This window comes from Oncorhynchus masou, chromosome 18 (genome assembly GCF_036934945.1).
Source record: "Oncorhynchus masou masou isolate Uvic2021 chromosome 18, UVic_Omas_1.1, whole genome shotgun sequence".
Classification (NCBI taxonomy): Eukaryota; Metazoa; Chordata; class Actinopteri; order Salmoniformes; family Salmonidae; genus Oncorhynchus; species Oncorhynchus masou.
In genome coordinates, this window is record NC_088229.1 from 25,424,365 (window position 1) to 25,475,948 (window position 51,584).

Genomic DNA, 51,584 nt, shown 5'->3' on the forward strand with positions numbered 1-51,584 from the left:
ACCCCAAAGTCTCCAGTCCCCATCCACCCATGAGTACTCTGGAGCACAACCTCTCGCAGTGCTTTTGGGTCCACCACCTGCCACCTCTCCTCTCCCGTAGCTGACTCCTTCCATGCCCGCTGTAGCACGCCATCAGCTAGCCGCAGGCTCTCAAACTTTGACCACAACCCTTTGGTCGCGAGTGAGAGCGCTGCCACCTCTTCCCATGGTGGCCTCAGCTGCGTCTCTACCCACTGTAGCACTGGCTGTAGGTCTGTGCCCTGCTGCTGCCCCACGTCCACAGTCTACAGCTCACAGCAGACAGGCATGCTCGCCCAACACACTGTAGCACAGACCCCCTCTTCTGCACACAGCTCTCTCTCACAGCCCTCTCTCCGCTCACAGTGGTGACAGCCGTCTGCAGTACAGGGCTGACGCGACATGGCGTCGGCGTTGGAGTGGCGTGCCCCTGCCCTGTGCACCACTGTAAAGTCATATGGCTGAACCAGCGTGCCACCTGCCCCTCTGGCTCTCTGAAAGACATGAGCCACTGGAGAGCAGGTCAGTCATTACAGTAAAGGGCAGGCCACCCAGGTAGTACTTGAAGTGTTTGATGGAAGCCGCAGCAAGGAGCTCCCGCTGGGTGACACAGTAGCGGTGCTCATGTTTGTTGAATGTGTTGCTGAAGTACGCCCCCACTCTCTCCCCACCTGGGCCAGCACCCCACCCATGCCCACATTGCTCGCGTTTGTGTCCAGGATAAAGGCCAAGGTGAGGTCAGGGGGGGCAAGCACAGAGGCCACGATCAATGCACGTTTGAGGGTGTTGAAGGCCCCCTCGCACCCCACTGTCCAAGTGAAGACCTTGTCCTTCGGCAGCAGGCGGTTCAGGGGAGCAGGGACGCTTGAGAAGCCCCGTACAAACCTCCTGTAGTACGAGGCCACGCCAAGCTCTTCAGCTGATGCTGCTCTGTGATGGTGGGCCAGTCTCGGACAGCCCCCACCTTGTCCTCCATAGTGCTGATACCCTCCTTCCCCACTCGGTGGACCAAGGACACCTCTCTCCTCATGAAGTGGCACTTCTCAGGGTGGAGCTTCAGGCCTGCTGTAGCCACCCTCTCCAGCACACGCCGTAGCACCCCCAGGGCTGACTGGAAGGAGCTGCCATGGGCCAGGATGTCGTCGATGTATACTAGACACTCCTGTCGGCGGATGCCATCCAGCACCCTGTCCATCAAAGGCCGAAGCACAGGAACTTAACTGTTAGTGGATAATGCAGTTTTGGCTCTGGCCTCTGGGGAGAGGGGCACCTGCCAGTAGCCACTGCGGAGGTCTAGTGAGGCGAACCAGGAGGACCCCCTAACCAGGTCCAGCGACTCATCGATACGTGGTATGGGGTATGAGTCCTTCCTGGTAACCTCATTCAGCCGCCTGTAGTCCGCACAGAACCTCAGCTTGCCCCCCTTCTTAGGAACCATGACGACTGGCACCCCCCAGGGGCTGTCTGAGGGATCAATGAAGTCTGCCCCATGCATCTTCAACACAGCCTTGTCTGCCGCCTCCTGGCCTGCCAGCGGGATACGTCGGGGACGCATCTTGATGGGTCGAGCATCCCCTTTGTCGATCTCATGCTGCACCAGATGAGTCTGACCCACCTCTTCCTCACTCACTGCAAAGCTGTCTCTGAATTGAAACAGCAACTGCCACAACTGTTCCTGCTGCTCAAGGTCAAGACCAACACAGTTCCTCTCCCATATCTCCCGGGGTAGCTGGGCTGGGGGGGGCGCGGCCTGGCTCACATCCCTATGTGTTGTGGAGGGAGCTGGGGGACTGTAACATACATTCGTAGGTGACAGAGCGACTGGGGAAAGGTCACACACAGGTGGGGGGGCACACACAGGTGGGGGGGGGGGTGGCACTGCCCCGTCTATGCGGACCCCGGGGTGTTTCGTGTTTCCCTGAGCCCTGGGGGACATGGGGCAATCCCGGCGCAGATGGCCTGGCTGGCCACACCCCCAGCAGACCATGGGACCTGGGCGTGTGTTTCGTGCCGCCTGTAGCAACACAGCGCGAATAAGTTCAGTCATTTCAGCTAACCATGCAGGCTTTTCCGGCTCTGGGCTGCTCTGCCCCCCAGCCCGCACAGTGGGTCTGTCTCCCTGCACCCCCACCGAATCCTCAGCTGAAGCGCCAGCCCACACAAGCTCCCTCTCCAAAGCCATCTCCAAGTCTATCTGCAATGACTCAGGATGAGCCAACTGGGTCTGTATGCGCAGCTCCTTTGGAGAGAGCACATGTGTGGACTGCTCCCGTGCTAGCTCGCTCTTCACGGAGTGGGGCATGTGAGCATATGCCCACTGAGAGAGGCTCTCATTGTCATAGGCTAGCACCCGTAGTGGCTCTCCAGGCTGCCTGTGTTTATTACCAAATTTGGGGTGTTGCAGCCTAGGCTGTACACACTGTCCAAAGTGCCTCCTCAATGCTCCCACTAAAGCCCCATAATCACATCTGTCCTCGGGGCTAATCAATATCAAACAGGACAGAGTATCATCCGTGAGGCATAAAGCCAACTGCAGTGCCCTATCTTCATTCGCCCACCCCCTAAAATGAGTTAACAGTTCAAACTGAGCATGAAAAGCTTCCCAGTCCGCCTTACCGGAGTACTTCAGGGTCTTAACAGATACAGAAGCAATATGGACCTGGGCGCCGCAACGCTTGTTTACATCCTGACAGGCTGACTACACCGCGAGCGTCGTGTGAGCGAGCGTTGCAAAATACATTTTGAAATCTATGTTATTCAATTATTGCACCCACACTGCTCGTGCATGCCAACGAGCGTCTGCGTTGCCAAGAACTAAAATAGTTCTATTTCTATTTCTAAATCAGTTCTATTTCTGACGCAGATCGCGCTGCAAGTCCTTCCTCTCCCATCTCCTCATTGGTTTATAGATGCAGGTACCCACGTGCCATCTTCTCATTGGTTATACCCACGTGGGTGACTGAAAGACGAACGAGGTCAGTGACGGTAATGCACCTAATTTATGAAAGTTGCCAATCCCTAAATATAGTCAAGAGAAGAAAAAGCCTGGAAGGAAGAGAGATGACTATAAACGATTTGATTGACCATTTTATGTGTGGATTAATTGGCGGAGTAGAGGACCTTGTGCATTTCAGGTAAAATAACAACTCAATGTTTATATCCCAGGACAAATTAGCTAGCAAGTGCAAGCTAGCTAGCTAGCTAGCTAAATTGCCATAAATGTTTAATGCTTTTCGACCTGCCCCCAAATTAATATAATTGGTTCAGAGTTTGTTTTGATATTATAACCTGCGTGTCGTGATCGTGTTTGGTGTAGGGGGACAAAATAAATGTATGCACGATGGCGCACGCGTGCAGCCGGTTTGGGTTCTGTGTCACAGATTCTTTGTCCCGCAGCGTCGACATCATCCCTTCGGTCCGCCCACCAGAATCCCCGTGAAGCACAGTCAACGAAGCACTCATGCCCGCTTCAGCCGCCATCATTCTAGAGGTCTCCCTCAAGCGGCCTCTGTGCTCCGATGCCCTGGCAATCTCCTCAGCCAGATGCTCCGACGTCCATGCAGACGCACCTCCTTGGCCATAATTGTACCCTAACTCCACCTTCACTTTCAGATTTTCTCAAAGCATTTTCAACCCTGGTTCTCATGTACGTCAGCTAGCTATGGTAGTCAGTTAGCTAGCTGGCTAACTTTTATCTACATTTTTAATTCTGACACCAATGTAATGACCTGGCTAGATCATAAAGGAACAATTGTCCAGACAGATATATTTTTCAACTGTGCTGTGAAGTTTCACAAAAGTCCTGAACCTTTCTATTCTCATAGTTTCAAAAGATTGTAAATGAAAGATAACATGTTTCCTGTTCATCATATAAATAGGCCTGTTTAATTTAGTCTGGCTTGCCATTATAAATAAAATGTCATCTTTTTAGCTCATATAGTTAAGAAAACAAGTATTTAGGTGTAGACAGGGCCATAAGCAAATAGGAAAACTGAAAAACAGACAGGTATTTTAATTTCCATGGTAGCAAGATTGTATCTATTTGTGATAACTTTCTATTAAAATGTATTGTAGAGAGATGATTTATTTATTTTGGGATATGATTACCTAGAGATTAAGATTGCGCTGAAGAGGATGGCTGACGTTTTACATGCCTGTAACCAATTGTGCTATTTTGTTCGTGTTTTTTGCGTTGTTTGTAACTTCGTTTAACTTACTACTTATTTTGAACATAATGTTGCTGCTACCATCTCTTATGACCGAAAATAACTTCTGAACTGGGATTACTCACAACGAACTGGAAGAAGCTTTTTCCTTTAACGAGTCCGACGAGAAAGATATACTGCTCTCCCGGGAACAGGCCCAGATACCCGTCATTTGTGTGAAGAAAAGACAGAGGAAAAGAGCACGCAGATCAGGCTGCCTTTTGAGAATCCGTAGGCGAGCGATTAAACTTCCACTGCCATTAATTCTACTTGCTAACATGCAATCATTGGAAAATAGAATTGATGACCTACGATTACGGTTATCCTAACAACGGGACATTAAGAACTGTAATATCTTATGTTTCATTGAGTCGTGGCTGAACGGCGACATGGATAATATAGAGCTGGAGGGATTTTCATTACACCGGCAGAACAGAGAAGCTACGTCTGGTTAGACAAGGGGTGGGATGTGTGTCTTTTTGTCAATAACAGCTGGTGCGTAATGTCAAATATTAAAGAAGTCTCGGGGCATTGCTCGCTTGATGTAGAGTACATTATGATAAGCTGTAGACCACACTATCTACCAAGAGAGTTCTTATCTATATTATTCGTAGCCATCTATTTACCACCACAGACACTGGCACTAAGACCGCACTCAACCAACTCTATAAGGGCATAAGCATAAGCAAACAAGAAAATGCTCACTCAAGAAGCGGCCGGGGACTTTAATGCAGGCAATCTTAAATCAGTTTACCAAATTTTTACCAACATGTCACGTGCAATCAGAGGGGAAAAAACTCTAGACCACCTTTACTCCATACACAGAGATGCATACAAAGCTCTCCCCCGCCCTCCATTTGGCAAATCTGACCAGAATTCTATCCTCCTGCTTACAAGCAGGAAATACCAGTGACTCGTTCAATACGGAAGTGGTCAGATGATGCGGATGCTACGCTACAGGACTGTTTTGCTAGCACAGGAATATGTTCCGGGATTCATCCAATGGCATTGAGGAGCATACCACCTCAGTCATCGGCTTCATCAATCAGTCCATCAACAACATCATTCCCACAGTGATGGTACGTTCAAATCCAACCAGAAGTCATGGATTACAGGCAACATCCGCATCGAGCTAAAGGCTAGAGCTGCTGCTTTCATGGAGCAGGACACTAATCCGGACGCCCTGTATATAGCCTCGTTATTGTTATGTTATTGTGTTACTCTTTATTCTTTTTTACTTTAGTTTATTTGGTAAATATTTTCTTAACACTTCTTGAACTGCACTGTTGGTTAAAGGCTTCTAAGTAAGCATTTCACGGTAAGGGCTACACTTGTTGTATTCGGCGCATGTGACAAATAAAGTTTGATTTGATTTTAGTATTTCCACTTCACCGTCAGACCATTTTATTGGAAAACTACACAGTAATGTAAAAGTTGTATTTTTTTGTGATTGAATACGCAATATAGTACACAGATGATAACTTGATTATAATCCAGAGGTTAGAAAAATGATCTAAATCATTAGAGGCAGTGGAGGGATTCTAATCGTGGATTTGAAAGAGAACATGGATCATCAGCGTACAATGACACCTTTGTTTTTAAGCCCTGGATTTCTAGCCCCTTGATATTATTGTTAGATCTGATTTTAATAGCTAATATTTCAAATAGATATGCCGATAGTATACAACCTTGTTTAACTCCTCTTAATACTTTCTTTCATTATTTACTCTTTTTCACCAATTGTACAAATTGTTATATTCCAGGCATTTATATATACGTACATTCCAGTCATACTTTATCAAAAGCCTTTTCAAAGCTAACTATAATATTAACAAAAGACAGGCTACATAAGTTCTCATAACAAAATAACCTTGCTTTAAAGAGAATAGTGAGGCAGACAATGGTGAGGTAGCCTGCAATGCAGTAGGGAAAGGAGACACAGAGAGCGAGGCTGGTAGTACAGTGCTTCCCAAACTTGGGCTCGGGAACCCATGTGGGGTCCCCTGAAATGTAAATAGGGTCCCTGAGAGAATCTTTAATCTTATGAAATACATTAATAACTTGTTTCTCTTCAAATGGGTAAACTGAGGGCTTTTTACACTGTTAGAACGCACTTTGTGTTGGAACAGCACGTGGGACCTAAAATATAAAGAATTTAAATATAAAGACAATTCAATATTATTATCATGTATATAAGGCAGGCTGCAATGCAGGAGGAAGAGGAGACACACAGAGAGGTTATAGTTGTTCCCGAACTTGGTGTTGTATGTGATGAGCATTTTGTTGGCTTGGCACAAACATTACACCTTAGAAGTCAGGCTGCTCAACAATGGAGAATCCACCAATACATGACATATACACTGACTGCACAAACCATTTGGAACACTGGCACTTTCCATGATATAGAGAGACCAGGTGAATCCAGGTGAAAGCTATGATCCCTTTTTGATGTCCCTTGTTAAATCCACTTCCATCAGTGTAGATGAAGACGAGGAGACAGGTTAAATAAGGATTTTTAAGCCTTGAGACACGGATTGTGAATGTGTGCCATTCAGAGGGTGAATGGGTAAGACAAAATATTTAAGTGCGGGATATGGTAGTAGGTGCCAGGCGCACCGGTTTGAGTGTCAGGAACAGGAATGGTGCTGCATTTTTCACACTCAACAGTTTCCCGTGTGTGTCAAGAATGGTCCACCACCCAAAGGACACCCAGGCAACTTGACACAACTGTGAGAAGCATTGGACTCAACATTGGAGTCAACATGGGCCAGCATCCCTTTGGAAAACTTTTGACACCTTGTAGAGTCCATGCCCGACAAATTTAGGCTGTTCTGAGGGCAAAAGGGAGTGAAACTCAAATTAGGAAGCTGTTCCTAATGTTTTGTACACTCAGTGAAATAAAAGAACACATTAAAACTCAGTGACATTTCAATAATGTATATCTTGAACCAGGGATTGAGATTCAATTCTGAAAGGCACTTGCCGATCAAGCAAATCAGGATAATTTTTTTGCTTGCCTTATTTTAATGATAATTTACCCAAAAATGTAAATTAGTTATGTACACACAAAAGTGCCATATATTGCCATATACAATGAGGTCCAGAATTATTGGCAACCTTGATAAAGATGAACAGAAAAGACTGTATAAAATAATACAAATACTGAGCTACAAGGCATTTTGTTTAACAAGTAATATTTCTCTCTCAAAGAGGGGTAAAAAATGAATGCCACCTATTTTCAATACCTTTCAATAACTCACCTTGAGAGAATAACTGCACTGAGCCTTTTTCTAAAAATGTATACATTTAGAGAACACATTTGGAAGGATCTTACACCATTCCTCAATGCAGAATCTTTCCAGATCCTTGATATCCTTTGTCTGCTCTTATGGACTGCCCTCTTCAATTCAAACCGCAGGTCTTCAATGGGGTTCAAGTCCAGAGACTGAGATGACCATTGCAAAATGTTGACTTTGGGACAAAAAAACATGTTTTTGTGGATTTTGATGTGTGCTTGAGGTTATCGTATTGTTGGAAAATACACTTGCGGCCAAGTTTCAGACTCCTGGCAGTGGCTACCAGAATTTTGGATAAAATGTCCTGGTACAGGGTAAAGTTCATGATGTTTGTTGACCTTAAGGGCCCCATGAACAGTGGAAGCAAATTAAGCTTCCGCTGGTCCTGGATCTTCCACCAAAACAATAACCCAAGCCGAAAATTATCTGCCGCAACTCCTATTACTAGCCTGTTTAACCTCTCTTTCGTATCATCTGAGATCCCTAAAGATTGGAAAGCTGCCGCGGTCATCCCCCTCTTCAAAGGGGGAGACACTCTAGACCCAAACTGTTACAGACCCATATATATCCTGCCCTGCCTTTCTAAAGTCTTCAAATGCCAAGTTAACAAACCGTTTTGAATCCCACCGTACCTTCTCCGCTACGCAATCTGGTTTCCGAGCTGCTCATGGGTGCACCTCAGCAACGCGCAAGGTCCGAAACGACACCATAACCGCCATCGATAAAAAGACAGTATTGTGCAGCTGTCTTCATCGACCTGGCCAATCAGAAAGATCAGTATTGGAATTCTTTGTATTTTGTTTGTAAAAATATATGCAGGTTCAACTTGCCCGACAGTCATAAATTGTCTGTCTTTCACTTATTAAACAACGGAATGGAACTAGGAATATCTGTTTTACGCTAATGGAACTCTTTGCAGTTTGTTTTCACCTGATTTTTATCATCATCATCATCATCATCATCATCATCATCATCAACTACCCCATATAGCAATGTTTTTATTCTTCAAAAAACAAATTTGATACAAAAGACATGCTTGATAAACCACTCGGATTGGTACAAGTAATTATTTTCACCACTGAATTTGTGGGAAAAAAAGCTCATTTTGTAATGTTGTTACAAAACTAAGTGCTGAACAATGTGAAATTGACTGCAGAGTTAAATTCCCTTAAGCACTTTTAACACAGTGGCTGAATTCTCAAGTAAAGTAAGTAGCCTGACAGCCCCAAATAGTAGTAATTCACAATTTACTGTTAGGAAATTCAAATCTAACACTTTCATTCAAAAACCTCAATTATAGACACAGAATAACACCTGAATTGCATCCATCCAACACTTTTATGTTGTTGTTGTAAGGCACTGCATAAGACCTGCAGAAAAGGAGCTGTGATAAGGTTCATGATAATGACAAACTGTGATATAATGTATGACTGACAATCAACCAAATGTAAAGCCTGGTAAAACAATATATTCAAACTGTAGACCAATATGGACAGGTTTTAAAAGAGATAATATTTTCTTATTGGTAATTATATTACCAAACAGATCTAATCAATGTTAAAGGAAATGTTTGCCCATTTTGAATGTAAGTGTTTTTGTGCATCTCAAGATTGAAAAGACAATAGCTTAGATAGACATGAAAACATGAAAGGACCCCAGGAATCGATAGAACATCGCTCAGAGATGCACAAAAACAATATAACATTCAAAATGGGTGAATCTTTCCTTTAAGGTACTGGTTCTCAGTCCTGGTCCTGGGGACCAGGATTTGATGATTTGAATCAGATGTGTAGTGCGAGGGCAAAAACTAAAATGTGCACCCCTTGGGTTCCCAGGACCAGGAATGAGAACCACTGCTTTAAGGCATGACATCCCAACCCCCATCCCAAACTTCATCTATAAAAGGTCTCTTAACCTACATAGGCTATATCCTGCCATTACCATTGGCCAACATACTGTAAGACTTCTTAAAATGCATCTGAAACCCAACTCTTAGCGGAAAAGTCTGACTCTTCCTTACACCTGAGACTATGGCAAAAATGCCTACCTAACAAATTCAGTATTAGCTTCCAAGCTGATAAGTCCATAGCCCACAAGTACACCTTCTCAAGCCACTTAGGGGAAGAAGAAAAAAAACATTCTTGGTACAAAAACATTATCTGTATAGAAATAAATTAAATAGCCATCTAAAGCTAACCTCTTGCTAGACGACTTAAGTGCCATTACTGTCTGTGCTGTACAATTCTGTATTTTAGCCACGTGGGAATACTTTTCTGAGGGGAAAAGGGTGTGTATTGGGTGTTTCCATAGAGATACATCCTCATTCTTGTTTTGTGGGTGTTTCTCTCCACCCCAACTCTAGTGGGGTGAAGTCTCCAAAGTCAGAGTCAAACAGTTCAGTGATGCCCTCATGCTCCTCTAGGCCAAAGTGGTAGCTGTGGGTTTGTGGAGGGGACAGGTTGATGAACCCATCCAGTGGGTTACCAAGGCCCTCCCCACTGAGGAAGTCAGAGGATGACAAGGGTGAAAGGTCAAATTCTGGCAGCACTCCCAAGTTAGTGAACGGGTAACATTCCAGGACTGCTCCTGTAAAAAAATAAAAAAATAAATAAAATGGAAATGCAGTTTTAGTGACCACGGCCAATAGCCATTGAGGAATGTTAAAGAGCGACTGAATGCATCGATTCTGTATGGGTTTCACCGTTGCTCATTAAGAAAAACAATATTTCAGTCTTTGGGAGTGTGGTTCGATGTGGCAGTTACTGATGTTTGTCCCCCATGAGACACAATAGGAACAAAGCCAGTATCACTTCCTCAAAATAGTCCGAATGAATCAACAGTGCATTTGGAAAGTATTCAGACGCCTTGACTTTTTCCACATTTTGTTACAGCCCTATTCTATAGTTGCTTCAATAGTCGTCGTCCCCTCAAATCTACAGAAAATACCCCATAATGACAAAACAAAATGTATTCAAAATAAAACTGAAAAATCACATTTACATAAGTATTCAGACACTTTACTCAGTTCTTTGTTGAAGCACCTTTGGCAGCGATTACAGCCTCAAGTCTTCTTGGGTAGGACGCTACACGCTTGGCCCACCTGTATTTGGGTAGTTTCTCCCATTCTTCTCTGCAGATCATCTCAAGCTCTGTCAGGTTGGATGGGGAGCATCGCTGCACACTTATTTTCAGGTCTCTCCAAAGATGTTAGATCGGGTTCAAGTACAGGCTCTGGCTAGACCATTCAAGGACATTGAGACTTGCCCCGAAGCCACTCCTGCGTCATCTTGGCTGTGTGTTTAGGGTTGTGGACCTGTTGGAAGGTGAACCTTTGCCCCAGTCTAAGGTCCTGAGCACTCTGGAATAGGTTGTCATCAAGGATCTCTCTGTACTTTGCTCCGTTCATCTTTCCCTCGGTCCCAACTAGTCTCCCAGCACCTGCCGCTGAAAACCATCACCACAGCATGATGCTGCCACCATCATGCTTCACCGTAGGGATCGTGCCAGGTTTCCTCCAAACGTGACGCTTGGCATTCAGACCAAATAGTTTAATCTTGGTTTCATCAGACCAGAGAGTCTTGTTTCTCATGGCCAGAGTCCTTTAGGTGCCTTTTGGCAAACTCCAAGCAGGCCATCATGTTCCTTTTACTGAGGAGTGGCTTCCGTCTGGCCACTCTACCAGAAAGGCCTGATTGGTGGAGTGCTACAGAGATGGTTGTGCTACACAAAGGTTGTCCCATCTCCACAGAGGAATTCTGGAGCTCAGAGTGACCATTGGGTTCTTGGTCACATCACTGATCAAGGCCGTTTTCCCCCGATTGCTCAGTTTGGCTGGGCGGACAGCTCTAGGAAGAGTCATTTAATAATGATGGAGGCCACTGTTCTTGGAAAACTTCAATGCTGCAGATGTTTTTTTGGTACCCTTCCCCAGAATTGTGAGTCGACACAATCCTGTCTCTGAGCTCTACGAACAATTCCTTTGACCTCATGGCTTGGTTTTTGCTCTGACATGCACTGTTAACTGTGTGATCATAGACCGGTGTGTGCCTTTCTAAGTCATGTTCAATCAATTGAATTTACCACAGGTGAACTCCAATCAAGTTATAGAAACATCTCATGGACGATCAAAAAACCAGGATGCAACTGAGCTCAATTTCAAGTCTCATAGCAAAGGGTCTGAATGCTTATGTAAATAAGGTATAAAAAATGCAAAACTGAAATACATTTGCAAAAATGTCTAAAAACCTGTTTTTGCTTTGTCATTTTGGGGCATTGATGAGGGAAAAAATAATAATATTCAATTTTAGGAATGGTAACGGGAAACAGGCTGTAAGGTCCTGGTAACGGGAAACAGGCTGTAAGGTCCTGGTAACGGGAAACAGGCTGTAAGGTCCTGGTAACGGGAATAAGGCTGTAAGGTCCTGGTAACGGGAATAAGGCTGTAAGGTCCTGGTAACGGGAATAAGGCTGTAAGGTCCTGGTAACGGGAATAAGGCTGTAAGGTCCTGGTAACGGGAAACAGGCTGTAAGGTCCTGGTAACGGGAAACAGGCTGTAAGGTCCTGGTAACGGGAAACAGGCTGTAAGGTCCTGGTAACGGGAAATAGGCTGTAAGGTCCTGGTAACGGGAATAAGGCTGTAAGGTCCTGGTAACGGGAATAAGGCTGTAAGGTCCTGGTAACGGGAATAAGGCTGTAAGGTCCTGGTAACGGGAATAAGGCTGTAAGGTCCTGGTAACGGGAATAAGGCTGTAAGGTCCTGGTAACGGGAAATAGGCTGTAAGGTCCTGGTAACGGGAAATAGGCTGTAAGGTCCTGGTAACGGGAATAAGGCTGTAAGGTCCTGGTAACGGGAATAAGGCTGTAAGGTACTGGTAACGGGAATAAGGCTGTAAGGTCCTGGTAACGGGAATAAGGCTGTAACGTAACAAAATGCACTGTAAGACAACTCAAGAAATCTGTAATTAACTGACATTATTGCATAGGTTTTGGTCGGGCAATTTAAATCTACCTAAGGTGTTTGGTGCAGTATTTCTCAAGTAAAAAAATGTGACGTGTTGTCTTATGTAAACAAAGTACAATACGCTACGCTGCTGGGTAGTCTGTGTCTCACCTTGTGTTTCTGACCAATATTGATTCCCATAAGCTGTTTTCTATCAGATAGGTTGTTTATTGCCTTGAGTTGTGCTTTAATGGATTTCTTGAAAGAAATCCCTGGCATTCTTGACCTATCAGGGTGACAGTGTGACACTAGTGAGAGCAGCTTACCCCCTTCACGAAACAATGGCAGTGGAGAGGAGTTCTGTTGGGACGCAGCTGTTGACGATGTCATTTCCTGTGTGGAACTGCACTGTGGTTGTTCTGCAGGCTGGGGCATTATCTGGTATGTGGTTTTAGAAGGGCTGATGCCTGTCACTGGGCTGCAGACACCAGAAATGTCCTCTGGACACAGGAAGACATCAATGGGACCCAGGGTGCTCTTCAGGGAGACCTGATAGCCCTACCAGAAGACAACAAAGGAATCATTTATTGAAACAGAGAGGATACAATTCAATAGTTGTGGTTGGTATGTAAACCACATTAGCTGGAATACAGTATTTGGTCCAGAAGAGAGTCTTGAGCAAGAGTCCATTGGTCTTTTATCCTCCCACATACCTCACTGGGCTCTGACACTTGCATCTGGGTCTCTGGAGGGGCTCTGATGACCATCACCAGCTGGTCAGGAGAGTCAAAAGACTTCCGTAGATCCTGGCACATCAAATAACCCAGCGTGCAATTATGTTAAAGAAAAAATACTGACCTATAATGCATATTCAAATACATACAGTAGATAGATAAAGCACAGAAACACAAACAGAAAGAGAGACAAGACACAAAAGGATATTTCTTGTTCTGGGTATCCTCAGTGAGGAGTCTGAGCTGGAGGTTACACTTGGTAATAAGCTCATCCAGTTTCTCCTCAGCCTGTGCCAAATCAGAGACCTCTTTCTGTAGGTCCTGGTAACGGGAAACAGATGCTCCATCAATGCGGTTCCCCCTGTGACAAACAGAATGTTAGGAGAATATTTTTTTGGTGTTTTTTTATAGCTAATACACATATCCTGTGGAATCACTGATGACGGTGTATTGTATGTATTGAATAATACCTGTAGAGGCACACACAATAAGGATTATAAGCCAGAAAGGCCAGAACACACTTTTGATATTGTCATACTGTACAGTACGAGAATCCAGACTTACAGCCATTGTATGTTGTTCTTTGATTTCTTGGAGATGAGCTGGATACCCTCCAAGACATTGGTGATGTCATAGATGCGTCTCTTCTGCACTTCCAGGACCTGTGAGGCCCAGTTGAGGTCCACCACCCCGTCAGGAGACTGGGCTAGCAGGTCTAAGAAGCGCTTGGTGGTCAGGTTCAAAGACGTGTCATAGCGAGACTTCTCTGACGAAGGCTTTGGAACTGAGAGCGGGACACAATAATGAAAATACTTTTATTTATTGTCTTTTGCCAAAATTATAATAGTTTCAACTGAATTCAAATGAATAGTTCTATTTGAATTGTGAACCGGGGGTCTGTACCTCTGGGTGGTGCTGGTGTGGACGTTGGGGCCCTCCCAAGAGAAGGTGGGCGAGAGGTGCTGACATACTGGTGATCACTGTCCAAGTCCAGCTTCCTCTTCACCTGAAACAAGTTATGGGGGGGGGACAAAGGTAAAAAGTTAGTGTGGATGCTACAGATCATTCTTTCTCACACAGGCACACTTTCTGTAGTCATTGTACAGGGATAACTTTACATCATATTCCCGCCCTAGCCAACACCCATATGAAAATGGTCAACTAGCTACCTACCGGAGGTCGTCCCAGAGTTGGCCGTCGCTGGTCCTGGACCACATCCGCAGGGCCTTGGGGGGTAGCGAACAGGAGGATCTCTCCAGTGTTGCTGGGTACAGCTGAGTTTAAGCCCACATTGCTGGGGGTAGAAATTATGACTATCTGGTGGTTCTCTGATAGGTCAATACTCCCAGCATTCAAAAGAGACTCAAAGTCTGCCAAAAGATCCTCCGACGTCTGACCTGATACTAGTGCCTCTGACATGGCACACACAGCCGGAGTGCTCTAGTCCCCTAAATTGTCTTTTGTGGCAGAATTCAAGTCTAAAGGCTTGATATGCTACTTTCAGCACCTTCTGACACAACTCATCTCTAATTTGGGAGAATAATAGTGCAAACGTATTAGAAGAGTTGGTTTACAAATACTGATGTTAAGCATGTCTACTATTAGCATTAGCTTACTGACAGTCAAGCTTCAACAACTAAAACTCACAAAATCAAAAATGCATGGTAATGCTTCCTCACAATTAGCCAGCTATAAAATAACCTTAGAGACAGTTGTTGCGCTTTGACAGCTACAAACTGTAGTTACAGTCCGTAGCTATACAAGATAAAACGTTATATTGAATAATTTATCTATAGTTTACAAAAGTGAAATAAACATGCATCAATGTTAGCTAGCGTGCTAACTCACTGCTAGCTTTTCTATGCAATCTCTTGTTTTCATCTTTACAATGAGAGTGCGGTGAGGCCTGGCCACATCTATCAACTACTTTCCCTTTGTTAATTGCTAATTCGCTACCTAACGTTGGTTGACATCAAAATCACGTTCATTTGGTACAGTTTGTAAACACAACTCATCATTTGCTTACTGTGTTGCTAGCAAGCAGAGTTCCTTGAAAACTTAGCTACTCTAGTTAGCTACCTAGCTGGTATTGTTAGCCAAGAAAAGTGGTTGTGTTCGCTTCGGGGTTAGGATGGGACAGAAGACACAAGCCAATTCAGTTTCAGACTAAATGTACCAGCAACATATTAGCTACAAACAAATCAGGAACCTAAATAGTTTGTATTCTTCCTAACGCAATATTGCACTAACCTGAACTTTTAGTTTAGCTACCTTGGACGAATAACTGGATTTATTACGCATCCTTTCAAATGACAATTAGGGCACCTTAGAATGCTAGCTAGCTTGCTGCAGTAACGTTACCAGCCAACTCAGTTCTTCACCATCTCGTTTGGTCAGCATACCGAGGAACCAATCCGACAAAACCGAAATAATGGCAAATAATTCCCCCACAAAAAAAAATCTACATATCCTATAAACAAATGATATGGATCATCTTGTTGATCACCTTGACTGAAGTACATCCATAAAAGTTGTCATCTGAGCGCCAAACCGATTGTGTTATTGTTGTTATTGTTCCAGCTGATCAGAACAAGTGTTGAGGTTTACGCGCCAAATATTTTTGCCGCGAAACTTGCACGTGCATGAAAATCACGATTTCAATTGGTTGGGCGAAAGCGTCCCTCTGACGTCAGAATTTCCGAGACTTGTCATTGGCTCCCATGAAATGCCACTCTCTGTGATGCCACGCTTTTCATTGTTATGAATGGGAAAACATGTTTTTGGCTAATAAATAAACTGTGAGAAAGTGTACCTTTGAATATGTCATAAGTGATTTGATTAGCTTATTCTTTGGTAACTATTTTGTGAAGCAAATCGAGAGGGGAGATGAATGAGTTAACGTCTGACTTGGGATCAGCCTTTCCTACCCGAATCCAAAACCAAAAATATGACAAAAACTGTTGTAACTGGCCCTGGACCAGCTGTTGGGCAGAGAGAATCCGCCTACATAACGTTATCGGCTACGCAGTCATATTCATCGAAAGCCTACACACAGAAGAACTACAAGATGGCGCAGGCTATATTTGAAGTCCTGGAAGGTATCGACACATTGATCATATACCACGCTTTTAATTTAACAACATATGAATGTGTTGTAAGACAACTTTTTCTAGAAAAAGTGAGGTTATTTTGGGTTATCTGGGAGGTGTAATTATGGTAATGCATTTGGTAAAGCACAATTTGTATTATAATAATCGATGCCAGAGAACTAGCTAGTTATCATTTCGTTGAGTAAATTTGGATAATTTTGCATTTGTTCTTTAAATTTGCTTATGGTAATGTATAGCTATTTCTTTTGTTTGGGGATTTTTTGAGAAGAGGGAGTATGTCGCATTGAAACAACAGCCACTTGCGCTAGCTTCAACCCACTGAGAGGCTGCTTGTTGTCAAAATAGCAGTAGCGCACCAATCCTATTTTATTTTGTTCCTGTCGTATTATGGTATATCATCACCATGATCTGCACCGTTCTGACCTCCAGATCTATTATTCTCTTCTAGGGATGGACAACCAGACAGTCCTGGCTGTCCAGTCTCTGTTGGATGGCCAGGGAGGTGTCCCTGACCCAAACAACCAGAACATCTCAGGCTCATCTGCCATTCAGGCAATGGGTGTGTACTTCCCTTTTATCCACTTAATTGTTGTCTCTCTGCAATTTCTATTGTGTTGATTGGAGAACTAGGTACTACAGTAACTCAAAACAAGGATCCATTCTGTTTCTACACTGATTGCAGTTTAAATATGGAAGGGTGGATACAGTGCCTTCAGAAAGTATTCATACTCTTGATTCCACATTTTGTTGTGTTAAAGCTTGAATTCAAAGTATATGTTTTGTCTCACTCATCTACACACAATACCCCATAATGACAAAGTGAAAATGAAAATGAAATACAGAAATCTCATTTTACATAAGTATTCAGAGTCAATACATGTTAGAATCACATTTGGCAGTGTTTACAGGTAAGTCTTTAAGAGCTTTGCACACCTGGATTGTACAATATTTGCACATTATTCTTTAAAAAATTCTTCAAGCTCTGCCAATTTGGATGCTAGACATCCATTTTCAATTCTTGCCATAGACTTTCAAGACGATTTTTAAGTCAAAACTGTAACTAGGCTCCTCTGGAACATTTCGTATCATCTCCAGTTTATAATTAACCTTGTATTTTAGGTTATTGTCTACCAATGTCTGTTGGAAAGTAAATTGAACCAGCTATTCCTCTAGGGTTTTGCCTGTACTTAGCTCTTCTGTTTCTTTTTAGCATAAAAAAACTCCCTAGTTCTTGCCGATAACAAACATACCTATTACATGGTGCAACCACCACCATGACAATATGGAGATTGGTACTTGTTGTGTTGAATTTGCCCCAAACATAATGCTTTGTATTCAGGACAAAGTTAGTTTCTTGGCCAAGTTTTTTCCAGTTTTACTTTAGTGCCCTATTGCAAACAGGATGTATGTTTTGGAATATTTTTTTATTCTGTATGTAACAGTACAGCTTCCGTCCCTCTCCTCGCCCCTATCTGGTCTCGAACCAGGGACCCTCTGCACACATCAACAACAGCCACCCTCGAAGCATCATTACCCATCGCTCCACAAAAGCCACGGCCCTTGCAGAGCAAGGGGAACAACTACTTCAAGGTCTGAGCGAGTGACGTCACCGATTGAAACGCTATTAGCGCGCACCACCGCTAACTAGCTAGTCATTTCGCATCGGTTACTTGTACACACTTCCATATTTTCACTCTGTCATTTAGGTTAGTGTTGTGGAGTAACTACAATGTTGTTGATCCATCCTCAATTTTCTTCTATCACAGCCATTAAACTCGAACTGTTTTATAGTCACCATTGGCCTCTTGGTGAAATCCCTGAGCGGGTTCCTTTCTCTCCAGCAACTGAGTTAGGAAGGACACCTGTATCTTTGTAGTGACTGGGTGTATTGATACACCATCCAAAATGTAATTAATAACTTTACCATGCTCAAAGAGATATTAAATGTCGGGTTTATATATATATATATATATCTTTTTTTACACATCTACCAATAGGTGTGTTTCTTTGTGAGGCTTTGGCAAACAACCCTGGTCTTTGTGGTTGAATCTGTGTTTGAAATTCACTGCTTGACTGGGGGACCTTACAGATCGTTTATATGTGTGGGGTACAGAGATGAGGTAGTCATTCAAAAATCATGTTAAACAATATTATTGCACACAGTGAGTCCGTGCAACTTATGTGACTTGTTCATCATATTTTTACTCCGGGACATAATTCCACTTTGACATTATGGGGTATAGTGTGCAGGCTAGTGTCTTAACATCTACATTTAATCAATTTTAAATTCAGGCTGTAATGCATCAAAATATGGAGAAAGTCAAGGGGTGTGGATACTTTCTGAAGGTACTGTATATTCCCAATTGTCCTCTACAGATGATGAAGATGTCTTTCTTTGTGGGAAGTGCAAGAAACAGTTCAACTCATTGCCTGCCTTTATGACCCACAAGCGAGAGCAGTGCCAGTCCAATGCCCCTTCCCTGTCTACAGTATCACTGGCATCTAGTAATGCCTACACCCCTGTGCCCTCCATTAGCTCTGTGCCACAGACCCCCAACAGACAGGTGGGTACAGCACTACTGGCTTATGACATATGTTTTTGTTGTTGATCACTTAGTCTTTTCCCACACCATGAGTCTGGCAAGATAAACCAGTTACCTATCTCCTGTACTTACTCCCAGCCCATACAGTATCATAGTATGCACCAGAACAATAATTCACCTGCAATGTAAATGCAATAATGCAGCCTTCCTTTTTTCTTTGTTTTGCTATCCACATCAGGTATCCACATACATCACAGTGCCTCCATCTCCTCTTACTCACACACTGGTCCAAGGCAATGTTTTAGTGAGCGATGATGTTCTGATGTCTGCCATCTCCGCCTTCACATCCATTGACCAACCCATGGCAGCAATGCAGCCACCTATTCAGGTAAGTTGTTTTCATTCAATTAAGTATAGGGTTGCACAATTCCAGTAACTTTCCCTGGTTTTCCAGAAATCCTGTTTTGGAGGATTCTGGATTTCCTTGCTTATTGCGTAACTTGGATGGGAAGCTTTCTGGAATTGTTAATGGAACTTTGCATCCCGAATTAAGATATTCTTCTCAATAAGTATATTCCTTTTATCCTTTATTCACTGCGTATGGTGTTTACCTTTCCTTCTCAGAGTAACCTGAGTATGCACACAGGTGCATCCTACCTCCAGCACCATCAGCAGTCCTCCCACTCTCTCCCACCCGGACAGTCTCAGCCTCTGTCCTCTCAGGTGCCACCCAGTATCAGCAACTCAGTGGTCCAGGTCTACAGCACAATGCCTCAAATGTCTGGGAGTGGTAGTGCAGAGATTCACACCTTGGGCTTGCAGCTGTTCCAATCTGTACAGGTGAGCTTGAGGAATGAGAATGAGGAGGATGACAGACTTGTACTCTGCAGTCTTTGGGCAACTTCCTAAAGAGTTTGGCTCAGTAGGTCACTAACACTATACATTTTTTCTGCCCACAGGTCCCGAGTCAGTGTGTGGAGAGCCAGTCATTCAACACTCCTCCAATATACAGCCCTGGGAAGCAAGGCACCAAGACCAAAACATGCAGCATCACTGCAAACCTAACTGGGCTTGAGGAGTTTGAAAAAGTGATCATTCCTAAACGACCCAAAAATGGAAAGAAAGGCCAGGATGGAGCAGTGGGTATGATTTTGAAAACAAATGTCAATATACAGTACATATTGGTCTGACTCTAACAAATATATTTTTACATTGTTTTCTCATCATTGGCAAAATAAAATAATGTTGTCCATTGTTCATATCCATTGGCTCTTCAGCAGAACAAATTAAAGGAAAGTCACAGAAGCTGAAGTGCAATTTCTGTGACAAAGTCTTCTCCAAAAACTTTGATCTCCAGCAACATATCAGAAGGTGAGCTTAACAAACCAAATGTACCATTCAGCCCAAACAGAAAAGCAATATCCATATGCGTTGAATGCGTTGACATCTTCGATGTTTCGACAGTCATACAGGGGAGAAGCCTTTCCAGTGCATCGTATGCGGTCGGGCCTTTGCCCAGAAGTCTAATGTGAAGAAGCACATGCAGACACACAAAGTGTGGCCCTCGGGCGTGGCCAGTACAGTGTCCAGACTGCCCATCACAGTTAAGGTGGTCCCACTGTGTGCAGAGGAGGTCATGGAGGAACAGCAGCATGAGGAGGAGGAGGAGCAGCCAGGTAATCATCTCACTGTGGAATCTTTTTCTCTATAGGCCATTTTGTTGATGACAGTGGTAATAATATCCAAAATCAATTATGTCATAATGAATGTATTATTAAGGGCCCAAATATGTTTTATAAATGTAGATTTTGTGTTCCGAAGCCCCAGGTAAGCATGAGGAGAGAGACTGTGACTCCCAGACTGATGTAGACAGCCTGGGTGATGGTGACGGCAAGCACAATGGCCAGCAGGCTCAGACCAAGCAGATAATCCTGATCGACAGCTCTTACCAGTGCCAGTTCTGTGCTGGCAAGTTCAGCACCTACTTCCAGCTCAAATCTCACATGACCCAGCACAAAGGAGAGCAGGTGAGTCCACATGGCCAGAGGGAAGGATCTACCCAGAACAATAATGAAGCACAAGCATTATTAAGCACAGGGGGCAATCTGTGTTCATATTATTTGGGAAAACTTTTTTGTTCTCCTTTGAACAGGTATTCAAATAGAAATGTTATTCTGTCAGATGTCTTCCTTGAGCTCTGTCCTCACCACTCATCCTTCTAATGTTCCTTCCTGCTGTATTTCAGGTATATAAGTGTGTGGTGAAGACCTGTTCCCAGACGTTCCAGAAGCTGGATCTGTTCCTGGAGCACACCCGGATGCACCAGGAGCAGCTCACCTACCGTTGCCACCTGTGTAGTAAGGTGTTCCCCTCGCTGTTTGAGCTGGGGGTGCACCAGTACTCCCACTGCTTCTGTCCCCAGCAGAACCCACGCAAGGAGACCACTTTCTATAGGTTAGCGTCATGAACTCCAGTCTCCTAATTAGGTCATACTAATGCTTACAAAGTTCAGTCAGTTGCTTTCTTTTCAGTGTGATCACAGCTTCTCTCTGTGTTTTTATATGGCCCCATGGTTACGGGTTTCACCAGTATTTCTGTCACACTCAGGTGCATGAAATGCCAAAGCCGGTACTCCACGCAAGAGGCCTTGGAGCAGCATTTGTTAACCGCCTCCCATAACTTCCCCTGCCCACATTGCCAAAAGGTATGCTCTAGAAAAAATGGATGTCACTCGCTGCTATGTTAGAATTAAGTCACTCTAAATAATGCATTTATTTTTAACAGGTTTTTCCTTGTGAGAGGTATTTCCGGCGGCACCTGCCCACACATGGTATTGGAGGAAGGTTCAAATGTCAGATATGTACAAAGTTCTTCAAAACAGAGCACTACCTCAAACTGCACACTCGTATCCACTCAGGTGAGGCATGCAGACACATCACCCTATGGTGCAAATAACTTTCATTCGATTCTCTCTGCTGTGCTTATGGCAACACTGTCATTTCATTGCAGGAGAAAAGCCATACCAATGTTCTGTTTGTGAGGCCATGTTCAACAGGAAGGACAAGGTGAAGAGGCACATGCTCATTCATGAGCCCTTTAAGAAATACAAATGTCCATTTAGGTAAGTGAGGTGTCTATTTTTCTAACAGAACATATGTGAGCCTATTTGGAAACCTGAGCCACAAAAGATTCCAATAAAAACCTGGGGATACGTCAATGTAACAGAAAGTTGTGTTTTTATTGGTGTATTCAAAGCATTGTTTTGTGCTTTCAGGACACATGTTGGCTGCATTAAAGAGTTTAACAGACCAGACAAGCTGAAGGCACACATACTGTCTCATTCTGGTGAGTATTTCCTGTCTATTGTAGTAAATGATTAATATACCAGTCACAACTGTAAACATAATTTACCTTGTTGCAGCTCTTGACGGCCATTTAAAGTGATGATTCAAAACCCTTTAGAGCCATACTTTTGTTTCTGTTGTCTCAAGGTATCAAGCCCTATAAATGTGGGTACTGCCAGAAAGCTTTCAGCAGAAGAGCCCACATGCTTGAGCACCAACGCTCCCACACAAACAACTATCGTTTCCGATGTGCCACCTGCAAAAAGGGCTTCACCCGACAGAAGTATTACAGAGATCACAAGTGCCCCATGGCAGGGGCTGCGGTGGAGAAGGACAGGGCGGAGAAAAGAGTGACGAGGCAGGGACACGGAAAAGAGGGGTCAAAGGGGAATGAGGAGTCAGATATGGAACAGAGCAGGGGAGAGGTGGATGAAAAGGAGGGCGACGATGAAGAGGAGAGGCTCGAGGACCCTCAGGCAGTCAGTTGTCCCAGTTGAGGATCTGTCGGCTGGAGGAGAGGCAGAGCTAGAGGAACACTTTGGAGACTGCTGAGTGAGACTGGCTGATTACAGCAGAGCACCCATGTTCATAGAGACAGTGGATTGAGGCCTGAGTTTGCTAAACAGACTGGTACCTAGGCTAACATTCCACACCTTGTCTCCTTGTCAAATGCCAAAGTTTTGCATGGCAGGAGTAGAATGATAGCTAAACAGACTGGTGTCAAGATAAGGCCTGAGTTATTCAAGCAGAATCTTGAAAGATTGTCCTGAGACTACCTTTGCATATGGAAGGGATTTGAATCTCACTATATCCCTCCAATTATATTGAAGGGGGTTTATTTGTTTTACATTAAAACATTAGCACTTTGTCTTTAATTGATGATTGTTATTCAGAACAGTGATTTAGTGTCTTCAGAAAGTATACACACCCCTTGACTTTTTCCATATTGTGTTATAGCTTGAGTTTAAAATGGTCAAAATGGAGAATTTTTTTTGACTGGCCTACACACAATACCATGTTGTCAAAGTGGAATATTTTTAATTAAAATATTTAAATGAAAAGCTAAAATGTCTTTAGTCAAGTATTCAACCCCTTTGTATGGCAAGCCTAAATAAGTTCAGGAGTAAAAATGTGCTCAAGTCAAGTTCCATAGACTCACTCTGTGCAATAAGTGTTTAACATGAGGTTGTCATACAAAAAAATCTCTTTACCCCACACATAGATAATTGTAAGGTCGAGCAGTGAATTTCAATCACAGATTGAACCACAAAGACCAGGGAGGTTTGCCAATGCTGAGCAAAGAATGGCACCTATTGGTAGATGGGTAAAAAAATGACATTCAATATCCCTTTGAGCACGGAGAACTTAATTACACTTTGGATGGAGTATCAATCCACCCAGTCACTACAGTGATACAGGCGTCCTTCCTAACTCTGCCGGAGAAGATGGAAACTGCTCAGGGATTTCACCAAGAGGCCAATGGTGACTTAAAATGGAGTTTAATGGCTGTGATAAAACTGGGAATGGATCAACGTTGTTACTCCACAATACTAACCTAATTGATAGTGAAAAGGAAGCCTGTACAGAATACAAATATTACAAAACATGAATGCTTCCTGCAACAAGGCACTAAAGTAATACTGCATAAAAATTGTCTGAATAATTCATTGAATATAAAGTGGTATGTTTGGGGTAAATCAAATAAAACAGTATCACTCAGCTGCATGTTGTGTTTGCTTGTAATAGTTAAGGACTGGTGAGTTTCAGGATTAAAAAGACAATGGAGCTTAGCACTGGCAAAATCCAAGGAAAACTGGGTTCAGTCTGCTTTCCAAGACACTGGAAGATGAATTCACCTTTCAGCAGGATAACCTAACACACAAGGCCAAATCTACACTTGAGTTTCTTAGCCACTCAACATTCACTGTCTTCTTGGTGAGTTACAATTGACTTAAATCAACTTGAAAATATAATGGCAAGACCTGGAAATGTTTGTATAGCAATGATCAATAACCAATTTGACACAGCTTGAAGTATGTTGAAAAGAATAATGGGCAAACGCTGCACAATCATGTTAAAAGCTCTTAATGACTTACCCAGAAAGACTCCACTGTAATCACTGCTAAAGGTGCTTCTACAAAGTAATGACTCAGTGGTCTGAATACTTAGGTCATTTTGATTTTTTTGTATTTAATTTTTTTTAAATCTATAAAAACATGTTTTTACTTTGTCATGGGGTATTGTATGTAGATGCGTAAGAAAAACATTTGACCCATTTTGAATTCAGGCTGTAACACAACATGTGGTAAAGTCAAGGGGTATAAATACTTTCTGAAGGCACTGCATCTCATCCATGGGCAGATGTCTTTTTTCACCTGCCGCATGTACAGTAAAACTATCGTGCAGATTTCTGACTTCCTTTGGAGGCACCAATTCTATTTTTGTATGTAACATTCTATGAATGAATCTTGAGGCATGCACTCTATAATACACTGCATTTAGCTAAAATGAAACTATTAAAAATGGATAGCCATGATTTGAAGCCTTTCAGATTGTTTAGATTTCTTCACTGACGTCACTACCACAGTAACACCACAAAAGGAAAAACACTAAACCCATAGAATTAAATTGATATTTTTTTATATATATTTTTTTTACACAAATTCATAATGTACATAAATCAAAACAGGGAAAAATAAAATCTTTCAAAATGGCGTTTCACAACACACCCCTTATTACTAAACACTTTATTTTACAAAATGAAATTAATTTGTTATTAACACAATTTACAACATGGTTTCATATACAGGGAGAGCAGTTTAAGTTGCATTAAGGATACATCTGGAGACAAAAATAGGAGCCAACTTTTTATTTGCAATGCACCATAAATCATTATTTACACATTAACTACCCTAGGATTTCCATTCAAAATCAACCTAGAAAATCAACTAAATGTATTCTCACCGACGTTCCCATGCCTTTGCCACGGCCAGAAAACCATCTCCCATTAATATAAAATGGATAAATCAGTTTGTTAAAAATCTCTTTTAAAAGCTACCTGTTTAGTCTTCACAGGCACAACCTCAGCACACAACTTGGTTAAATCGCAAATCAGCCAAGACATCAAGGCAATATTCTGGACACAAACATTTCAACTTCCTATCCCCCAGAATACTTAAAAGAGATTACATTTTATCATGTCACCATGCCCTATAAAACTAGGGTCATAGTAGAGCCACATCCATGTACCTTTATAAATATAGGGGCCAATATTGTCCCGTGCAATATTTTATTGATTCACAGATAAATGCTAAGGAACCTTGAACAGAAGAACTGTTCTATTTTAAAAGCATGTGCAGTGCACCTTCTGGATCTGGCCATTGACTTACCAGACAGAACAATTTTATTTAAACATTTTCCTCAAAGTCAGTGTTGGGATAGTCAGAAATAGTGTTGGGACCGATGCTGCCGATAACCCTGTCCCATATATATGATATGATGTTATTGAGGGTGAGTTTCCAGCGTTAATACATGATTGGGGGAGGGGCACACATTCTATGAGACAGGAGCAGTTTACTCTTGTGGATCAATAACCACCTCTAATATGCTTCCAATATTTTAGCGCAAGGTCTCTCCCTTCAACAGCACGCACGCACAAACACGCTTACACAGATGCCAGTCTTCGAGAGGCTCCCTGGCTTAAACACTGACAAACGAAGACCACACTCCTGTGTCTATCGATCAGTTGCTAGATCACTCCTGCCCAAAGCCCTCAGTCTCTTCAATCGCAAACATCAATTTCTCCTTCAGCTGCTCATAGCTTTTGTAAGGAGGCAGATCCAATCGATTGAAGCTAGAAAAGGGGGAAAAAGAGGCAGGTTCGTTATCTGTCGAATGAAGCCTTTACTCTGTTTTAACCTTGACTCTTCCATACAGTACTCACCAGGTGTGACTTCTGGGCAGCCAGTTCTCCTTTCCCACCTTCTCAATGCAGAACTTCTGCGGGCCATTGCTCCCTACAAAACCAAATATGTAAGTCACTAACCCATCTACTTACAGGTAAAAAGGGCAGATTGTATTTGTCATCCACCCATGAGGGGAAGGAACAGCCTCAAACTTACCCAATAGGTCAGAAAAGCCTCCAACAGGAAGGCGACAGGTGCCTGTTACGAACTGGAGGAGTCTCATCCGCTTTTCGTTGTCCATCTCTTTGATGAGCTGGAAGGAAAGTACAGTATGTCCAGGCATGTTCTTTAGTGCGTGATCTGAATGGAATGATACTGAGGAGATGTGGCATCTGACTGTAGCACAGGTGAGGAGTAACACTGACCTGCCAGAACCAGAGGACCTGCTTGCTGCTGCGTGCGTAGTGTCTGTAGATGGTGTTCCTCTGCCAGTCTGTCAGGTCGATCTCCTGCATCCCACACAGCATCACCTGCAGGAAGTGGACACATCACAATTGGTTCAATGGAACAACTGATCTTTACCAGAGTGAATATTGGGAATCTGGTGTAAATAAGTATGCCAAACTAAGACTCATACCTCCAGTTCTTTGGCGTCAAAGTACTGCAGGTACTGCTGTGGGAGGACCTCGTTGAAACCCTCAAAGAAGGCCTGGGTCTGCTCCTCCACACCTCTGGACAACCGCCACTCTGCTACAAGCCTGGGGGAGAAACACAGACCATCAAGGCACCACACACCAGGACAGTAGTGAAAAGGGGTCAGAGGTACCAAGAGGGGAGAAGGCGGCCATACGCTGAGACAGACCTAATATACTCCCCCTTGTTCTCCTCAGTGACCAGGACCTCGCCACCGTCCGGCTTGAGCTCATGAGTGGTGATTTCACCCAGAATCTCTTTGTCCACAGAGAAGTACATCTCTAGGCCACACTCCTCAATGTCATTCTCCCTAAAGTATACAAAAAGATGACAAAGACATGTGTCAGCGACTTAACACAGAAAACAACAACTTTATGAAAAATGGGACCAAAATATTAAACAAACATTAACATCCTTTACAACCAAAGTTAATATCAGTGCAGCTTCCGCAGAAGACTCACTTAATCCAAATAAGAGAATTGTAGAATTCTGTGTCAATGGACTCAAGATCTTTCAGTGCCCATGGCTTGTTCAGCATGCGCTTGTAGAACGGCAGCGAGAAGCCTGTGTCAATGAACTTCCCATGGAAAAGAGCCTGGGAAAAGAGATCAGGAGGTTAACATCTAAAAATATAGAACTGCATCAGATGTTTGCACTTGCAAACATATCACATTGCAGTAGAAGTTGAACTTAATGACTCAAAATAGTTACCATAGCGATGAAGCGTCCAATGAATTTAAAGTATTTAAGGTGGTCAGGGTTGATGTATGAGGCAGGGTTGATCTGCAGGCAGTAGTTGTCCTTCCCAGCATATTCAAATAGGCAGTACATGGGGTTCAGCACCTCGTGAGACAGCAGGAAAAACCACTCCCTACAGAGGAAGAAATTGATAACTCATCACAATACCTCTCTGCAAGCATCCAACTAACACCATACTTTATAACGTGGTCAAATAACTGGTAGACAACCACTTATCTAGGATATTTTACAAGGCAATTCAAAAAGCTGAAACCTTGACCAAAGGCAACTTCATCACTACGACGACATTTATTGGAGTGCAATAACTGTACAAGAGCACATTAGAGCTTTACCTTGCCACCCCACCATAATCGAGGCCTTCTTCCCCAGGGAATATGATCCATAGTCTCCTGCGGAGGTCCTGTGCATTGAAGCTCATTATCTACAACGGAAAGAGTCAAATTAATATGGACAACATGTCAGTGTCAGCATGATCATTTGGGAGGATGTTTACTCACTTGTTGGAACGAGTCCTCAAACAGGGTTTTGCGGGTGACAGTGATCTTGATGTGCTGAGGCATTGACAATTGCTGGACAAGAAGAGGAATTGTTAAGTGATTTTGAAGCATGTGAATTTTTTCAGAATGGGCCAACAGAAATAACAGGTCATCATTTTCATTTAATTGAGTCACTGTATTGGAATTCATGTGGTTCTGTTGATCATAAAAACAATGACAATGTTTAACCACTCAAACTCAGAAGGCATGACACCTACCTGGCACCAGAATCTGAAGTACTGGACTTTGGCTTTAAAGTCTCGAACGTAAGTAATCTGGGGCCCATTTTCACTGTTTTATAGTAAGCGGGAAAGAACAAGGCACACATTGTCACACATCATGGCCAAAACACAAATCAGACTTGTCAGATTACCTGGCTTTTACTATAGTTTATGAGAACTATACAATACTGTCAAATCATAGACCCCAGACATACAATGGTATGTGTTCACTACTCTCTTCAAAAATAACAAAATGGCAAGATAATGACAATTGTTTCAGCCAAAACATGCTGCATGTGAGCAGACAAACAGCTAGAGGGGAAATATCAATAACCTCAGTCCTGTGAAAAGGCACCAAACTGGTAATTCCTGTTAGTTGGGGAATAGAGGCAAAGTCACAGCTGCACAGAGAACAGTCATGTTGACAGTACACCATCATCCTTCAGGTGTGGCTCATTACAATACTAAAAGATAGACAGTACAGTATCGGTTCAGCCCATTTTAGTCATCCTTATTTGACATTTTTAGAACATAAAGGGCTGTTATTAGTAGCAACACTTCCATCACCAGTCTGTTTTAGGTCAAAACTAGTCTCAAACAGAACTGTGTTCGCTACATACAGCCTAGTTTTATTCTAAAATATGGCCTCAAGAAAAATGATTTAGTCAGAGTGGGAGCCCAATGCTTTTATATCAAGTGAATGGAATCTTGTGACGTACAGTGAGGATGTTCCAGTGCGAGGGTCGATGTATGTAGTGGCTCTCCTGTTGTGGTCCACAAAGTATGGGATGCCGTCGACAGTGAACCTCATCTCCCAGCCCTCTGGAAGAGGCTTTTCATTCAGCAGCCTGAGAGAGAGACTGTCTGTCATCACTTGGACCAAGAGTCAGACACAGATCTGCACAATGTCTGAATTAACACTTCAATTCCAGCGCATGAGCATGTGGAGAGTACTAGAACCAGGGGCTGAGCTAATCTTGCCAGGATAGCCCCTACGGAGGTTAAAAGTAGCTGTTAGAATACATATCTGCACTAAGAGTAGCACAGATGAACTTCTCACCCCTGAGTGCGAGGGTCCTCCCACTGTGTAGTCCGTGTGGTGTGTTGGACAAAGTACACTCTCTCGTTGCTGTCAGTTCTTTTCTCTGAGGACGTAAAGCAATTTATGAAAAATTCTAGAAAATATTTAATGAATCTGTGCGATGTGAGATAGTGAGATCTTACCCCATCCATGTGGCAGCGGGCCCAGGGGATCAAACTGCTTATTCTCAGTGGCTGGAACCTGGTCCTGGAGCTTCAGTGTACCAGAGAAAATAAGGAATAATATTTGAACAAAGTTTAAAAATTTAAACTGATCAAGATTGGTTAAATATCACCAACTGAAAGAGGGGAAACTGTTTACAGCACAATATGTAAAGAATTAAGAGAAGCAGACAATCTGATAAGGCTGACAAACACTAATAGATTGTCTGGACACAACAGCAAGGCCCAATTAATTACATTTCATAGTTAGAGCAGTTATAGGAAGATAATATCATGTCTGGCTTGCCAGCTAGCTCATTTGGCTAAATAAAGCCAGGGGTAGCATCCCCCTTTAGTTCTTTAGTTCCTAATAAACTTCCTGTAAATTACCCAATCCATTTGATGGCATTATCATTTCACACAGTGTAAATAGCAGCTTTCCCCATTTATTTAAAATCTTCATCTCTTGAGTGTTTCACAACTGTTCAGTACTGTTATTGAAGGAACTGAGCACTTGATTTGACCAGTCAGAGTTCCCACTTACCCCATTCACCCCAAATATGAAGCGCTGGTTGAACTGCTGCATGGCACCCTGTAGCTGGTTGCGTTGGTGCTGCCACTGTTCATAGTTCCGCACCGTCTCCATGGTGGGCCGTTGCCAGGTGGTAGTTCTGGTGATGTGGTCTACAAAGTAGACCCTGCCCATGGGGTCCACTCGCCGCTCCCACCTACACACAGGACAAAGAGGAACAGGGGAGACAGTATAAGAGCTTTGGCATTTAGTATCTTCTAGTAACAAAGACACCATTCCCTGTGTTAGTATGGAGGTAGGAAAAATGCATTTGAATACTGTATGTAGAATGTACAGTGCCTTGCGAAAGTATTCGGCCCCCTTGAACTTTGCAACCTTTTGCCACATTTCAGGCTGCAAACAGAAAGATATAAAACTGTATTTTTTTGTGAAGAATCAACAACAAGTGGGACACAATCATAAAGTGGAACGACATTTATTGGATATTTCAAACTTTTTTAACAAATCAAAAACTGATAAATTGGGCGTGCAAAATTATTCAGCCCCTTTACTTTCGGTGCAGCAAACTCTCTCCAGAAGTTCAGTGAGGATCTCTGAATGATCCAATGTTGACCTAAATGACTAATGATGATAAATACAATCCACCTGTGTGTAATCAAGTCTACGTATAAATGCACCTCCACTGTGATAGTCTCAGAGGTCCGTTAAAAGCGCAGAGAACATCATGAAGAACAAGGAACACACCAGGCAGGTCCGAGATACTGTTGTGAAGAAGTTTAAAGCCGGATTTGGATACAAAAAGATTTCCCAAGCTTTAAACATCCCAAGGAGCACTGTGCAAGCGATAATATTGAAATGGAAGGAGTATCCGACCACTGCAAATCTACCAAGACCTGGCCGTCCCTCTAAACTTTCAGCTCATACAAGGAGAAGACTGATCAGAGATGCAGCCAAGAGGCCCATGATCACTCTGGATGAACTGCAGAGATCTACAGCTGAGGTGGGAGACTCTGTCCATAGGACAACAATCAGTCGTATATTTCACAAATCTGGCCTTTATGGAAGAGTGGCAAGAAGAAAGCCATTTCTTAAAGATATCCATAAAAGGTGTCGTTTAAAGTTTGCCACAAGCCACCTGGGAGACACACCAAACATGTGGAAGAAGGTGCTCTGGTCAGATGAAACCAAAATTGAACTTTTTGGCAACAATGCAAAACATTATGTTTGGGGTAAAAGCAACACAGCGCATCACCCTGAACACACCATACCCACTGTCAAACATGGTGGTGGCAGCATCATGGTTTGGGCCTGCTTTTCTTCAGCAGGGACAGGGAAGATGGTTAAAATTGATGGGAAGATGGATGGAGCCAAATACAGGACCATTCTGGAAGAAAACCTGACGGAGTCTGCAAAAGACCTGAGACTGGGACGGAGATTTGTCTTCCAACAAGACAATGATCCAAAACATAAAGCAAAATCTACAATAGAATGGTTCAAAAATAAACATATCCAGGTGTTAGAATGGCCAGGTCAAAGTCCAGACCTGAATCCAATCGAGAATCTGTGGAAATAACTGAAAACTGCTGTTCACAAATGCTCTCCATCCAACCTCACTGAGCTCGAGCTGTTTTGCAAGGAGGAATGGGAAAAAATTTCAGTCTCTCGATGTGCAAAACTGATAGAGACATACCCCAAGCGACTTACAGCTATAATCGCAGCAAAAGGTGGCGTTACAAAGTATTAACTTAAGGGGGCTGAATAATTTTGCACGGCCAATTTTTCAGTTTTTGATTTGTTAAAAAAGTTTGAAATATCCAAAAAATGTCGTTCCACTTCATGATTGTGTCCCACTTGTTGTTGATTCTTCACAAAAAAAAATACAGTTTTATATCTTTATGTTTGAAGCCTGAAATGTGGCAAAAGGTCGCAAAGTTCAAGGGGGCCGAATACTTTCGCAAGGCACTGTATATTGTAGTTGGAGTATCAGTTGAGTATGAAGATACAGGATATGTAATGGGAGTTACCCAGAAGGTAGAGGCTCAGGCCGCTCCCACGTCGTCCTCTTTTCCACATGATCTACAAAATACAGCCTTCCGTTCTGATCCACCCTCTGCTCCCATCTTCACAGCAACACAAAGAAAATGTTTACACTTTAAAAAAAAAAAACAGTCCACCAGCTAAAAAAGCTAGAATCCAAATCACATCAGGTAGTGTTGAGTTACAGTATAAAAATGATGAGACTAAGTTTATATCTGGAGTACTTCTCCTGTCCAATTCGGTGTCCTGTGTGAATCTAAGTGTGCGTTCTCTAATTCTCTCCTTCTCTCTCTCGGAGGACCTGAGCCCTAGGACCATGCCCCAGGACTACCTGACATGATGACTCCTTGCTGTCCCCAGTCCACCTGGCCGTGCTGCTGCTCCAGTTTCAACTGACCTGAGCCCTAGGACCATGCTCCAGGACTACTTGACATGATGACTCCTTGCTGTCCCCAGTCCACCTGGCCGTGCTGCTGCTCCAGTTTCAACTGTTCTGCCTTATTATTATTCGACCATGCTGGTCATTTATGAACATTTGAACATCTTGGCCATGTTCTGTTATAATCTCTACCCGGCACAGCCAGAAGAGGACTGGCCACCCCACATAGCCTGGTTCCTCTCTAGGTTTCTTCCTAGGTTTTGGCTTTTCTAGGGAGTTTTTCCTAGCCACCGTGCTTCTACACCTGCATTGCTTGCTGTTTGGGGTTTTAGGCTGGGTTTCTGTACAGCACTTTGAGATATCAGCTGATGTACGAAGGGCTATATAAATAAATTTGATTTGATTTGATTTGAAGTAACCCTGGAGCAATAATAACAGGTAATTGCAGTTGGTAAGCAGTCGCAGCAGACATATTTCAAACAGCTCTCTTGCTCACATCTTCAGTTTAACAAAACATGTCAGATGAACTCCTGAGTTGTATTGACACCACTAACTGCCTAACTGAGTGTTACTGCCAGACCGATCAACATGGATGGCTTGACCCTTACCCAGGAAGCAGTGGGCCTGCAGCGACAGTGGGGACTCTGGGGGGGCCTGGAGCAACACTGGCTGCTTGTCTGGCTGCTATTGCTTGGCTCTGGTCGTGTGTAGGTGGTGGGGCATTGAGGTCTGCGGCTGGTACTGCAGGTGCAGGCATACGGACTGGGGTTTCTGAGCTGGGGCCATCGCTTCCTTCAGTTGGTATGGAACTATTAGAGGATGCTGCCGAAAGCCAGTGAATGAGAAAAAAGATTGGGTGAGTTTGAGAAAACGACACTAAATGGTTGTTTTCTGCCACATTATCTGACAAATGCATACAAAACAAAGCATAAAGCAAAACACCATGCCATAAAATCCCCAGGAGCATTAGTGTTGATTTAAGATGGGCTAAGAGGTTGACCCACTCACCTGGAGAGGAGGTTGGTCTGCGCGGGGTGGGTGGTGGGGGTCGGGAGGGCCTGGGGGGCCGTAGAGGATTCCCTTGGAGCCCCCTGCTGACAGAGCGGGAGACCCTGTGCCGTTCACTGCGACCACACGCCCAGTTGGGGAAGCTCTGTGCTCCAAACCATCCACAGAAGGAGAGCCGTCTCTACTCCTCCTGCCACAAGGTCAACTATTAACTCTGTTCATAAGCAAGACCATCATTACCACAGTAACCAGGAATAATAGGCTTACCTCACATCATGATCCCCATTGTGTTGCGATTCCCCATTTGACATACCTGAGATCAGAAACACAAACAGAGTTGTGAACTGAACATACTGATGGGAAGCTGGAGCTTATTTTCTGGGCAGGTTGGGAAAACCATAACTCTCCCATAAATCAATACAGATAACAATGCGGATAACATTGCACAGAGCAGACGCACTTCGGCTGTTGGCCTCGACAGCAGAGGCAAACATCTCTGGGTCGACTTGCATGCCGTCCAGACAGACAGACAGGTCCCCCACCACATCGGTCTGGTCTTTGTCTGCACTCAGCTGCAGGGTCTGCACCACCTCAGAGACTGAAGGGAAAAAAACCATGGAACAAAATCATTGGTTATCAGAGATGGGGGAAAGAACCTAGTTACAAATCGGGATATTATTTTTCACAAAATATCGTATTGTCAATAAGCTGAATATTATGTTTGCACTAGTTGGCTGTATCTGCACCAAAACTATAGTATTTTTCCTTCATAACTTGTTCTCCATCTTTTTAAATAGGGGGACAATTTGTTTTCAGCACTTTAATTTCCATGACTGATCAAAACTTATTTTCTCATGTCCCTCTCTTGTCCCTCTGCAGCAGACATATGGTGAGCAATATGTTTGGAATATCGAGTTGCAATAAATTCGCATTATCCAATCGCAATACATCATATCAGAACCTAAGTATCACGATAATGTCGTATCGTGAGGTCCCTGGCAATTCCCAGCACTATTGGTTATGTCATAAAAAGCCTCCTTCCACTCAGTTCCTTGTCTGTCAAAAGCCTTTATCAGCACTTTGAGTCATCCTGCCACTTTGCACCAGGACCAGGATGATAACCTTGAGTTTGAAACACAAGAGGGACATTAAAGACCTGCTTGGATAGTATACCTCATAGGCTATGACCAATTATTATCTTGGTTGTCACCTTATGAAATATATCTTCAACAAACTAGTGGGAAAAAAAGTCATGGAGAGATCATTCCCGTAAAAGGAATACAAGGAGAGTCAAACAAATATACAGCCATAAGAAACAGAGTAATTACCCTACTCTAAAACTAAGCTGTCATTGTTTACTGCTTTGTCAAAATAGGAGACTGGTGTGATATGTTCAATCTGGTTTGTCTTAAACTGTATTTAGAAAATTGGCAGGGGACTGAATGAACTCTTTATGAAGGGGAAGTAATCTCATCTGCCTCTTATCTGTGACATCACACAGTCAAAGCAGAGGGAGGTGCTTGTGGCTGTGTTATGTAAGAGAGAGAGCACAGACACAGTACAGGCCCTTATCACACAGCCAAGCAAGGTATGCATAACATGATTACAAGGAAGGCACTCACTATTCATGTCGTTGGATTTGAGTGTGTCGCTGACCTCCAGAGTTGCCATGCCTAACAATACGTCCGACTTCAAGGTCTGGTGACTCCATACCCGGAAGATGAGCTTGCTGAAAGGAGTGACAATTCTATTGCAGAGATAAAAGAAAAACATACAATGAAGATCACATTGGTTAATTCACTGGGAATATAGCATACATTTTAGGTGAGAGTTGATCAGACACGAAATAGTCTAAGATAATTATTATCAAATATCTGAAAACAAAACAAACAGCGTTAGCATGGAGGCAAATAGAAGCAAGTGTCCATGCCCACTATTACAGCTGCCTATTTAAACCCTGAATATTTGCATGAAAAGAGTTATGGAAGCGCATCAGCTTACTCAACCATAGTATAACTGCTCTGAATTCTCCACACCAAGACATACTGAAATTGGAGAGGGACTTTAAATTAAGAAGGGACTGCAGAGTAAGACTCCAGAGCTATATAAAGAAGGGATTGATTGTGTGGATGTGTTGGCACTTGGCACTACTAAATCATGAGTGGATCCTCAGTCAACCCTATACACTTGCAAGAGAATTTGTACTCGTTAAATTAATAGGCGGCTGTTCCTTGTTCTCAACAATAACACGATGACAACTTACACAGTGAGCAGCTGCTTCCATTTGGGACTGTGGGTGTTGTTGCATTTTTCGGTCTTTTTGGACTGGCCGTCAACTGCAACTTCAACATATGGACTGGGGCCAAACCAGTTCTTCTTGTTCTCTTTCAGTTTTGCTGATAGCACTGAGGAGATGAAGAGTGTTGTGAATTAGGGCAGAGCTAGAAGGAAAACTGTCTGTTGGAAGTTTGACAGCAGCTCGGTTAGTAGTCGGGGTGCTTGCAATGCCTGGGTAGTGGGTTCGATTTCGCCACCCATACATAAAAATGTATGCACACATGACTAAATGACATATATTACTATATTATAGGGCACTTCGGGTCAATTCTGTTTTATGAACATCGCCCACACCCTGAGAGAGCGTTTCCTATGTTTGGTATAGACTAAGCCCTTCAACACCCAAAATAAATGACAAGGATCAGGATTAAGAACCTACCCATAATTTGCAGTTGTGCCTTCATGGGGTAGCCATTCCCAGGGCCTGGTTTAGCAATGCTGGAGGCCATGACATACCTGCAACAAAACACCACACTCAGTCAACCATTCAATGGACCAACGCACATTCCAAAATATTTTATTTCCAAGTTACAGCCTTTCTATCCTCTGTCTCACTGCATTGTGAGAGACGCTTTATGATATTACAGTGAGCTTATTTAAATGTGATGTTATCTGATTGTAATGAAACAAAATAGCATGGTCAGCATTCTGTTAGTTACACTATTACCACCCAGCAACTAACTGTTCTCTGGAAAATGCCTCACGTGTGATACCATACCACAAGTAACTTTCTAGGGAAAATCAAACTGGTGAAAGTAGCACCAGGAATCATAGCAGAGTCCTCATTCCTGGTTTGTAGTTACCTCATTGTGCATAATGTACACTAAAGTGCATTCAGACTCCTTGGCTTTTTTCATATTGCTACGTTAGGGCCTTATTCTTAAAGTGAAAGAAAATATTTTATTTCCTCTTCAATCTACACACAATACCCCATAATGACAAAGCAAAAACAGTTGTTTTTCTAAATTGTTGCAGATTAACTAAAAATAAAAAACAGTAACACCTTATTTACATTTGCTATGAGACTCGAAATTGAGCTCAGGCGCATCATGTTTCCATTAAACATCCTTGATTGGAGTCCACCTGTGGTAAATTCAATTGATTGGACATGATTTGGAAAGGCACACCTGTCTATATAAAAAGGTCCCACAGTTGACAGGATTGTGTTGAAGCACAGATTTGGGGAAGGGTACCAAAACATTTATGCAGCATTGATGGTGACCAAGAACACAGTGGCGTCCATCATTCTGAAATGGAAGAAATTTGGAACCACCAAGACTCGTCCTAGACCTGGCTGCTCCGGCCAAACTGAGCAATCAGGGGAGAAGGGCCTTGGTCAGGGAGGTGACCAAGAACTGTCCCTCTGACAGAGCACTGGAGTTCCTCTGTGGAGATGAGAGAACCTTCCATCTCTGCAGCACTCCACCAATCAGGCCTTTAGGGTAGAGTGGCCGGACGGAAGCCACTCCACGGTAAAAGGCACATGGCAGGGATTGGGAAACTAGTCACGATTGAGGGAAAGATGAACACTCCAGAGCGCTCAGGACAGAAGACCAGGGCAAAGGTTCCCCTTCCAACAGGACATAGACCCGAAGCACACAGCCAAGACAAGGCAGGAGTGGCTCTGGGACAAGTCTCAATGTCCTTGAGTGCCAAAGCCCAGACTTGAACACGATCCAACATCTTTGGAGAGACCTGAAAATAGCTGTGCGGTGACGCTTCTCATCCAACCTGACAGAGCTTGAGAGGATCTGCAGAGAAGAATGGGAGAAACTCCCCAAATACAGGTGTGCTAATCTTGTAGCGTCATATCCAAAAAGACTCAGGGTTTAATGGTTGCCAAAGGTGCTTTAACAAAGTACTGAGTAAAGGTTCTGAATACTTATGTAAATGTTTTATTTCACAATTTTGAAAAAGTCGAGGGGTCTGAATACTTTCCAAATGCACAGTACATGACCAAAAGTATGTGGACACCTGCTCGAACATATCATTCCAAAATTATGGGCGATTAGACCTGGCTCACAGTCGGCGTACAAATTCATCCCAACGGTGCTTGATGGGGTTGAGGTCAAAGCTCTGTGCAGGCCATTCCAAGTTCTTCCACACCGATCTCAACCAACCATTTCTGTATGGAACTTGTGTTGTGTACAGGGGCATTGTCATGCTGAAACAGGAAAGGACCTTCCCCAAACTGTTGCCACAAAGTTGGAAGCACAGAATCGTCTAGAATGTCATTGTATGCTTTAGCGTTAAGATTTACCTTAATTGGAACTAAGGGGCCTAGGCCGAACCATGAAAAACAGCCCCAGACCATTATTCCTCCTCCCAAACTTTACAGTTGGCACTACGCATTGGGGCAGGTAGGGTTCTCCTGACATCCGCCAAACCCAGATTTGTCCTTCGGACTGCCAGATGGTGAAGCGTGATTCATCACTCCAGAGAACGCATTTCCACTGCTCCAGAGTCCAATGGCAGCAAGCTTTACATCACTCCAGCCGACACTTGGACTTGCGCATGGTGATCTTAGGCTTGTGTGCGGTTGCTCGGCCATGGAAGCCCAATTCATAAAGCTCCTGACAAAACAGTTATTATGCTAATGTAGCTTCCAGGGGCAGTTTGGAACTTGGTAGTGAGTGTTGTAAACAAGGACAGGCGATTTTTACACGCATCAGCACTCGCAGTTCCCATTCTGTGAGCTTCTGTGGCCTAACACTTCGCGGCTGAGCCGATGTCGCTCTTGGACGTTTTCACATCACAATAACAGCACTTACAGTTGACCGGGGCAGAAATTTGACAAACCGATGAAAGGTGACAGTGCCACGTTGAAAGTCACTGAGCTCTTCAGTAAGGCCATTCTACTGTTGATGTTTGTCTATGGAGATTGCATGGCTGCGTGCTCAATTTTATACACCTGTCAGCAACAGGTGCAGCTGAAATAGCAGAATCCACTCATTTGAAGCAGTGTCTACATACACTATATTACACAAAAGTATATTCCTGGCCTTTCTCCCCTATGCAAATGAGAGGAAAAAGCTCTTGACCAACTAACTTTGGTTGTACCCGGAGTCAATAATTTATTACTGCTGATCCTGGGCATACAGTGAGCGACTGCTTTGTGTGCCAGGTAACTCACTAGTCAGAAACGACCAGGATCAGACTCACCTTAAGGCAATGATTACATCCCTCAGCTAAATATCAGATGATGCACAAATGGATAAAAAAGTGGAAACACAGCCTAGGCTATTAGAGTTGATTACAGGTGGTTGTGAATTTTGGAATGCCTACACCACACCCTGCTTCAGGGCAAGAAGTAGGCTAGCGGATGGCAGTAGTCACGTCAATAAACCATGAATCCTAATCAAGTATCAAGTCCCTAGGTTTCAAGTACGAGTCAGTCCTTTATACTCGAGTCACAAGGCCCTTGTCAGTGTTAAAAGCTGCAGTTCAACCATTTTTGTATCGACGTTATGTTACATTGTTACACAATGCAAGGCTAACTTGATAATACAGCTACGTAACATTTGCTGTTGTAGCTGGTATGTTGAATTACTCAAAAGAGAGCTTTTCTAACAACAAAAGTCTTCTAAACTCCCATGGCTAGTTGAAGGGGGAAAGTTGGAAATTAGAAAATGCTCCTTAATTAAATTAAAATCCTTTTTCCTCATGAAATAATCCAACAAGGTATACACCGCCATCTAGTCTTGTTGGATTACTTCATGCAGCAAAAACATATTTAATTTAATAACTGAGCATAAATGCATTTCAACTTTCCCCCTAAAACTAGCTTTGGGAGTTTAGATACCGGTAACGTCCATATCGAGAATGAATTAAGTATTGCCAAGGTTAGACGAAAAGATCCTGATTAAAGGCAAAATAGCAGCTTAAGCAACCGTACACGACCTCAGGAAAGCTCTTCTTTTTGACAAGGCTAGTAGGCTACTACCTTCCACATAAACTACTGTTTGGGTTAGGTTATGTCTTTGGGTTTAGCTAATGCACTACCAAGTTAATAGTTAACATAAGAACTGACAAAAATCAAATATTGGTTGGTCCCATGTTTCATGGGCTGAAATAAAATATTTGTTTTAGAGAATTTGGCAGTACGTCCAACTAGCCTCACAACCGCAGACCACTTGTAACCACGCCAGCCCAGGACCTACCGATATGGCTTCTTCACTTGCGGGATTGTCTGAGACCTGCCACCCGCCAGCTGATGAAACTATGAAATATTTCTGTGTGTAATAAAAGCCCTTTTGTGGGGGGAAAAAACTCATTCTGATTGGCTGGGCATAGATCCCCAGTGGGTGGGCCTATGCCCACCCAGGCCTCACCCCTGCCCAGTTATGTGAAATCCATAGATGGAGGTCCTAATGGATGTATTTCAATTGAATGACTTCCTTATATGAACTGAAACTCAGTAAAATATTTTAAATTGTTGAATTTATATTGTTGTTCAGTATAATATGCACACAGGCATGTTTAACTTGTTTTTAAAGTATTGTTTAGAGTGCAACATTCCAGGAAGAGCTTTGTTTCTTGAAGAATGCAACTTATAAATGCCAAACAACTTCCTTACCAATCATTACCCACAATGCATTGAGAAAGGTTAGCTACATTTACCCAGCCCCACCCCTCAGTTCAAACAAATTGGAAGGGCGGGGTTGTTGAAATTATAGTATGCTTTATGAACACATGTGACTGGATGACAGCAAGAGAACCCCAACGTCATTTTACGCAATAACAATGTCTGGAGAACATAAACACAGCTAACTTTGATAGCATTTTGTTTGCCATCGCTAGGATTAGATGTTAACCATCAGTCGCATGACATTAGCAAAAGGCAAAGTGTAGGTATCCCCGACGTGTTTGACAATGAAGAAGGCTAACGCGTTTAGCCTAGTTAGCTGAGTGGCTAAATTAGATGTAGTCTAACTCAAAACGAGTGAAATTACAACCTTGAAACTCCGCTATCTACTAGCTAGCGAAATGTCATTTACGTTCTGCTCCGGGATACAGAGCTTGGATGCAATATTTGTGTTGTTTACGTGTTACATATCAGCTGGCAACTTATGAATAGTTATACCATCTATGAATGGGTTACTCACAACTGCTCGTGACAGCACAAGAGCACGAAATACAAAAAATAAATTAAATAAAAAGCTGGCAGGTTAGCCTGTGTCGTGGCTGACTGACCCAGTGTTTAGGCTAAATATTGTGGTTGAGGAGTTTCCACCTCGGATATTATGCTTACCCGAATCCAAGGGCAGAAGAAGTTCAAGACGTGACAGGCAACTTTCCTTAATATCCCGGTCTGTTTTGGTTCTTTTGCGGCTTCACTTCAAGAAATACACTTCCACCATATTCGTAATCGTCTCACGTGACCGAAACAAGGTGGTGCGCACGCATACTATTTCTGTGGTGTTTATCTGCGGTTGGCATCCAACTTTATGGTGTATTACCGCCACCTACTGTACTGGAATGTGGGCCAGAGACGGGGGGGAAGTAAATCCGTAGTTCCGGTTCTCTTAAAAATGTACTCCACATCCTTTCTCCTAAAGGTCTGTTTAGCTAGCACATCTACTTCCTCATTTCCTTTCACCCCCACATGGGCTGGGACCCAAGCAAAAACTTCAGGACACACATCTGTCTCACCCGTGCATGAATTTGGAGCACCGCATATAGCTATATGAGCTAAGTGTTTGCATACTCATCAGCACAGTACATGAATCAGAGCATATATCTATTATGTTTGTCTTGACTTCCACCACTCACTGCAAGGCCAACAGTACAGCCATCAGTTTTGCAGTGCATACAGCCATGTGGTCTGTAATACGTTTCCGTACTGCAAAACCACTTCCCTGTACAGCAAAGGCTGACCCAGTGTGACATGTCCATGGATCTTTTGATCCATCTGTATAAATGAGCATACAATCTTGAAATACAGTGCCTTCGGAAAGTATTCAGACCCCTTGACTTTTTCCACATGTATTCTATTATTCTAAAATGGATTAAAATCCATCTACACACAATACCCCATAATGATGAAGCACAAAACAGGTTTTTATACATTTTTGCAAATGTATAAAAACAATCTAAGAGAAATACCTTATTTACATGTATTCAGACACTTTGCTTTGAGTCTTGAAATTGAGCTACGGTGCATCCTGTTTCCATTGGTCATCCTTGAGATGTTTTCCAACTTGATTGGAGTCCACCTGTGGTAAATACAATTGATTGGACATGATTAGGAAAGGCAAACACCCGTCTATATAAGGTCCCACGGTTTATGTCAGAGCAAAAACCAAGCCATGAGGTTGAAGGAATTGTCCGTAGAGCTCCGAGACAGGATTGTGTCAAGGCACAGATCTGGGGAAGGGTACCAAAAAATGTCTGCAGCATTGAAGATCCCCAAGAACACAGTGGCCTCCATTATTCTTAAATGGAAGAAGTTTGGAACCCCCAAGACTTTTCCTAGAGCTGGCCGCCCCAGCCAAACTGAGCAATCAGGGAGAATGGCCTTGGTCAAGGAGGTGACCAAGAACTTGATGGTCACTCTGACAAAGCTCTAGAGTTCCTCTGTGGAGATGTTCCTCTGTGGAGATGGGAGAACCTTTCAGAAGGACAACCATCTATGCTGCACAAATTAGGCCTTCATTGTAGAGTGGCCAGACGGAAGCCATTCCTCAGTAAAAGTCACATGACAGCCTGCTTGGTTTTTGCCAAAAAGGTAGCTAAAGACTCTCAGACCATGAGAAACAAGATTCTCTAGTCTGATGAAACCAAGATAGAACTCTTTGGACTGAATGCCAAGCGTCACGTCTGGAGGAAACCTTTACACCATCCCTATGGTGAATCATGGTGGTGGCAGCATCATACGACTTGTCAGGATCGAGGCAAAGATGAACGGAGCAAAGTACAGAGAGATCCTTGATGAAATTCTGCTCCAGGTGACTCAGGACCTCAGATTGGGGTGAAGTTTCACCTTACAACAGGACAATGACCCAAAACACACAGCCAAGACAACGCAGGAGTAGTTTCTCTGAATGTCCTTGATTGACACAGCCATAGAATGAACTTAAACCCGATCGAACATCTCTGGAGACCTGAGACCTAGATGTGCAGAGACGCTCCTCATCCAACCTGACAGAGATTGAGAGGATCTGCAGATAAGAATAGAAGAAACTTCCCACATCAAAATGTGCCGACAACAACATCACCTTACAGTGAAATGCTTGCTTACAAGCCCTAACCAACAAAGCAATTTTAAAAAAAAATTAAAAATGGTTTAAAAAGAATAAGTAATAAAAAAATTACAAATAATTAAAGAGCAGCAGTAAAATAACAATAGAGACTATATAAAGGGGGTACCGATACAAAGCCAATGTGCAGGGGCACTTGTTAGTTGAGGTAATTGAGATCATGTACATGTAAGTAGAGCTTTTAAAAATGACTATGAATAAATAAGAGTAGCAGTGGTGTACGGGGAGGGGGGGGGTAATGCAAATAGTCTGGGTATACATTTGAATAGATGTTCAGGAGTATTATGGATTGGGGGTAGAAGCTGTATAGGAGCCTCTTGGACCTAGACATGGCGCTCCGCTACCTCTTGCCATGCGGTAGCAGAGAGAACAGTCTATGACTAGGGTGGCTGGAGTCTTTGACAATTTTTAGGGCCTTCCTCTGATAACGCCCGGTGTGGAGGTCCAACATGGCAGGAAGCTTGGCCCCAGTGACGTACTGGGCCGTAAGCACTACACTCTGTAGTGCTTTGTGGTCAGAGGCCGAGAAGTTGCCATACCAGGCAGTGATGCAACCAGTCAGAATGCAGCTGTAGAACCTTGTGAGGTTCTGAGGACCCAAATCTTTTCAGTCTCGTGAGGGGGAATATATTTTTTGTGCCCTCTTCACAACTTTCTTGGTGTGCTTGGACCATGTTAGTTTGTTGGTGATGTGGACACCAAGGAACTTGAAGCTCTCAACGTGCTCCACTACAGCCCCATCGATGAGAATGGAGGCGTGCGCAGTCCTCTTTTTCCAATAGTCCAAGATCATCTCCTTTGTCTTGATCACATTGAGGGAGAGGTTGTTGTCCTGGCACCACACGGCCAGGGCTCTGACCTCCTCCCTATAGGCTGTCTCCTTGTTGAAAGTCATCAGGCCTCACGTTGTGTCATCGGCAAACTTAATGGTGATGTTGGAGTTGTGCCTGGCCGCACAGTCATGCGTGAACAGGGAGTACAAGAGGGGATTGAGCACGCACGCCTGAGGGGCCCAAATGTTGAGGATAATCGTGGCGGATGTGTTGTTACCTACCCTTACCACTTGGGGCAGCCAGTCAGGAAGGCCAGGATCCAGTTGCAGAGGGAGGTGTTTAGTCCCATGGTCCTTAGCATATTGATGAGCTTTCAGGGCACTATGGTGTTGAATGCTGAGCTGAGCTGTAATGCTGTCAATCGATAGCATTCTCATGTACAGTTGAAGTCGGAAGTTTACACACACATTAGCCAAATACATTCAAACTCAGTTTTTCACAATTCCTGACATTTAATCCGAGTAAAAATTCCCTGTTTTATGTCAGTTAGGATCACCACTTTATTTTAAGAATGTGAAATGTCAGAATAACAGTAGAGTGAACGCTTGCCTTTAAATAGTTTAACTTGGGTCAAACCCTTTTCGGGTAGGCTTCCACAAGCTTCCCACAATAAGTTGGGTGAATTTTGGCCCATTCCTCCTGACAGAGCTGGTGTAACTGAGTCAGATTTGTAGGCCTCCTTGCGCGCACACGCTTTTTCAGTTCTGCCCACAAATTTTCTATGGGATTGAGGTCAGGGCTTTGTGATGGTCACTCCAATACCTTGACTTTATTGTCCTTAATGTATTTTTTCACAAATTTGGAAGTATGCTTGGGGTCATTGTCCATTTGGAAGACCCATATGCGACCAAGCTTTAACTTCCTGACTGATGTCTTGAGATGTTGCTTCAATATATCCACATAATTTCCCCCCCTTATAAAGCCATCTATTTAGTGAAGTGCACCAGTCCCTCCTGCAGCAAAGCACCCCCACAACATGATGCTGCCACCCCCGTGTTTCACGGTTGGGATGGTGTTCTTATGCTTGCAATCCTCCCCCCTTTTCCTCCTAACATAACGATGGTCATTATGGCCAAACAGTTGTGTTTTTGTTTCATCAGACCAGAGGACATTTCTCCAAAAAGTACGATCTTTGTCCCCATGTGCAGTTGCAAACTGTAGTCTGGCTTTTTCATGGCGGTTTTGGAGCAGTGGCTTCTTCCTTGCTGAGCGGCCTTTCAGCTTGTGTCGATATAGGACTCGTTTTATTGTGGACATAGACACTTTTGTACCCGTTTCCTCGAGCATATTCAAAAGGTTCTTTGCTGTTGCTCTGGGATTGATTTGCACTCTCTAGGAGACAGAACGCGTCTCCTTCCTGAGCGGAATGACGGCTGCGTGGTCCCATGGTGTATATACTTGCGTACATTTGTTTGTACAGATGAACATGGTACCTTCAGGTGTTTGGAAATTGGTCCCAAGGATGAACCAGACTTGTGGAGGTCTACATTTTTTTTTACTGAGGTCTTGGCTGATTTCTTTTGATTTACCCATGATGTCAAGCAAATATTTTGAAGGTAGGCCTTGAAATACATCCACAGGTACACCTCCAATTGACACAAATGATGTCAATTAGCCTATCATAAGCTTCTAAAGCTATGACATAATTTTCTGGAATTTTCCAAGCTGTTTAAAGGCACAGTCAACTTAGTGTATGTAAAAGTCTGACCCACTGGAATTGTGATACAATGAATAATAAGTGAAATAATCTGTCTGTAAACAATTGTTGGAAAAATGACTTGTGTCATGCACAAAGTAGATGTCCTAACCAACATGCCAAAACTATAGTTTGTTAACAAGAAATTTGTGGAGTGGTTGAAAAATGAGTTTTAATGATATCAACTGAAGTGTATGTAAACTTCCGACTTCAACTGTAGGTGTTCCTTTTGTCCAGGTGGGAAAGGGTGTTGTGAAGTGCAATAGAGATTGCATCATCTGTGGATCTGTTAGGGCGGTATGCAAATTGGAGTAGGTCTAGGGTTTCTGGGATAATGGTGTTGATGTGTGCCATGACCAGCCTTTCAAAGCACTTCATGGCTACAGACGTGAGTGCTACGGGTCAGTAGTCATTTAGGCAGGTTACCTTAGTGTTCTTGGTCACAGGGACTATGGTCGTCTGCTTGAAACATGTTGGTATTGCAGATTCAGACAGACAGAGGTTAAAAATGTCAGTGAAGACACTTGCCAGTTGGTCAGCGCATGCTCGGAGTACACGTCATAGTAATCCGTCTGACCCTGCGGCCTTGTGAATTTTGACCTGTTTAAAGGTCTTACTCACATTAGCTGCGGAGAGCATGATCACACAGTCGTCCAGAACAGCTGATTCTCTCATGCATGTTTCAGTGTTACTTGCCTCAAAGCGAGCATAGAAGTATCTGGTAGGCTTCTTATAAGGTTGCGGGTTAGAGTTCTGCTCCTTGAAAGAGTTATCTCTACCCATTAGCTCAGTGCAGATGTTGCCTGTAATCCATGGCTTCTGGTTGGTGTATGCACGTACAGTCACTGTGGGGACAACGTCATCAATGTACTTATTGATGAAGCCAGTGACTGATGTGGTGTACTCCTAAATGTCATCGGAAGAATCCCGGAACATATTCCAGTCTGTGCTAGCAAAACAGTCCTGTAGCTTTGCATCTGCTTCATCTGATCACTTTTTTATTGACCGTGTCACTGGTGCTTCCCGCTTAAATTTTTGCTTGTAAGCAGGAATCAGGAGGATTACATTTTGGTCAGATTTGCCAAATGGAGGGCGAGGGAGAGCTTTGTACATGTCTCTGTGTGGCGTAAAGGTGGTCTCGAGTTTTTTTCCCTCTGGTTGCACATTCTACATTCTGGTAGAAATTAGGTAAAACGGATTTAAGTGTCCCTGCATTAAAGTCCCCTGCCACTAGGAGCGCCATCTATGGACGAGCGTTTTCCCGTTTGCTTATGGCGGTATACAGCTCATTGAGTGCGTTCTTTGTGCGGTATGTAGACAGCTACGAAAAATACAGATGAAAACTCTCTAGGTAGATAGTGTGGTCTACAGCTTATCATGAGATACTCTACCTCAGGTGAACAAAACCTTGAGACTTCCTTAGGTATCGTGCACCATCTGTTGTTTACAAATATACATAGACCTACACCCCTTGTCTTGCCAGAGGCTGCTGTTCTCTCCTGCCGATACAGTGTAAAACCTGCCAGCTCATGATGTTCATGTCGTCGTTCAGCCACGACTCGGGGAAACAAGATATTACCGTTTTAAATATTCCGTTGGAATTTTAATCTTGCTAGTAGTTCATCGATTTTATTTTCCAATAATTGCATGTTTGCCAATAGAATTGGTACTTGAATTGGTACTCGCTCGCCTTCGAATTCTCAGATGGCAGCTCGACCTCTGCCCCCTTTTTCTCCGTCTTCTTTTCACACAAATGATGGTGAATTGGGCCTGTTCCCGTGAAAGCAGTATATCCTTCACGTCGGACTCATCGGATTCATTAAAGGAAAAAGCTTCTTCCAGTTCGTGGTGAATAATCGCTGTTCTGATGTCCAAAAGTTATTTTCGGTCATAAGAGACGGTAGCAGCAACATTATGTACAAAATAAGTTACAAACAATGCAAAAAATGAACAAAATAAGTTGGTTAGGAGCTCGTAAAACATTAGCCATCCTCTCTGGCGCCATTTCAGGTGAGCCAAGCTTGTAGCGTCATACTCCAAAAGACTCAATGCTGTAACCACTACCAAAGGTGCTTCAGAAAAGTACCGACTAAAGGGTCTGAATAATGATGTAAAATGTTCAGGTTTTTATATGTAATAAATTTGCAAAATTTCTATACCTGTTTTTGCTTTGTTATTATGGGGTATTGTGTGTAGATTGAGGGGGGGGGGGCCTATTTCATCAATTTTAGAGTGAGTCTGTAACTTATCATAATATAGAAAAAGTCAAGGGGTCTGAATACTTTCCATGTTTGTAAAACATAAGTAATATTAATATATTGCCATATTACTTTTACTAAATGGGCACAGATGTTATCCACATGTTGATCTGATTCTGGGGTAGTAGATAAAGGGCCTTGTTGTCAAAATCCGAAAGTATCCCTTGAAAACATTGGTTCGAATCTAATTAGTTTGAGCTATTACATTTTGAGAAAATTACCAAATAAGTATTTTTCACATCTCTCATTGACTTCTCAAACCCCAGCCTAGTCTGTTTGGTCTGTTTTGCAAGTGTTCCCTGAAGTTTCGTAATGTTGTTTCTTTGGGTTTAGAAACTGTGGTTTTAGCATGGGCAGTGCCATTGTGGGCTTCCAACATGCTTCTGCCATTATAAAGTTGTCAAAGTAGTCACCTGGTTTGGGATTCCTATGGGTTATAGCCTCAACAGTGCTGTGGATATTTTATGGCGGTTGTCAACCAACTTTAAGGTGCATTACTACCACTTACTGGACTGGATGTGGACCAGTGACAGGAAAGGTCTGAATCCTACCCACAATTCAAATATATAATGAAATAGTACATCCACTGAAGATATCCCCAGCAGTTCACTACATCTTGGCATTTCAACCCCATTTCTCCTTAAATCTATTAACAAATCGCTCCCTTTCCCTCCTATATTGCTGGCACTAAAGTAGAAATTGTTCCACTGTCTCCATCTCCTTCTGACAATGATCCCACCTCCCAGTCGAATGTTTTCCCACCAATTTCAATGTACTATTGAGCCTTGTGTGTCCCAGTCAGTCTCAGCCCTTCCTGCCCCCACCTTTTCCTGGATCTTATACAGATGTCTTTCCCTCCCTTTTCCACAACTCTTGCCATTTGGCTTCTGCTTTACTGATTGACAGTTCGATCTCAACATTAGAATGTTCAAATAAAATTTTATTTGTCACATACACATGGTTAGCAGATGTTAATGCGAGTGTAGCGAAATGCTTGTGCTTCCAGTTCCGACAATGCAGTAATAACCAACAAGTAATCTAACTAACAATTCCAAAACTAATTTCTTATACACAGTGTAAGGGGATAAAGAATATGTACATAAAGATATGAATGAGTGATGGTGCAGAGCAGCATATTCAAGATGCAGTAGATGGTATCGAGTACAGTATATACATATGAGATGAGTATGTAAACAAAGTGGCATAGTTAAAGTGGCTAGTGATACATGTATTACATAAGGATGCAGTAGATGATAGAGTACAGTATATACGTATACATATGAGATGAATAATGTAGGGTATGTAAACATTATATTAGGTAGCATTGTTTAAAGTGGCTAGTGATATATTTTACATCCTTTCCCATCAATTCCCATTATTGAAGTGGCTGGAGTTGAGTCAGTGTGTTTGCAGCAGCCACTCAATGTTAGTGGTTGCTGTTTAACAGTCTGATGGCCTTGAGATAGAAGCTGTTTTTCAGTCTCTCGGTCCCAGCTTTGATGCACCTGTACTGACCTCGCCTTCTGGATGATAGCGGGGTGAACAGGCAGTGGCTCGGGTGGGTGTTGTCCTTGATGATCTTTGTGGCCTTCCTGTAACATCGGGTGGTGTAGGTGTCCTGGAGGGCAGGTAGTTTGCCCCCGGTGATACGTTGTGCAGACCTCACTACCCTCTGGAGAGCCTTACGGTTGTGGGCGGAGCAGTTGCCGTACCAGGCGGTGATACAGCCCGTCAGGATGCTCACGATTGTGCATCTGTAGAAGTTTGTGAGTGCTTTGGTGACAAGCCAAATTTCTTCAGCCTCCTGAGGTTGAAGAGGCGCTGCTGCGCCTTCTTCACGATGCTGTCTGTGTGAGTGGACCAATTCAGTTTGTCTGTGATGTGTATGCCGAGGAACTTAAAACTTACTACCCTCTCCACTACTGTTCCATCGATGTGGATAGGGGGGTGTTCCCTCTGCTGTTTCCTGAAGTCCACAATCATCTCCTTAGTTTTGTTGACGTTGAGTGTGAGGTTATTGTCCTGACACCACACTCCGAGGGCCCTCACCTCCTCCCTGTAGGCCGTCTCGTCGTTGTTGGTAATCAAGCCTACCACTGTTGTGTCGTCCGCAAACTTGATGATTGAGTTGGAGGCGTGCGTTGTCGCGCAGTCGTGGGTGAACAGGGAGTACAGGAGAGGGCTCAGAACGCACCCTTGTGGGGCCCCAGTGTTGAGGATCAGCGGGGTGGAGATGTTGTTGCCTACCCTCACCACCTGGGGGCGGCCCGTCAGGAAGTCCAGTACCCAGTTGCACAGGGCGGGGTCGAGACCCAGGGTCTCGAGCTTGATGACGAGCTTGGAGGGTACTATGGTGTTAAATGCCGAGCTGTAGTCGATGAACAGCATTCTCACATAGGTATTCCTCTTGTCCAGATGGGTTAGGGCAGTGTGCAGTGTGGTTGAGATTGCGTCGTCTGTGGACCTATTTGGGCGGTAAGCAAATTGGAGTGGGTCTAGGGTGTCAGGTAGGGTGGAGGTGATATGGTCCTTGACTAGTCTCTCAAAGCACTTCATGATGACGGAAGTGAGTGCTACGGGGCGGTAGTCGTTTAGCTGCTTCGCGAGAACATCCACCTCCTCATTCCCCTCTACTCCCATGTGAACTGGTACCCAGAGGAACATCACACATACCCCCATCTGTCTCACCCTATACAAGCAATGCAAAACCTCATACAATACATCTTGTCTGCTCTGAGACACAAATTAATTGAAGTTCCTCAGTGCTGCACAGGTAACAGAGTAGATGACTACCCTGTCTGGCCTCACCTCCTCCACCCACTCTGCAGCCAAGTATGGCCAGTATGGCCAGCAACTTCATTGTGTAAACAGATAAATTATCTGTTGCTCTTTTTATCACTGTGACCTTAAACTCAGGAACACCAAAAGCTGCACCTGTCCTCCCTGTTTAATGGTCCTTAGATCCATTTGTGAATATATTCAACAAAGCATAGTACTGTGTTCTTAAATGGTCACCTACAACTGAATCTACTCCTTCCTCAACATCTCTTACCCTCTCAAGCAACCCTACATCTATCACTGACAGCGGGAGCAATCAAGGTGGGATAGCAGGAAGAACCACAGAGGAGCCAAACTTCTTCCTTAACCTCTCGCCATGCCATTGCCTATCCACCCAAAACTGCTATTCAGATTTTGTTCATGTTCCCAGCACTCCATGAGTACCATTTTTGTAGGATGTGTAACCTTATGTCTTTGTAGATTTACCCAATGTGTCATGCTTAGTTGTTGTCTTCTTAACTTTAACAGCATCTCTCCCAACTCTACCTCCATCGCTATGGCGCTACCAATGCTGTCACATATGCTATAATGGCACAGATATAAAGATGATCTATTTATATGTGTGATGGAGCCTGCCCCCACCGCTGGAAAAGGATACAGATAAAACATTATAGCTAAAAATGTAACACACTAGCTAGGTTTCCATCCAATTGGTGACAGATTTTCATGCGAATATCACCATTAAGAAAATATATGCATTTTCTCACCAGTGTTTCCATCAAACGGACTTGTTGCAGATAACAGTCAGTACATGATGACATAGTGCACATAAAATGTATTTTTTTCCCGCTCACATTTTCATGTTTCCATCTTATTTTCGACTCTACCGTAGTTTGTCACAAAAACTGCTGCTTTAAATAG

General features: G+C 43.3%; 2 protein-coding genes and 1 pseudogene across 6 annotated transcripts; 1 reads left to right on the forward strand and 2 right to left on the reverse strand.

The window, feature by feature from the left end:
- Positions 1-8,501: 8,501 nt before the first annotated feature.
- LOC135504296 (transcription factor E2F1-like) lies at positions 8,502-15,789 on the reverse strand. Of its 3 annotated transcripts, XM_064922718.1 has the most exons (8): positions 15,700-15,781; positions 14,367-14,487; positions 14,097-14,199; positions 13,758-13,977; positions 13,402-13,554; positions 13,173-13,287; positions 12,786-13,017; positions 8,502-10,105 (listed from the first exon to the last, which is right to left on the reverse strand). In XM_064922718.1, the coding sequence occupies exons 1-8, from the start codon at positions 15,729-15,731 to the stop codon at positions 9,840-9,842; spliced, it is 1,242 nt and encodes a 413-aa protein (XP_064778790.1). In that variant the 5' UTR covers positions 15,732-15,781; the 3' UTR covers positions 8,502-9,839. The 3 variants fall into 3 exon arrangements, with proteins under 3 accessions (XP_064778790.1, XP_064778791.1, XP_064778789.1); XM_064922719.1 differs by having other exon boundaries at positions 8,502-8,889; positions 14,367-15,789; XM_064922717.1 differs by having other exon boundaries at positions 14,367-15,789.
- Positions 15,790-16,244: 455 nt separating this feature from the next.
- On the forward strand, positions 16,245-24,737 carry LOC135504299 (zinc finger protein 341-like). Of its 3 annotated transcripts, none has more exons than XM_064922720.1 (15): positions 16,245-16,291; positions 16,752-16,862; positions 18,680-18,867; positions 19,085-19,234; positions 19,471-19,686; positions 19,806-19,989; positions 20,124-20,217; positions 20,311-20,522; positions 20,668-20,873; positions 21,092-21,300; positions 21,454-21,550; positions 21,631-21,763; positions 21,856-21,967; positions 22,121-22,191; positions 22,338-24,737. In XM_064922720.1, exons 1-15 carry the CDS (start codon positions 16,261-16,263, stop codon positions 22,685-22,687), a joined length of 2,364 nt encoding a protein of 787 aa, XP_064778792.1. In that variant the 5' UTR covers positions 16,245-16,260; the 3' UTR covers positions 22,688-24,737. The 3 variants fall into 3 exon arrangements, with proteins under 3 accessions (XP_064778792.1, XP_064778793.1, XP_064778794.1); XM_064922721.1 differs by having other exon boundaries at positions 20,127-20,217; XM_064922722.1 differs by having other exon boundaries at positions 18,754-18,867.
- A 307-nt stretch (positions 24,738-25,044) lies between these two features.
- LOC135504297 (E3 ubiquitin-protein ligase Itchy-like) lies at positions 25,045-41,241 on the reverse strand (annotated as a pseudogene).
- Between the last annotated feature and the right edge of the window lie 10,343 nt (positions 41,242-51,584).

Coding starts and splice junctions, on each gene's coding strand:
- LOC135504299 (XM_064922720.1), top strand. CDS start 16,261: ATGGCGCAGGCTATATTTGAAGTCCTGGAAG. Junction 18,868..19,084: donor CACAGACCCCCAACAGACAG/GTGGGTACAGCA, acceptor TATCCACATCAG/GTATCCACATACATCACAGT. Junction 20,523..20,667: donor GGAGGAGGAGGAGCAGCCAG/GTAATCATCTCA, acceptor TGTGTTCCGAAG/CCCCAGGTAAGCATGAGGAG.
- LOC135504296 (XM_064922717.1), bottom strand. CDS start 14,612: ATGTCAGAGGCACTAGTATCAGGTCAGACGTCGGAGGATCTTTTGGCA. Junction 13,978..14,096: donor CACACCAGCACCACCCAGAG/GTACAGACCCCC, acceptor TCCCGCTCTCAG/TTCCAAAGCCTTCGTCAGAG. Junction 10,106..12,785: donor GCCATTGTTTCGTGAAGGGG/GTAAGCTGCTCT, acceptor ATTTTTTTACAG/GAGCAGTCCTGGAATGTTAC.